The sequence below is a fragment of the Ictalurus furcatus genome, chromosome 10, assembly GCF_023375685.1.
Source record: "Ictalurus furcatus strain D&B chromosome 10, Billie_1.0, whole genome shotgun sequence".
NCBI classification, from domain to species: Eukaryota; Metazoa; Chordata; class Actinopteri; order Siluriformes; family Ictaluridae; genus Ictalurus; species Ictalurus furcatus.
The window spans coordinates 911301-983389 of record NC_071264.1 but is presented as its reverse complement, the minus strand read 5'-3'; the positions used below and the strand labels follow the sequence as shown (position 1 = coordinate 983389).

The following is a 72089-nucleotide window of genomic DNA, read 5'->3' as shown; positions in this document are numbered from 1 at the left end:
AGGTGTGTCTGAAACATGTATGTATGGGCGGGGTTTAGAGAGAGAGAGCGAGAGAGATGTGTCTGAAACATGTATGTATGGGCGGGGTTTAGAGAGAGAGAGAGAGAGAGAGAGGTGTGTCTGAAACATGTATGTATGGGCGGGGTTTAGAGTGAGAGAGAGGTGTGTCTGAAACATGTATGTATGGGCGGGGTTTAGAGAGAGAGAGCGGGAGAGGTGTGTCTGAAACATGTAAGTATGGGCGGGGTTTAGAGAGAGAGAGAGAGCGAGAGAGAGAGAGAGAGAGAGGTGTGTCTGAAACATGTATGTATGGGTGGGGTTTAGAGAGAGAGAGGTGTGTCTGAAACATGTATGTATGGGTGGGGTTTAGAGAGAGAGAGAGAGAGAGAGAGAGAGAGAGAGGTGTCTGAAACATGTATGTATGGGTGGGGTTTAGAGAGAGAGAGAGAGAGGTGTGTCTGAAACATGTATGTATGGGCGGGGTTTAGAGAGAGAGAGAGAGAGAGGGAGAGGTGTGTCTGAAACATGTATGTATGGGCGGGGTTTAGAGAGAGAGAGAGGTGTGTCTGAAACATGTATGTATGGGCGGGGTTTAGAGAGAGAGAGAGAGAGAGAGAGAGAGAGAGAGAGAGGTGTGTCTGAAACATGTATGTATGGGCGGGGTTTAGAGAGAGAGAGAGAGAGAGAGAGAGGTGTGTCTGAAACATGTATGTATGGGCGGGGTTTAGAGAGAGAGAGAGAGAGAGAGAGGGAGAGGTGTGTCTGAAACATGTATGTATGGGCAGGGTTTAGAGAGAGAGAGAGAGAGAGAGGGAGAGGTGTGTCTGAAACATGTATGTATGGGCGGGGTTTAGAGAGAGAGAGAGAGAGAGAGAGAGAGAGAGAGAGAGAGAGGGAGAGGTGTGTCTGAAACATGTATGTATGGGCGGGGTTTAGAGAGAGAGAGAGAGAGAGAGAGGGAGAGGTGTGTCTGAAACATGTATGTATGGGCGTGGTTTAGAGAGAGAGAGAGAGAGAGAGAGAGAGAGAGAGAGGGAGAGGTGTGTCTGAAACATGTATGTATGGGCGGGGTTTAGAGAGAGAGAGAGAGAGAGAGAGAGAGAGAGAGAGGGAGAGGTGTGTCTGAAACATGTATGTATGGGCGGGGTTTAGAGAGAGAGAGAGAGAGAGAGAGGGAGAGGTGTGTCTGAAACATGTATGTATGGGCGGGGTTTAGAGAGAGAGAGAGAGAGGTGATTCGGTTTTTTGTCTTCTAGTTTAAACATTACGGCGATTCTTTTAGCCGACACTAACATTTTTACCTCGTAAGGATCTTTGTTTAGAAGTCATATAATATGTGCGATTCTTTTTAAACAGCTCTTTTAACCATTTTTACCTCCTAAAGCTTTATGTTTAGAATGTATGTAATACACACGATTCTTTTAAACAGATTCTTTTAAAAAAAAAAAAAAAAAAACACGCTTTACCTCCTACACTTTTTATTCAAAGGCAAACTGGGCTCCCTAAAAACGAAATCAACAATTGTTTTCATTTATTTCACAAACAAATATTCTACTCATATATGTACACATTCACACATCATGCTTTTCTAACAGTGTGTTTACACAAACGAAATAACGCCACACAGTAACACAAACACATGCCCAGTGTTAACCATTGATACGCTTTTCAGACGTAATTCACCCCCCCCCCCCCCCAAAAAAAAAAACAAAAAAAAACCAGACTCATTAACATGAACACCTTTGTTGGGGGGCTACTCCCCCACACACCCCTCTCCACCACTGCCCAGACACACAGGAGCTAGATTGACCCACTGATACAATCGATAGGGTTACCCCCCCCACCCCTGGTCATAAATTAGGCCACTTACAGAAATGTCGGCCTGAGAAGCACAAAGGGCTATAAATCAGCACACACTACTCTGATTGACAGTTTGACAGGAAGTGTATGTTACTCTTGTTGGAACAAAGTTACTGGTGTGACTCTAATTCTCTTTATTTTTAATGGTCTAGTAAAAGGGCAGTCTGTGCTCCGGCTCCCTATAGTGGCCTGTGTGAATCACTGCCTCTTGTCAAATTTTTATAAAATATTATTATCTATTAATTTATTAATATCTGTGTGTGTGTGTGTGTGTGTGTGTGTAGGACTACACAGTGTCTTTGTGTGTTAACAGGAGCTCAGCTATTCTCTCTGAATAAAGAGGAACTTCGTGCTGTCATTCCTGAAGAAGGAGCAAGGGTGTACAGCCAAGTTGCCGTACAGAAGGCACTGCTGGAGGTAAACACACACATACACGCACACACGTACGCACGCACGCACACGCACACACACACACACACGCTAATGATGTGTATAAATGATGAGTGTTTTTTTTCTCAGGATGTCAGAAAGGCAACAGAGCTGGAGGCAGTGATGGAGAAACAGAAGATGAAGGTGGATTTCACAGAGGAGAGTGGAACTCATACGCCTCGTACTCTAGCATACTACACCCCCCCTCCCCCCACCTACACCCCATACTACACCCCCCCCCAACACACATGTAGTTTATATATACACATTGATGTACATGGTACGGTGTAATAAAAAAAAAAACATAACATTTATTTAATGCCTTTATACACACACACACACACACACACACACACACACACACACACACACACACGTCTGTCTGATATATTACAGACTATTCCTCACACACTTACACAAATCAACTGCCATCTTATGGTAAAGCTGTCTAAATGTAAATGTTCAATCTTTGACTGTACATTCATAAATTATAATAACTTGTGTGGCATTCTCTGTTATTTTAAATATCTGTGTGTGTGTGTGTGTGTGTGTGTGTGTGTGTGTGTGTGTCTGTGCCTGTGCTTCAACATCATTTTACAAAAACACTATTCAACGTTTCATCAGAGTTTGCATCTTTTGATCAAAGTTGCATGGCGTGAGACCATTCAGTGCTTTATAGGTTAATAATAGTATTTTATATTCAGTGTGAGATTTCACTGGGAGCCAATGCAGTGTGGATAAGATCGGGGTGATGTGGTCGTATCTTCTGGTTCTAGTTAGGACTCTAGCAGCTGCATTCTGGACTAACGGGAGTTTGTTTATGCTCCTACTGGAACATCCAGACAGTAAGGCGTTACAGTAATCTAGTCTAGAGGTGATGAAAGCATGAACTAGTATTTCTGCATCATGTAGTGACATTAGACAACCCCAATACCGAAAAAGTTGGGACAGTATGGAAAATGCTAATAAAACAATGAGGAGTAATTTGTAAATGTACCTTGACTTGTATTTAAACAAAAAACATAAAGACGAGGTATTTGAGGTTTTACCTAATCAACTGCAAAGTTTCTGGAAGATGAACATTCATTTTGAAATTGATGCTGCAACACGTTCCAAAAAAGTTGGGACAGGGGTCATTTAGGATTAATAGCGATGTGACGAGTTGAAAGAAGAAGGTGATGTGAAACAGGTGAGGTCTAATTATCGTCTAATCATATACATAAGGAGCCTTCAAAAAAGGCAGAGTCCTTCAAGAGTAAGGATGGGTCGAGGCTCGCCAATCTGCCAACAGATATGTCAGCAAATAATCCAACACTTTGAGAAGAACATTCCCCAAAGACAAATCGGTAGGATTTTGGTCATTTCACCTTCTACAGTGCACAATATAATTAAAAGATTCAAGGAATCCGGTCAAATCTCGGTGCGTAAAGGGCGAGGCATAAAACCACTTCTGAATGCGTGTGATCTCCGCTCCCTCAGACGTCACCGTCTTAAAAACCATCATGAGTCTGTAATGAAGATCCTGACATGGGCCCGGGAATACTTTGGTAAACCTTAGTCAGTCGACAGCATTCGCCGCTGCATCCACAGATGCAAGTTAAGGCTTTACTATGTAAAGCAGAGGACATACATTGTCCCGAAGCTCCGACCACTTCTCTGGGCTCAGTCTTATCTAAGATGGACAGTAGCACATTAGAATCTTGTTTTGTGGTCCGATGAGTCGACATTTTAAATAGTTTTTGGAAAAACAACCGTCGTGTTCTCCGAGCCAAAGAGGAAAAGGACCATCCAAGCTGTGATCAGAGTCAGGTCCAAAAGCCAGCGTCTGTCATGGTATGTGGGCGTGTCAGTGTCCATGGTATGGGGCGTGTCAGTGTCCATGGTATGGGGGCGTGTCAGTGTCCATGGTATGGGGGCATGTCAGTGTCCATGGTATGGGGGCGTGTCAGTGTCCATGGTATGGTTAACACACATCTGTGAGGGCATCATTAATGCAGAAAGATATGTACACATTTTGGAGCTACACATGCTGCCATCCAGAGCAGGACAACGCCAAACCACAAACGCATGGTTGTGTAAGAAGAGAGTGCTGGCGCTAGCATGACCTGCCTGCAGTCCTGACCTGCCTCCGATGTGTGGCGCATTATAAAGCTCAAAATAAGGCACTGAAGGCCTCGTACAGTAGCACAGCTAAAGAAATGAATAATGGATGAATGGGGGGAAATTCTCCTTGCTAACCTTAACCAACTGGTGTCTTCACTCAGCACCCAAACACTTAATAAGTGTTATTAAAAGAAAAGGTGATGTTACACAGCGGTAAACAGTCAACTGTCCCAACTTTTTTGGAGTATGATGCAGTCATTATATAGTCAATATTTCTGAGATGAAAGAAGGCTATCCTAGTAATATTATCTACATGAGCATCAAATGATAGGCTGGAGTCAATAATCACTCCAAGGTCTTTAACTGCTGCACATGATGAAACAGAAAGTCCATCCAGAGTTACTGTGAGATCAGAAAGATTACTTCTAGCTGCACGTGGTCCTAGTACAAGTACTTCTGTCTTATCAGAATTAAGTAAAAGGAAGTTAGTTAACATCCAACGTCTAATGTCCTTTACACAATCCTCAACTTTACTAAGCTTCTGTCTGTCCTCTGGCTTCGCTGAAACATACAACTGCGTATCATCAGCATAACAGTGGAAGATAATTCCATGTTTACGAATAATTTGACCTAGAGGTAGCATATATATATATATATATATATATATATATATATATATATATATATAAAGTAAAAAGCAGTGGGCCTAAAACAGAACCTAGTGGAACACCAAATTTAACCTCGTTATTGTAACAAACCCATTACATGACAATGTAGCAATATCAGATCAATGTTTAGAGTGTTTGCTCCGCTTAGAGAGACCGAACTAACTACATTAATCTCTTCAGCCAATTCATCAACTTGAATACTAGATCCCGTACCTACATGTTTCTTTAAATTTGTCAGGAGTAATTGAACCACTTTTAAATATAATCAATTCTTCCCTAAGCACTGGCTATGTACCTAAATCACTTAAATTAGCAGTTATTAAACCCCGATTAAAAAACCTGACCTTGACCCCTCTCAACTGTCCAGCTATAGACCTATATCACATCTCCCCTTCCTCTCTAAGATCTTAGAAAAGGTTGTAGCAAAGCAGTTATGCTCGTAGTTACATAGGAACAACATTAATGAAATGTATCAGTCAGGATTTAGACCTCATCATAGCACAGAGACAGTTAAAGTAGTAAATGACCTTCTACTGACCTCTGATCAGGGTTGTGTCTCGCTGCTTGTGTTACTCGACCTTAGTGCAGCTTTTGATACTATAGATCACACTATTCTCCTTGATAGATTAGAAAATGTTGGCATTAAGGGAACAGTCCTCTCCTGGCTCAGGTCTTATCTGACCGATCGTTATCAGTTCGTAGATGTAAATGGTGATTTCTCCATGCGTACTGAGGTTACCTTTGGAGTTCCACAGGGTTCTGTTTTAGGCCCACTGCTCTTTACTTTATATATGCTACCCCTAGGTCAAATTATTCGTAAACATGGAATTAGCTTCCACTGTTATGCTGATGATACACAGCTGTATGTTTCAGCGAAGCCAGAGGACAGACAGAAGCTTAGTAAAGTTGAGGATTGTGTAAAGGACATTAGTCATTGGATGTTAAGTAACTTCCTTCTACTTAATTCTGATAAAACAGAAATACTTTTATTAGGCCCACGTGTAGCTAGAAGTAATCTTTCTGATCACATGGTTACTCTGGATGGTCTTTCTGTTTCATCATGTACAGCAGTTAAAGACCTTGGAGTGATTATTGACTCCAGTCTATCATTTGATGCTCATGTAGATAATATTACTAGGATAGCCTTCTTTCATCTCAGAAATATTTCTAAAATAAGAAACATATTGTCACTACATGATGCGGAAATACTAGTTCATGCATTCGTCACCTCTAGATTAGATTACTGCAATGCCATACTGTCTGGATGTTCCAGTAGGAATATAAATAAGCTCCAGTTAGTCCAGAATGCAGCTGCTAGAGTCCTAACTAGAACTAGAAGATATGACATATCACACCGATCTTATCCACACTGCATTGGCTCCCAGTAAAATCTTGCATTAATTATAAAATACTTTTATTAACCTATAAAGCACTAAATGGTCTCGCGCCACAATATCTAAGCGACCTTTTGGTTTTCTATGATCCGCCACGCCTACTTAGATCAAAAGATGCAGGCTATTTGACGGTACCTCGAATAGTGAAGGCTACAGCAGGGGGGAGAGCTTTCTCTTATAGAGCCCCACAGTTATGGAACAGTCTTCCTATTAGTGTTCGGGACTCAGACACAGTCTCAGTGTCTAAGTCTAGGCTTAAAACGTATTTGTTTACTCAAGCCTACCCTGACTAGATTCTGTTCTACTACTTTGCAGTCATAATTATCTTTTTTCTCCCTCTCTCCTTTCGCCGAGCCCCACACGAATTTATGGAGATACTAGAGATCCAGATCCTTTCTGCCTCTGGATGGAGCTCAAATCTTCTCTAATTCCAGACTGCTGGGACTACGGCTGCTCCTAAGGCCATACAGACTTCATATGAATCCATAATGAACTTTTTCACACTAACTGTTGTTACCCAGATGAGGATGGGTTCCCTTCTGAGTCGGGTTCCTCTCGAGGTTTCTTCCTCTTAAAACATCTTAGGGAGTTTTTCCTCGCCACCGTCGCCACTCAGTGGCTTGCTCAGTTGGGATAAATTCGCACCTTTAATATCTGTATACCATGTTGATATTTCTGTAAAGCTGCTTTGAGACAATGTCTATTGTAAAAAGCGCTATACAAATAAAATTGAATTGAAAAAATTTAATTGAATTGAATGTCTCTGTACGTTGCTGCATTCATCTTTCCCTCGATCCTGACTAGTCTCCCACTTCCTGCTGCTGAAAAACATCCCCACAGCATGATGCTGCCACCACTGTGCTTCACTATAGGGATGGTATTGGCCAGGTGATGAGTGGTGCCTGGTTTCCTCCAGACATGACGCTTGCCATTCAGGCAAAGAGTTCAATCTTTGTTTCATCATGGTCTGAGAGTCCTTCAGGTGCCTTTTGGCAAACTCCAGGTGATCGGTCATGTGCCTTTTACTGAGGAGTGGCTTCCGTGTGGCCACTCTACCATACAGGCCTGATTGGTGGAGCGCTGCAGAGATGGTTGTTCTTCTGGAAGGTTCTCCTCTCTCCACAGAGACACGCTTGAGCTCTGTCAGAGTGACCATCGGGTTTCTGGTCACCTCCCTGACTAAGGCCCTTCTCCCCCAATCGCTCAGTTTGGCCGGGCGGCCAGCTCTAGGAAGAGTCCTGCTGGTTCCAGACTTCTTCCATTTATGGATGATGGAGGCCACTGTGCTCAGTGGGACCTTCAATGCTGCAGAAATGTTTCTGTACCCTTCCCCAGATCTGTGCCTCGATACAATCCTGTCTCAGAGGTCTACAGACAGTTCCTTGGACTTCATGGCTTGGTTTGTGCTCTGACATGCAGTGATAACTGTGGGACCTTATATAGACAGGTGTGTGCCTTTCCAAATCATGTCCAATCAACTGAATTTACCACAGGTGGACTCCAATCACGTTGTAGAAACATCTGAAGGATGATCAGTGGAAACAGGATGCACCTGAGCTCAATTTTGAGTGTCATGCCAAAGGCTGTGAATACTTATGTACATGTGCTTTTTTTTATTTTTAAATAAATTTGCAAAGATTTCAAACAAACTTCTTTCACGTTGTCATTATGGGGTATTGTTAGTAGAATTTGGAGGAAAATAATGAATTTAATCCATTTTGGAATAAAACTGTAACATCACAAAATGTGGAGAAAGTGAAGCGCTGTGAATACTTTCCTGATGCACTGTACATCACTACAATTACAATCACCACAGATGGAAACTGGATGTGTGTTTGTGAGTGTGTGTGTGTGTGTGTGTGTGTGTGTGTGTGTGTATGTATGAGTGTACCTCAGTATCTCCAGTGTACAGTGTGTGTGTGTGTGTGTGTGTGTGTGTGTGTGTGTGTGTGTATGTATGAGTGTACCTCAGTATCTCCAGTGTACAATGTGTGTGTGTGTGTGTGTGTGTGTGTGTGTGTACCTCAGTTTCTCCAGTGTACAGTGTGGATTCTCCAGTCCAGCAGAGAGCAGCTTCACTCCTGAATCCTGCAGGTTATTGTGACTCAGGTTCAGTTCTCTCAGTCTGGAGGAGTTTGATCTGAGAACTGAGGACAGAACTCTACAGCTTTCCTCTGTGAGAAAACACCAACTCAACCTGGGGGAGAAATGATGATATATCAGAACACTGATCACACACACACACACACACACATACACACACAGCCATAATACAGCTAAAGTTTCCCATGTAACAGAAATATGAGTGCGTTTGTCTCACACACAGAAATCAGAGGACAGGACACCACATCAGCATTATTATTATTATTATTATTATTATTATTAATAATAATAATAATAATAATAATAACAACATCATCAGTTACAATGATCCTTAAAGGACTGAAAAATTTTTGTTTGAACAAATGCTTCCTTATAATTGAAACATGAAGCCATTTGAAAAGACACATGACACTTTGGAAACTTGCAACCATGCGCGATCAAAACGTAAATGAGCCTTGGAGTCACTCTTAAGCCTTGTCTCATCTCCATCGCGGTTACGGCTGGTAAAGAAGGTTGGCACATTGAAACGATCAAAACATAAACCCTCAGAACATAAAAGAACCAAGGAAATGCACTTAAGTCTTGTCTCATGCTCCCTTCCTCTGATGGCCAAGAGAAAATGGCACTGGACTTGGAATGCACTGGGGTCTCCCCTACGCAACTCGAAGCCTGCTCAAGGCATGTCAACGGTCTGTGTCAACTAACTCGTGTGCTCTATCTTGCCGACTGCAGAGAGAAAATGACACTGGACTTGAACGACACTGGGGTTTCACCTGTGCAACTTGAAGCCTGTTATGAAACTGTGTCGTAATGCAGAGAGAACTCTATTCAGATGAGCAGGAAAGCACCTTGGCATTCATCAAACACGCTTGTGCAAAACAAATTTTCTATCCTAGGAAAATGCTTTGACGTAAAGTAAGTCGTCCGAATGTGTTCATGTAAACTAGTAAAGGCTCTAATTACTTGACTGAAGTGAATGTACTGAAGAGGGCGTCCACGTGCGGAAACCTGAGAATATAAACGAGACCACAAAGTTGTTGTTGAAGAAGGGTCTAACACGGACAAACATGCCCGTCGGCTCCAGTAGAATAGCCTAGTGTTTCCTTAAATCACTTTGAGGCGTCGGACTCTAAATCCAACGGGGTTTTCTTGCGCAGGTATGAACCCTGCTTGCAGCTTTGTCAGCTGTAGGTGTCAAGTCACTGGTGCTCAATCTCCTGCTGTTTATTTAAAGCAGAGTATGTATACACCCTAACCCTAAAGTTTCCCATGTAACAGAAATATTAGTGCGTTTGTCTCACACAGAAATCAGAGGACATGACACCACATCAGCATTATTATTATTATTATTATTATTATTATTATTATTATTATTAATAATAATAATAATAATAATAAACATCATCAGTTACAATGATCCTTAAAGGACTGAAAACATTTTTGTTTGAACAAATGCTTCATTATAATTGAAACATGAAGCCATTTTTTAAATAAAAGTATTAAAAAGTCTCCTATTTAAAAATAAACAAAATAAATAAGAAATCTCCCATTTGAACAAAAGATGAGATAAGATAATACTTTATTAATCCCAACGTGGAGAAATGAGGGAATTAGGAGGAAAAAGGAGCAGGACCTGCTGTGGCTTTGTTTGGAAATATTTTTGTTGGTGAAATAGAACAGAAACAGACAATATTGAGTGTAAAATGTACGTCAGGTAATATTATCTTATTGTTTACATGTTAGCATAGCATGTTAAATTAACTACTAAATAAAAATCACATCAGCTGTATGAGCTTTTAAATAACGTCCTATTATTATTATTATTAACATTTACTGTAGCTGCACCGCCAGACTGTTCCTGTACCTTTAACACACACACTCACACAGTCACACACACACTCACTCACACACACTCTCACTCACACACACACACACACACACACACACACACACACACACACTCTTGTAATTAGAACATTCTGGGGTCAGTAGTCCCACCCATGCATTGTGGGGACACCACTTTCCTGAGGTCCTACAGATGTGAAAATAATATCTTTAATATCTGTATACCATGTTGATATTTCTGTAAAGCGGCTTTGAGACAATGTCTATTGTAAAAAGCGCTATACAAATAAAATTGAATTGAATTGAATTGAAAAAAATCAGGCATGTATAATTTAAGCCTGAGAACACATATCATCTCAAATTCTGGATTTAAATCACAAAATTTCTGTGCTTGGTTTTTTCACACCTAATGTGGACATAACAAGAACTCACATCATTAATGGGGACCTAATTTGCATACACAGCAAATTAGCTGGTTTTCATGTTGTAGTGGGGAAATCGCTAGATAATTAATCTGCATACACACAGATCAGGTAGTTTATATAACAACAATGGGACATGGTTTTAAAAAAACAAAGTTGTCAATTTAACTCTATAATTATTTATACAAATTACAAACTAAGTATGTCTAATTTAGAGGGCTGTCTGTAAAGCAGATATGATGTGTATTTTCTCTATTTGAAGGTTTAAGCTTCTCATGAAATTATATTGAACAGTTGTTCTTAATTGTTTATACTAAGGACTCTTAGCCTTATTTGTGAAATATGCAATCAGTGAAAGTTTGGTTATCAAAAAGCTCTCTTACAGAAATTTCAATATCTGCACATAATAGATAACAGACTACATTTTTTTGGAGCTTTCTGTTTCCAACAGAGGAACCCTTTGAGAAACCTAGGAACTTGTTAAGGAAGGTGGTACCAGTGCTATTATTAGTTTTGAGGCTATAATTCTAAGAAGCTTTTCATTTTCTGCTCCAAAGTATACTTTTTTTTGTGGAATAGAAAGTAGAGGTGCTAGCTGTGCTGAACCTCACTTATTTATCACAGGCATGCATCACAAATTAACATTATCCCCAGTCATTTTGGCAAGTCAAAATGACAAAGAAACTCATCCTTTTGATATTTTAGCTACATGAAGGATTTGTTTATTGGTCTGGATCTCTAATCAAGTGAAAAATTGTCAGTCAGTTGAAAAAACCCTGTCTATTCAACATTATAAAAACAACTTGAGTCTTGAGCTTCTTTACTGTAAAAGACAACAAATATTTGCCCATTAAAGTGCACATCTACTAAGCTCACATGTGCCATGAATGAACTTGGACTCATTTAAGTTTGACATAACACTTCTGCTTACTACATATAGCCAGCTCAAAGTTAAACATATTGAGAAAAATAAAGATACTAGCCAAACACAGACACACAACCAAATGTCATAAACACAATTTTTTTCTTTATTCTATATCCACTTAACTGACTAAGCTAAAAAGTGACAGTAACAACTTAATAATATATGTTGAGGTAGCTAATTTTGATTCCAGGCAGTCTAAACATGTAAATGGGTAGCACACTGAAGCTTTTATTGCCCAATAGGCTTACTCATGAACTTGTCAGCCAACTACATAAGGACCCACTGGAAGAAGGCGGCCCAAACCAATTTGATCTAATTCAATATAACAGTGTAGGTAAAGATTCTAATGGATATTTTAAATGCCTGATTTGTTCCTGATTAGTTTATGATGAAGTAAATGCTGAGTGGTTCATTACAAAGTAAAATGCTAGAGGTGTAATGTAACTTATTATTAAAGCATTACTACAGATGTTATGATGTACAGTATCTGTAATATAGATGTAAAGTGTTACTATCAAAGTGTTATTTAATCTTTGTTTATATCTCTTTTGTAAGCTACAGTGCAGTTATAGACATAGAATTTGACACTTTGCCAGTCTCTATCTTTAAGATATAAAGACTCAGATCTAATGCAGTTTTCACAGGCCAACTTCCCTGGGACACGACATGACATGATGAAGGTCTTCATATGTCTCTCCACTGCATGGACCTCATTTCCTTCCCGAGCCTTCCTCTTTTTCAGAGTAGATGTTTTACCTAAATGTAAGAATAAACATTAGTTACATAGCAAACACACACCCTTACACTCAACAGAAATTATTGACTATAACTATAACTTACAGACTGGAACTTACATTTCACGTCTCAAGAATGAAAACTCTGACTGCAGTTTGTGCATATGTACCAAATAGTAACTAAGAGTGCTCAGTTTTCTTGGAGAAGATGCAGTAGGGAACCTACTGAGTCCCAGGGGATGCTTATGTTGGAAATTATGGAGGGGTGTGATTGAAAGGCAGGATTAAAAGTGCCAGCAAACTACACAATTCTGATATTTATGATCCAGAAAAGGTGTAGACTGTGATGGCTGCTGTTTCTCCTGGCCATTGCTCTCAGCAGTGTCCTCCTCCATAATCTGCATATTTAATAGACATTTGGAAAATCTAAAAGAGGAATATGCAACAGAAAGCAAACATGCTGTTCAATACGACAAAAACAATAATTATTTCACTATAGGAATTAAGTTTATTATTTCAGGGTTAGATATGGGATACTTTGGAAGACTTTGGGATAATTATGATGCATTCAGAACGAATTCACAGTAATAACACAGTTCAGGTTTAAGTGACCTATGGGGACACTGTTCTAAATTCACATATCTATTCAGCTATCACAAGACTCCCTCACACACCTGAATAAAACATGCTTTGTGGGGACTCCGTATAGTAACTATTAACATACAAGATTATGTAACAGAAAGCAAACATGCTTTTCAATACGACAAAAACAATAATTATTTCACTATAGGAATTAAGTTTGTGATTTCAGGGTTAGATATGGGATACTTTGGAAGACTTTGGTCTACGGTGCATTACGGTGCATTCAGACACACACATGTTTTGTAGTTCATGCTTAAACGTGGCAGTAAAATACCTGAAGCAGATCAGATGAACAATAATGTCTAATTTTATTGTTAATGCACAAGCACAAAATTTGTTGGGCAACAAAAATGAATTGAAACACTGCCGGATAAGACAATGTTTATTTTTGAATAATTTTTAAATTGTGAAAACAGAGAGGGAGATACCCTGCATACCTTGCTACACCAAGGCCAGTCCCCTCCTCCGTAATTGTAGGCAATTTCATCACCTTCTTTAAAGTCTGTTAAAGCAAACAGACAAAGATGTGGGCTTCCATCCACTTCAGTCTTCTGCATTCTGCCATTTGGGTGCTTGTGGTCATCATTAACCAGCCTACCAAAAGATCCGTCTTCTTTTGCAGCATCAATACTCAATACACAACGAGAGAAAGAGAGAAGTATTCAGTGACCGAATATTCAACATCAAATTCTACAAATATGATAGCTCTGCACAGAATTTTTATTGTTAACGGTCAGATGTAAATGTTTAAGTGGACAATTACTTTACAACTGCAATTTTCAAGTACAATTAAAGTACACTTTGAAGAAAAACTATGCAGACTGTCATTTTTTATGCAGGTTAATTCTATGGATCATTTAATTAGTGGTGCTTGTAAAGCACTACTATTGTTCCCTCGTTATTGTTCCCAATACTTATTATTATTATTATTATTATAATTATTATTACTCTCCGGCCGGCGCTCAAAAGTATTGGGACCCTGCACAGCCAGCTCTCAAAAGTACTGGCGCCCTTGGCAGTCGGCTCTAAAAAGTATTGGCGCACTACACGGCAGGCGCTAACAATGCTGGTGCCCCATCTGTCTGGCTCTCGAAAGTATTGGCACCCTACGCTGTCGGCTCTCAAAAGTATTGGCGCCATACGCTGTCGGCTCTCGAAAGTATCGGCACCCGTCCCTGTTTCGCCAACGCAAGCACCACTCACATTTTCTTCAGGAAATGTACCGGTCTAGTTAGTATTCTTCTTCTTCCACATTTTTTTCGGCGCGTAACTAGTCCCGCACCGTTTGTCGGAGATCAAAGGGTGAGGTGTCAAATCGATCGGCTTATTGAGCAGAGGTGTGCTATGACTTTTATAAGCGATCGGAATGCCGGAATTCCCGCTACGGAAGCTCAAAATCAGAAAATTTCCCATAGACTTGCATTGAGTTTCGAAAGTATTGGCCCTCTAAGGAGAAAGCTCTAAAAATTTTGCCTCCGTACACGTTCGGCTCTAAACTGTATTGGCATACGATCTGTTCGGCTCTCAGAAGTATTGGCACCCTATCCGGTCAGCGCTCAAAAGTATTGGCACCCCGCACGGCCAGCTCTCAAAAGTACTGGCACCCTTGACGGCTGGCTCTAAAAAGTATTGGCGCACTACACGGCTGGCTCTAACAATGCTGGCGCCCCATCTGTCTGGCTCACGAAAGTATTGGCGCCCTATGCTGTCGGTTCTCGAAAGTATTGGGGCCCGTCCCTGTTTCGCCAACGCAAGCACCACTCCCATTTTCTTCAGGAAATGTACTAGTCTAGTTATTATTATTCTTCTTCTTCCACTTTTTTTTCGGCATGTAACTAGTCTCGCACCATTTGTCGGAGATCGATGGGTGAGGTGTCGAATCAATCGGCTTATTGAGGAGAGGTGTGCTATGACTTTTGGAAGTGATTGGAATGTCGGCATTCCCAGTACGGAAGCTCAAAGTCGGAAAATTTCCCATAGACTTGCATTGAGTTGTGAAAGTATTGGCCCTCTAAACAGAAAGCTGTAAAAGTATTGCCTCGGTACACGTTCGGCTCTAAAATGTATTGGCACACGATGTGGCCGGCTCTCAAAAGTATTGGCGCACTACACGACCAGCTCTAACAGTGCTGGTGCCATGTCTGTCCGGCTCTCGAAAGTATTGGCACCCTACGCGGGCGGCTCTTGAATGTATTGGCGTCCTGTCCCGATTTCACCACGGCAAGCACCGCTCACATTTTCTTCAGGAAATGTACTGGTCTAGTTATAATTATTCTTCTTCCACCTTCGTGCCATTTTACCTCTAAAGAAAATGTTAATATATTGAGATTTTCAGTCCCTAGTGATGTTCTGAGTAAGAAAATAACCATATCCGTGCTTGCTAATAACTTTGCTGAGTGAAAACCTGTTCTACACACAGATCACACCTCAGCTGCGGTGTTTAGAGACGCAGAATAAAAGGAGCGCGCTGTAGTTACAACATCGAAGCACATCACACCACCGCCCAGCGCTTTACAGATTCATAACAAACTAATAACTTGAACTAATGAGCTCGGCTCGGTCCAGACTACTGTCCACCCTGTCCTCGATTTCAGAGGCTTTAAACTCAATCCAGCGCTCAGATCGATAACTATTTAGGAAGCCTGACTCTGCTATTTATAACCGAACTATCCGTTACATGGTGAAGCTAGTTAAAGAAGTCGGTATAACACTAAATATTCACATGACATGACAACTACCAAAGCCTATTTAATATATTAACTTAATTTTATTAACTTATTGTACTTACTAATGTGCTAGATTGGTTAAAGTGTGTGCTAACTCTGGCTAGTAAAGTCCGCTAGCATAGCAATTACTTTAATATTGTGATTCAATTATAAATAAAGTCTTAAAGCACGGAAATAAAATTACAAACTTATAAACTGCAAAAAAATTATAATAATAACGTACCTTTCGTTGTATTTGGTCTCGTTGCCGCAGTAGAATCACTCCTTAGGGCAATGGAAAGCAGATGGTGCTATTAGCCTGTTACACACAAATTGGCGACCAGTGGCTCTTCTCAGTACTGACTACAAACTTTTATCAAAGGTGTTGGCCATGAGGCTGAGAAACGTTATGGAGCATGTCGTTCATGTCGATCAGACTTATTGTATACCCAACAGGTTGATATCTGATAACATCATTCTAATTCGTGATGTTTTGGACCTCTCCAAGTCATTGGGCTGTGAATTCTGCTTGATTTCTCTAGATCAGGAAAAGGCCTTTGACAGGGTTGAACATCAGTATTTGTGTTAAACGCGAGATGCGTTCGGGTTCAGCTCGGGTTTTATAAACATGGTGCGAGTCTTGTACGGTGACATTGAGAGTATTTTAAAGATCAACAGTGGTTTAAGCGCTCCATTTAAGGTCCAGAGAGGAGTCAGACAAGGCTGCTCACTATCTGGCATGCTGTACTCCTTGGCCATAGAGCCTCTTCTACACAGATTAAGATGGTCTCTTTCAGGTGTAAACCTTCCTGGATGTGAAACGGTTTTTAAATTATCTGCTTATGCCGATGATGTCGTTGTCATCACCAAGAAACAAGAAGATATTGACACCCTTGTAGAAAACATTGAAGATTTTGGTGTAGTGTCCTCTGCAAAAATTAACTGGGGAAAAAGTGAAGCCATAACAATCGGCGATGAGTTGAGCAAGAAACTGGTTTTACCTGCTGGGCTGAGTTGGAACAAATGTGGTTTTAAATATCTTGCTGTTTATCTTGGTGATGATACTTTTGTGAGAAAAAATTGGGACAATGTTTTAGAGAAGGTTGAAGGGCGTCTAAATAAATGGAAATGGATCTTACCACACATGTCTTTCAGGGGTCGTACACTTGTGATTAACAACTTGGTGTCATCTATGCTGTGGCACCGCTTAGCATGCGTAGACCCTCGAGCACAACTGCTAGCTAAAATACAAGCAGTATTGGTGGACTTTTTCTGGGACCGTTTGCATTGGGTCCCGCAGAGTGTACTTTTTCTACCCAAAGAGGAAGGAGGGCAGGGACTCCAGTTTATTCAGAGGCTCCTTGTTGGGCCCAGAGAGTCTTTGTGGCTGATGGACTTGAGTTCTCACAAACTTCACAATCTCCCAAAGTTCTACCAAGGACTGTTTACTGTGTGGGGGATGCTCCACAAACAGAGAAGACCAGGCTGTGAGACCCTATCGTGGCTGCTGAAGGAACCAGTGGTGCATGGGACTCGTTTCAACGTGGAGCGCGTAGCAGGACCCTTTGTGATGCAGTTGTTCTGTTCAGCTGGGATTGTCACGCTAGGACATGTGGTCGAGCGATGTGGACCTGGTTTGATCAACGCTGCAGGCTTAGCCTCTCAAGTGAGAGTTACTTCCACCAGGGTCTTAAGCCAACTGCTCAACACGTGGAAGCGCGAACTCACCAAAACGGAACTGTTTCTGCTGAACAACTACCGTAACGGACACTGTCACCCAAATGCTGACGAACCCTTCCCTGAAGTGACCCTCCTTCCTGATTTTAAAGACTGTACAGGACAGCTGTTAGAGTCCAGAGAGACCCTCACAAACAGGTTGGAAGTCATGGGGGGAAATCTTATGTATTCTTTATTTGTAAAAGTGTTAAACAAAAGTAAACTAAGTGGTAGGGCTGATACTCCCTGGAGAGCTCATCTAGGTCTTGACAGCGAGGTCAGACCTGCATGGAGAGCGCTATACAAACCACAGACGACAAAAAGGGTTGAGATTTACAGTGGAGAATTTTACACGGTATTGTGGCAGTAAATGCTTTTATTTCTGTTATTAATCCCAGTGTAAGAGATAACTGTCCTTTTTGTTTACAGAGGGAAACAGTCTATCACTGCTTTTCAGAGTGCAACAGACTATACACCTTGTTTCAGCTGTTACAATAAATGTTCACGATGTTTGGAGAAAAGTTTTCCAAGCAGTCGTTTATTTTTGGTTTTAGATACAGTCAGAAGGAGAGAAGGAAATGCCAACTGTTTAACTTTGTACTAGGTCAAGCAAAAATGGCAATTTATCTTAGCAGAAGAAACAAAGTTGAAGAGTCATTAGATTGTGATGCAAACACGGTTTTTGTTAGAATGGTAAAGGCCAGAGTAAATATCCACTTTGCATTCTACAGAACTACAAATAACGTAGAGGAGTTCATAAATATATGGTGTCTCAAAGATGTTTTATGTTCAGTAGTGGAGACTGTGTTGGGTTAAATCATGTTTATGTGTTTATATGTATGTATGTGTATGTGTATAAATATATGTGTATATGTATGTATGTGTATATATATGTATATATGTATATTAGAGCATCAAGCTGTAAATAACCCTGTTTTGATTGAATAAAGAGGTATTGAATCTCCTCTCTGACACTCTCTCTCTATCTCTGACACGCTCTCACTCTCTAGCTCTGACTCTCTCTATCTGACACTCTCTCTCTATCTCTCACACTCTTTTTCTCAGACACTCTTTCTATCTATCAGACACTCTCTCTCTATCTGACACTCTCTCACCCTCTATCTCAAAGACACTCTCTCTCTCTATCAGACACTCTCTCACTCTCTATCTCTCAGACACTCTCTCTCTATCAGACACTCTCACTCTATCAGACACTCTCTCACTCTCTCTCTATCAGACACTCTCTCTCTATCAGACACTCTCTCACTCTCTCTCTATCAGACACTCTCTCTCTATCAGACACTCTCTCACTCTCTCTCTATCAGACACTCTCTCTCTCTCTCTATCAGACACACACTCTCTCTCCCTCTCTCTCTCTCTCTCTCTCAATTGCTTCCCACCAGTAAAGAGTGTGAGACATCACAGTGATTACGCTATCAGAAGGAGGGACACGTTCAATCTCAGTCTTTAATTAGATCTCTGGCAACGAAGGGGTGTGTGTGTGTAAAACAATAACATGCATGATGTATATTATGATCAGATATAAACAGATATAAACAGATTATTCCTCTAATCTTATAAGGGATTAAAAATGGAAACCGAGCTTCGGCACATCAGTAATAACAATAATAAGTGGTATGACGTGATCAGTGGATCGATGAGGCTCTCTCTGAGTCACTCAGCGTTTCGTCTTCTCTCCACACCATCCTGTGTCTTTCCTTTTCTCCCGTCCGTGGCTCCGAGACGTGCTGACGTTCAGGTCTGGCAGGATGTTCCATGATTGACACCTCCAGGGGAGTCAGGCTGATCGAGTACAAAGTGTTTATATGTGCTAAAGGAAAGAGATCTGGTGGAAAGTCAGAGTTATAGAGTTATAGTGCTGAGAAAAGTTTCTCAAGAAAAACAAATGTGTTTCTATAAGGTTTTCATTTTTTTGATTCACCCTCGTATGTAAATGCACTTGTTCTTACATGTTATCATTCCTATAGTAGCTGATAATCAAGGATGGGGTTGTGTGATGCGTTACCATGACCACCTGTTATTGTTATGCGTGTGTACATAATACGGGAACGCTTTAAGTCACCATTCCCATAATAGTTCATGATTTCTGAGGCCCACATTGTATCTGCATTATTATAACGTATTGCACTGGGGAGCTGTTTACCAAACAGTCAGTAAACCCTGCTGGAAGTGTTTTTTTTTATTTTATTTTTATTTAAATTTTTTGTTGTTGTTGTTGTTTTTTTTTTGCCCCCTATCACTTTCTGTGCGAGGGTGGAGTGAGTGTTTTCAGTCTAGTCTCGGGCTAAACCATCACAGCTCTATTAAAATTCTCATCAAGTCTGAACATTAGAACCCAGCTTCCTTTTTTTTTCTTCAAGAACACACTATGGCCATAAGTTTGTGGACACCTGACCATCACACCCATACAGTATACGCTTGTTGAACATCCCATTCCAGATGTATTTCCCCTTTGCTGTTACAATAGAGTCCACTCTTCTGGCCAGTAAAGTTCTTCTGCATGAACCGTAACACACTGTGTCTTCATGGAGCTGGGTTTGTGTACAGGGGCGTTGTGATGCTGGAACCGGTTTGGGCCTATTAGTTCCAGTGAAGGGAAATTGTAACGCTACAGCGTACAGAGACGTTCTATACAGCTGTGTGATTTCAGCTGTGTGGCAACAGTTCAGGGAAGAAGCACGTGTGGGTGTTATGGTCAGGCGTCCATATACTTTTGGTTACATGGTATATCATGTTTATGCTGTAATGAAGATTCAGTGAACTGCAGGCTGGTGACTGATTTCAACACCAAGGACAGCACCAGCTGAGGCCTGAGTCACTATGAGAGCCTGAGAGAAACAAGTCTCTCTCTCTCTCTCTCTATTTCTTTATCTCTTTCTGTCTGTCTGATTGTCTTTCCATCTCTCTCTTGATTGGTCTCTGTCTCACTCTGTGTGTGTGTGTCTCACTGTCGTCTCTATCTTCGGTCTCTCACTTTGTCTGTCATTCTCTCACTTTTTTTCTGTCTGACTGCCTTTATGTCTCTATTGATCTCTCTCTCTCTCTCTCTCTCTCTCTCTCTCTCTGAGAGTGCGTGCCTGGGGAGGACAGAGCGCGGTTCTGAGACAAAATCTTTTCAAAATGTTTGGTAAACAGAGCAAATGATGTACTGCACACAATCATACACAAAGACCAATCATACTGTATAAAAGACAGATATATTACAGAGAATCTGCATCTAGTAAGGCACTTGTATGACCATGCGTATGACAACAAGATTGAAATGGGGTTTTTACCATTAGATCAGGAGAAAGTTTTTGACCGGGTCGAACATGTTTTTCTTTTTAACACCCTAAAGGCTTTTGGTTTTGGTGAAAATTTTATCTCAATGATGAGGCTATTATACTCTGAAGCTACATTTATGATAAAAGTGGCCGGTAGCTTAAGTACTGCTGTGAAGGCTCAGAGGGGTATCAGGCAGGGCTGCCCCCTGTCGGGCCGACTTTACAGCATAATTATTTAACCCCTGCTATATAAGCTTAGGAAAGAATGAACAGGTCTACAAATCAACACTCTAAACTGTCAACAACCCACCAAATTATCTGCATATGCGGATGATATCACAGTTTTAATTAGAGGTGATGTTAAGGTGGTAAAATACGCTCTGGAATGTTATGGAAGAGCTTCATCTGCAAAAGTCAACTGGCATAAGAGCGAGGCCGTGTGGTCAATCTGTTAAAAGTCCATCACTTCCTGGCATCATGGACTCTATCAAATATCAACAGATATTAAATGAAAACCTGACTGCCTCTGCCAGAAAGATTCAAATGGGCTGTGGTTGGATCTTCCAGCAGGACAACGATCCAAAACATACATCAAAATCAACACACAAACGGTTTACTGACCACAAAATCAACAAATGAATAAAACACCACAGAGTTGTTCTAGGAAAATATATTTACTGGTGGGGTGGCATGTTCTTCAGCTCAACATGGAGTTAACAGCACATCCCAAAGTGTTTTATTCCACTTGCAACACAGCAGCTTGGCAGCACTAACAATTTGTTAAAAAAAAAAAAAAAATCACCCATAACATTAAAACCACCTGACTAATGTGCAGGTCCTCCTTGTGCCGCTAAAACAGCTCTTACTCGTCGAGGCATGGACGCCACAAGACCTCTGAAGGTGTGCTGTGGTTTCTGGCACCAAGACCATAGTTCCTTTAAGTCCTGTAAGATGCAAGGTGGGCCTCCATGGATCAGACTTGTTTGTCCAGAACATCCCACAGATGCTCAATTGCTCAAAGACTTTGGTGGCAGTCAACACCTTGAACTCTGTCATGTTCCTCAAACCATTCCTGAACCATTTTTTGTAGTGTGTCAGGGAACATTATTCGGCTGAAGGAGACCACTGCCATTAGGGAATTTTGTTGCCATGAAGAGGTGTACATGGTCTGCAACAGTGTTGGGTAGGTGGTACGTGTCAAAGTATATTAACATCCACACAAAAGCCAGGACCCAAGGTTTCCCAGCAGAACATTGCCCAGAACATCACACTGCCTCTGCTAGCTTTTGCTCCCCACTCGCATCAGTGAGCCTTGGGCGCCCTTGACCCTGTCACCAGTTCACCAGTTTTCCTTCCATGGGCCACTTTTGGTAGGTACAAGACCTGCCGTTTTGGCAATGCTCAGACCCAGTTATCTAGACGTCACAGTTTGGCCCTTATCGAAGTTGCTTAGATCCTTACACTTGCCCATTTTTCCCCAACCGTTCGCTTGGTGCCTGATATACCCCACCCCTTCACTGATGCTGTTGTAACGAGATAATCAGTGTTCTTCACTTCACCTGTCAGTGGTTTTACTGTTGTAGCTGATCGGTGTATAGTTGCATTTAATGTTGTAGAATGAAAACACATTCCTGTTCTCACTTGTTAGCATGTTGTAACAGCTGTTCTTCCCTCACCTATTGTGTGGTGTGTTTGTTTATTTGTTTTTATTTATTTATTTTATTTAAAAAAACAAAACTTTTTTTTTATTATATAAAACAAAGCAAAAACGCTGCTTGTCATGTTACCGATAGGGCCACAGAAATGTCCTCTGTGCTGATGTCTTGGCTGTATCTGAACACTTATAGCTTTACCCCTGACTTTTACTGTGTTGACACTGGAGATTCCTTTCAGAAATGCTCCATTAATGTCTCCTAACATAAACCCACTAGGACTAAGATGATTTATGCATTGTAGCACCAAACAAAGGTTTCAGTCACTTTTCTGTCTGTAAATTGTCCATCACTGTGTATGGGGCCATAGTCTTGTGTCCTTTATTCATCTCCGTAAATAGTCATCATATTAACCTGTTGACTGGTGTTTATCAGACAGGAGCCTGTGGTTTCCTACTCTGAACGCTGTTCGAGACATGTCGACTTCAGGAGGCCCCACTCCACCCTTCACCACCCTGTCAGTCACCCACCCAGCCAATCACATCACTCCTGTAGAGCTGCACCGACCAGAGAAACACAACGCCATGAACTAGGCCTACTGGAGGTATGTTTTTTCATCAAATAAAGGACATAACTACAGGGTTTTCCAAAAGTCTCCATACATAAGGACTATGTTTGCCAGTACCAGGTCGGTTGTGCCTTCGTCAGTGGACGTGCACTTCTCGGTTGGTCTGCAACACTTGCAGTCTTTTTGAATTTGTTAATAAGTTTGGAAACTGTGGTGTTTGATGTGTTTGCCATGTTTCCTGTTAGTCCATCGCAACCTTGCCACAGCTTCCTGATCCAGGCATGAGAATGATTTCAATACATTCTTCTCTTGTTAAAAAAGGGGGGGGAGGGGGGGGGATGAAAGTATGAAAAAAAAAATTTTTTTTGGAAGACATTTAGGTAAAAAAAAAAAATGTTAATTTCCCCCATGTATAATTCTGCTTTGTTGCATTGGACGTCTTTGTTTTGTTATATAAGGTGTTGGCTTTATACTCCGTTATAGGCAACTTTGCATAATAACATCAGTGCTTTTTTCCCTACAGTGAAATGATTGAATGCTTTAATCAGATTGCTGAAGACTCAAAGTGCTGTGTGGTGGTGTTCTCGGGTGCAGGGAAAATCTTCACTGCAGGTACAGCAGTATGTCTTTTTTTTTTTTCCCAGAATTGGAAATATGCTTTAATTTTTATGTGGGTTTGCAGTGCTTTTACTCTCATAGCTGTTCATTATTATAATAAGCAATGGCTCCATGTGCTATAACCACAACACTAAGTGAAGTTCATTTAACAAGCATCCTTATTTTTTCCTAGTGCAGAATGTATTACACTTCAAGTTTAGTAGTTAAGTCTTTCTAATTAGGGATGTGCCAGGTATTCGAATACACATTTAACCTTTTGAGGTGCCATTAGTTAAGTCAAGTGGGTTTTTATTGTCATTCCTCTATATAGCTTGTATACACTGGAACAAAGTGACATTCCTTCCAGACCATGATGCAACACAGTTGTGTATTTGCACTTTAACTCACCTAGTCTTGCGTACTGTTCTGTGTGAGATGAGTGCAACACAATAAAAACACAAAACAGCAAATACACAGGACAGTAGATACACAGGACATGGACTGTACACTGTAAGCTACTGTGTAATGTAGCAGCACATGTATTGCAGCAATACTGGCAGCAGAAATAGTTCTCTAGTAAAAAGTGACTGATGCAGCTATGTAAAGTCTTACTGGGTTAGTGCGGTGTGCAGTGGTATGAGTCTTACTGGGTGAGGTGTTTGACTAGCCCAGGTGAGCACTGTAATCTGACTGTCTCAGGGAAGAAACTGTTGCAGAGTCTGCTGGTGGTGGCACGGATGCTCCTGTACCTTCTGCCAGATGGCAGGAGGGTGAATAGTCTGTGAAAGGGGTCGTCCACAATACTGGTGGCTTTGTGGATGCACCGGTAGTTGAAGGAGGTGTCTGGTGGGTAGAGAGACCCGATGATCTTTCCAGCTGTCCTCACAATTCACTGTAGGGTCTTGCGGTTGGAGGCGGTGCAGTTCCCGTACTACACCGTGAGACAGCTGGTCAGGACGCTCTCGATTGTCCCACTGTCGAAGGAGCATATTATTCGAATATTCAGGTGTCTGGGTATTGATTGTACCCTTTATTGCCATGAAGTCAATGAGAAAATCTGGTCAGGCCTAGCAGAACAGTTACCCCAGACATTGTGTAAGTTATAGGTATTCATTATTTATCACGATTATTAATTGATTTTAGTGACAACATATTTTTTATTGCACTTTCACATTTATTAAGTTTTCTCATGCCACAATATACACACAAGTAGGCATGAGAACTTGAGCTGGTCAATTATGACAGACTTTAGGAACATAGTGTGAGCCATGACACATTAATTTACCTTCTGATAAACTAAATGTAATATTTTCAGTTCATTTTACAGACTGTATGCAAAAAAACAACCGTTAACCTGTTTGAAGTCTGCTCCTCTTAAATATATTTAAAGCTACACTATTAAACATTTCCACTGTCATGGTTCTGGGCTGGAGTCAGTTCTCGAACCGCTCTGTGTATATTGTGTATATATCTGAATAATCTCATATAGGATGTGATTGGGTGAGTTCATTTACCCGTCAGATGCACAGCGCTTTAGTTTAATGGTGTTCATTACTGACGCTCCGATCAGGATATTTACAGATGATACTGATCCAGATACCAATCTTTTTTATTTAAACTTTAATCAGGAAGTCTGTCATAAACAGTTAAATGTTATCTCTTTGCTCATGGTCACTGTTAACTGAATTAAAATAATAGCAATGAGAAATACTGTTGGTTAATTGATAAATATACAGCATAAAATATTTATTTTAAAATATCTTGAACAATAAAGAGTTCTAATTAAGAGTAGACTAACACAAAAATGATCCATATTAGGAAAAAGGCTGATAGCTTTCTATGGAAATAGTGATCTAAGGTTAAGGTCAAATTGATATTAAATGCAACCCATAGTAATTAAACATTATTTCATTTCTCATTTTATTTATATTTTATGAAGTTATTATAATATCTATTTTTTTATATATTAAATGATTTATTTATAACTAAGCACATTTTCTGTCTTTACATTTTAGTAGTTTTATTTTTGTTTCAGTTTTAGATCGGTTCCCCAGTACAGTGTCCATGTCTGCTGATAATATTGTGTTTTCGGGGGATAAATCAAAACATGGAAACTGGAGTTGACTTTTCTAGTGATATCTGGCAACCGTGAGTTTTAATGGAGTGAATTAGAGTTAGTGAAGGAGAGCTGCAGTGTACTGTATGTTTACAGACTGAACAGTTGCTACTCTTGATTGTGATTGGTGAGGAATTATTTAATAAAGAGGTTTGAATTAAACCCACCTTGTAACGTTATTATTAATTTACTCCGCCCGAAGCCGCTGTGTCTACACGAGCAGGTGAAAGTTCAGATCATTTTGCGGGATCAATAAAAGATGGCGGTTGTGAGATCGGAGAGTTGAGAGAAGCAGATGATGTAGAGTCACTTCATCATAATGGCTTCTTTGCAGTATTTCCACACTTGTACAGTGGACTGAGGAGATGAAAAGCAGTGTGAAAGTAACTGTTGCGCGGTGTAGATGTATTTTGGACTCCCTGTAGTTTTTATTCCGTTTGTATTATACAACTCCGAACAGGTCACTTGCACCGGTGTGAATAAATATTTATTCACAGTCGCACAAAGTACTTTTCAGTCACAGATGCGAGTGAAATAGTTGCACCGTAGAGCCCCGAGTTTATCTGCAAAGTTTTTTTCCCACTCAGCGTGATTAGGTTTAATGTCCCCGACAACCTCTGAAGTGCTATTTAGCATCGGGCTAATTTCATGATTTCCCCTCGCTCTGGAGCTCGAAGCGAAGCTAGCAACTCGAGGGCTGAAATGCTAATTCCGTTTCGGGGTTTTGGCACTACAAAATGACGTCATCCCTGCGCCACTCTATGGTGATTGGCTGTAGTGTAGGAGCCGCTTGATTTGATCTGCAGTGGAGTTTTCTGTGAGCGGAGGACGGAATTTAAATGTCAATATCGCAGTCGATCATGTTCATTTAATCGTGGGCAGTCAAAATCGTAATCGCGATCGATATTCCATTAATTGTGCAGCCCTAATCTGCACTAAAGAAGTTTTGGGAGCAAGCAGTTCACATTTTCAACTATGAAGTCTGCAGGACAGACAAGTGCTACAGTGCATTTACAATAGTTCTCAGTATAGCTCCATTCAAATATTCAGCAACAATGGACACATCAGGCACCTTGGATTTGCAGATTGAGCTCATTTTAAACCAGACACTAGAGAGAGACATTAGGTGAGAGACATGAGGTCATTTCCAGTAAGGGAACATAGTGAGTATCGATGCTCCCTGGTTTTTGTGGTGCGTTGTGGGATTTTTTAGGGAGCAAACGTTCCAGTGCACTGGAAGGATTTTGCAATTGAGACAACACTTAAAATGGCTGACTCCCTGGTCTCTTGAACCCATACCCTAAACTCAACAGGAAGTCAGCATTTTGATTTTTCTCTTCATTTTTTCCTCCGTTTTTTGCCATTCCCAGGCCTCATATTTTAACGTACTCCTCCTAGAGCATTCATCAGATCGGCATCACGTTCGGTCAGTCTCATCTACAGGCATTGACGATGCCAAATTGCGAAGCTTTTGAATTTTTGCTGCTCGCCGTGGGCGTGGCGCACTCACAAATTTAGAAGTTTCACCATGAAAAAGGAAGTTGTTATAACTCAAACATAGAATGTCCAATCTAGGGATGTCACGATACCAAAAATCTAGTAGTCGATACCAGCAAAAATACACGATACTCGATACCACTTTGTGTATAAATAAATAATACTTTTAACTCCTTTATTTAAACACGAGCATTATAAAAAACAATAGTGGCAACAGTCACATAATATAAAAAAAAGCAATTACAAAATAGATATATAATAAATATGTAGGCATAAAATGTTTTTTCTTCAAGATGTTCTGAAATGAGGTCTGGTTTCGGTGTATAGTTTGGGGATCTCTGTATACATGAAGTAATTTTTGCCTGGTACCTGGGGTTGAACCACTGAAGCAGAGAGAGAGAGGGGGTAGGTGGAGCAATTTCATTTTAGCCCAGAACCTTTAGCTTGCCTTTGCCAGGAGGTTCAGACTTGGCTTTCAACAAGATAAAGAGCCAAGCATACTTCCAAATGAACACCAAAATGCTTCAAGAAACTCAAAATCAGTGTTTTACAGTGAGCTTAAAATGTCCTCCATGGTGGCATGGACCAGGACCCCTCGGTCTGCAGCATTACAGGAAGATTTCAGGTTAGACATTATGGGAAGAGTCTCGGTGCTGTTATTGTCTCTGGGGCAGACATCAGTTAACATTGTGACCCCTTCCCTGGAGAGAACAGCATTACAATTCTGAAAACAGTTTTTGTAAATAATAATTCACTACTTAAAGCATGTACCCGAGCTCCTGCTACACAGTAACTAAAACTGTCTGCAACTCACGTGTTACTTCATTCTTTAGTTCCTTCTCTTAAGTGTAGAGCCTCTGTCAGATTGTGTGATTGATAAAGAAAAGCACATAAATGACAAAATACCAGTTTGAGTGCCTAGTGGTCTAATGAGGAAATGCTCTTTGGAAGCTCAATATATGCACTTAACCATTTGCATTTTGATTCGGCTGTTAGTGCTGAGGATGTCCTTAAGGTGATGTGCTGCTTTTGTCAGATTTAGTAATTCTCTTTAGTCACATGAGCACTAATGGTTTTTCTAAATTTGTATGTTGTTTATTTTGGATACAGGCAGAGGAAGCTCAGCGAAAGCTTAAGAGACAGAATGGAGAGGACCCAGGTAAGCTATTTCTTCAGTGATTGTAGTCATATCTGAAAATGATTGGTCAGTTGAATGCAGATTGCTGAAGTGTGAGTGTCTGTGTGTGTCGTAGCCCTGCCTCCATTTTGCCCACTGTTTGCCAGCTTGGTAAACATTCTGCAGTGTGACGTGCTGCTTGGCATGCTGGGAGCTGTGCTGCAGTGGGCTATGGAGCCCAGTGGAGGACACTGGTCTGAGTCCATGCTGCAGAGGGTAAATGTTTGGATGTTTTGTTAAAATGACATGATAGTGTAGTAAATTCAACAAAATTCCACTTGCTATGCTGTGTTCATGAGCATCACTTTTTAATGACTGAGTAGTGTTCACAATTCTGTATGTGTGTGTTGCTACAGGTGCTGCACTTGATAGGCATGGCTCTGCTGGAGGAGCAGCAACAGCTAGAGAACATTGGGGATGACGATGAAGTTACTTTCAACTTCACCCTCAAAATCTCCCGTAAGTTTTGTACATCATCTCACACAGTCTCAAAACCTCAAGCCTGTAGTTAGATCTGTGGTTCTTGTATCACAGGTCCCGGTGAAGCCCCCGGCAACACTCCAAGCATCCTGGCTCTGTTAGAGACTTTGCAGTGCGCGCCTCACTTGGAAGTGCACAAAGACATGATTCGCTGGATCCTTAAAGTAAAATTACATCTTGATTATGTTTGCAATTTGCCTTACTCTTTCTATGCGTGCACCTAAAATGTCCACCAGGTGGCAGCCTAGCATGTTTTTCAATTCGCTCACTGTGAAGGTAGGCGCAACATACAAAAGATGAGCGTTTTTACCATGAAGTTTAAAGCAGTGCTGCACCATCAAGACCTGTTTGAAATCCAAGCAGTGCAACACTGCTCAAGGTGGCGTGGCCGGTAGGCAAAGCAGCACCTCTCACCACAAATGCTTTACTGTCACAAAGCGGTTTTGCTGCTGATCATCTGTAGGTGGCCCTAGGGGTGTTTTGATGTGGCTTATTGTGCGTATTACTTAAAAGCTGTATGTCAACATGAATATTTAAATGACATGTAAGGATTGCTTACTACACAAACTGAATTTCCATGCACTGTGATGTATGCATTTTATTTTCCATATAGTGAAAACTGTCAGGACACCTGCACCAGGCAGAACATGTACATATGAAGGCCATGGTGTAGGCTAAGGCTAATGATGTATTGTAGTATGTACTTTGAAGAGAAACAGGCAAATTAAATGTTAGTAAAATTGTAATGCATCTTCAGTATTTAATGGTATGGTGTGTGTATATACTTTTTAGTGCACAAGTGTGTTCTATTGAACATCTGCTTAGTTTTGCAAGACTTTGTGTGTGCATGTAGTTCTAACTGCACTGCTGTATCGTTTTCTTGTAGAAGTATTTTCCTAAATTATGTATCTTTTTCTACACAGATGGTGGTTAGCATTAAAACGATGCGTGAGGGCACAGCTGCTGCACCTCCATGTGAAGGAACAGGGCACTGTCACAAGGAGGTCAGACTTTGAGCAACTTTCTATTCCACGGACATATTAACCATTACCCTTTAAAGTGTTGAAGAGCTTAAATCTACGTGTGTGTGTGTGTGTGTGTGTGTGTGTGTGTGTGTATGTGTGTGTGTGTGTGTGTGTTGCAGACTGTGTGGGACAAAGACAAAGCAGAGAGAAAAAGGAAAGCTGAACTGTGCTGGAAAAAGACCATGGCTCAAACATTAGAGAGCCAGAGTCATTTTATCAATAAGTACATAGATCTGCTCACGCAGGATTCAGAGGATCTGGACGCCTCAGCCTCTACATCAGCAGAGCATAGGTACCTAAGCATGCTCGTAGTGACGCAGTGTTCTTAATAAGTCAACTTGTATTGTATTTTCAATATCCAGTCAGTACATTTATGTCAGTAAATGCATGCATCAACAGCTCCTTGACTTTGCTGAGCAGTTGTCTGTTCTTTGTCCTAAAAGTTCTTGCATATAATGGTGGTCTTCACATAACATAAGTAAATTCCCATCCTTAAACTCTTTATCTTGCATATTCATTTAGAGCATTTTCTCTTGGGGTAAATGAGTAGAGAGGATCCTAGGCCATTTTTAGCAATTTCCTGGTGATTAAAAAAAGATGAACCCATTTATTCAACATTGATTATTTTAACAAATTCAGAGGTACCTTAACATAAAATTAAGGTTATAGTGTACTTGTAACCATCCATCTCTGCTTGGTACAGCCCCAGTTCATGTGACGGTGCTCTGGTGTGTGTGGGACCTCGTCGTTGGCGTGCCAGAGGAGGAGAGAGGAGGCAGATGGAGATGTGTATCCTGTGTCACGAAGCACAGGAGATCCTACCTGATGGCACCGCCATGGTGCTCGCTGCCTTTGTCCAACGCTCTACGGTCATGTCCAGGAACCGCAAAAGACCCCCTCACAATCCAGGTAAGGTTATGGTTTACAGTGTGCAAGTCAAGTAATTGGATAGGTTTGAGTAGCCAGTGTGCTTATTTCTGGAGGATACATGTGTGTTACAGAGAGCTGTGATCCCCTCTTCATGCACCCTGACCTGTCCTTTGGTACCCATACCGGCAGCTGTGGCCACATCATGCACTCTCACTGCTGGCAGAGGTGAGGAGTTGGGCAAAATGTTACTTCTAGACAGCCTTCTACTTAATCCCAAATAAAAGGTTTTGCTGCTTTCAAATGTTTGTGGATATAGGCAATAGAATCAGCAGCTAACAGTAAATAGTTTGTCTAGAAAATATGACCTTTATATGAGCAATTACAAATAAATTAGCTAGTATTAATCAATCAGTCTGGATGTTTTGTGACCGAAAAGTCAAAAATCTAATCTGTGATGTACAGGAAAGTCTTCATGGATGTGTGGTGATCGATAAGATGTAGATCCAAATTGGATGTGTTTGGCTTAAATATGCGATCTGCAGATATATATATATATTTTTTGTCCCAATACAGTGAGCTGATCATCGACACAAAGCATGAAACAAAGCTTGCTATGTGCACTTGACTATTTTTCACTGTCTTAGATCAAGCCAGTGTTACTTTCAAAGTCTGTAAACGTATTGCGCCTCATGGGGAAGCAAAGATCGTTAACCTGATCTGACCTTAGGAGTAAGTGCAGTTCAATTCAATTTTATTTGTATAGCGCTTTTTACAATAGACATTGTCTCAAAGCAGCTTTACAGAAATATCAACACGTTATACAGATATTAAAGGTGTGAATTTATCCCAACTGAGCAAGCCACTGAGTGGCGACGGTGGCGAGGAAAAACTCCCTAAGATGTTTTAAGAGGAAGAAACCTTGAGAGGAACCCGACTCAGAAGGGAACCCATCCTCATCTGGGTAACAACAGATAGTGTGGAAAAAGTTCATTATGGATTTATATGAAGTCTGTATGGCCTTAGGAGCAGCCATAGAGTATCAAAAGCTAAAGAAATCAGGTGATTGAACTTGTTATATATACATCAGAATATATCCACTGGACATTATTAAAGTATAATGAGGTGGGGGTCAGAGTGCAGGCTGCTGTGTTAATGCACCCCTGAGCTGAGAGGTGTGTATCATTGAGCTTATGTGTGTTTGTGTCTGGTTTATTTGCAGGTCTTTGAATATCAATGATGCAGACAGGGAGGAGAAATATAACAGGTATTTACATACCAGTCAGTATGTGTGTGTATGTGTGTGTGTGTGTATGTGTGTATATGTGTGTATATGTGTGTGTGTCTCTGCACCACTTAACTCCTGTCTCCCATTTTTACTGCATTTGTAAAACTGGAGACACTGCAGGGGGAAGCCACTCAAACCCTCTAGTGTGTGAATCTCCCAGAGCTTACACATTCAAACTGAAACTACACAAGCACTACAAACGTGTGTGTGTGTGTGTGTGTGTGTGTGTGTGTGTGTGTGTGTGTGTGTGTTTGTATTTGTGTAACAAGTACAGTAACAGTGAACCGTTTTTGTGTTGATCTTGATGTATGTTTTGGATCATTGTCCTGCTGGAAGATCCAACCACGGCCAATTTGAAGCTTTCTGTCAGAGGCAGTCAGGTTTTCATTTAATATCTGTTGATATTTGATAGTCCATTACGCCATGTATCCTTTCTCTGTACCGTCACTTTGGGGTGGTAGTTACATCCATCGACTTGGATAAGCAAGTTACAAGCCATCGATAAGGGAAACCTGAGATCAAGATACATCTCAGTTTTTATTTATTTATTTTCATTTATTTATTTATTTATTTTTTTAAGAACTCACTTTTTACATTCCTTCTGATAAGTCGCCTAAATGCATTCTTAAGTTCATTCTGCTTAAGGCACTCCACAAAAGCTTAGTGGAGTAGTACTCCAGCTACCCAGGAGTAGCTGATTAAAAATAGTCGAGAGTATTTGTTTATAAAACTAATTGTTGAAGCCCTAAAGAGAGCAGTGTTCCTGTGGACCTCAGGGGAAGCAGTAAGGAGCTCTGTTCATTTGTGAACTTTAAGAAAAGTAACCTGGGTGAAGCTCTTCATGAATCTGGGAGATGTTGAGTATGTGCAAAAAATTTAAATATAACATTTAAAAAGTTTAAGATTTCACAGCATATTTGTGTGTGTGTTATATCAGTATTAATGTTCTTATTATTATTTTTAAACTTTTTTAAAAAAAAAAAACAAACACATGTGCCAGGGTGTACAAACGTTTTGTTTTTTTTTTCTTTCCTGGTTGCATATTTAAAATTCTTACTTGAACCGGTACATCTATACGATATATTTTCGTTATGTGTGTGCTTGTGTGTGTATTTGCACATGTATGTGCACGTGTGTGTTTTCCTACTATAGGTGTTTAAGGACTCTTTGATCCACCAGAGGACGGGTGATAAGAAGAACCCATTTCGGTACTTCTCTAAGCAGGAGCTGAAGGAGCTTTTCACACTGGAGGACACGTACTCGTCCTCCACTCGGCTGCAGCTGCAGTCGCTCCACTCGTCTGCGTGCCGCTCCGACCCTGAGCTGCAGTGCCACATCTCCTCTCTGAAGGGCATGAATGTGTTTGGCGTGTCCCGTCATGACTTGCTGTTCTCTAATGAGGATACTCTGCAGGACGAGGACAAATATGGTCACAATTTGGCCCATATCTGTTCAGCGGTGCCATATCTAGGCCATATGTGACGGATAATACCCACATGTGGCCCAAACGTACTTGCTATTTGGGATGTCTGGTTGGGGTGTGAAAATTTTAGATGCTGGATTGACAGTTATATTATTAAATAACAATATGAACAGCAAGATTATTAATTGGAGTAGCATAAGTAATGAAAATAGCAAATGTTAATATTCATAAATACAGGTAATGGGATTTAGTGTTAATAGTGCAAGAGTAAGTGTAAATATGAATCTGAAACAGATGTGGCTGTTCATCGCTTTAATTGAAGAAAAAGTCAAAAAAATTTTAGCCATGTTGCATAACGTACATAAAGGGCAAGCAGGCGGAGCTTGTGTCCCCAAACATGATCATTGCTTGCTTTGATGTACAGAACTGCTCATATGGCATAGAGCATGCACCATACAGCATTCCTCAAATCTAGGCCTAATTCTAAACCACTTTAGCTGGAAGACCCACCCACACACTGTGTGTGTCAGTGACTATGTCTGTATGGTTGGATGATGATGCAGGTGTGTGTGTGTGTGTGTCAGTGACTCAGGTGTCTGTACAGTAAGCTGATGAGCAATTGTATCTCACTGTCTCCAGTGTTAATGTCAATGGCCTTCAGAAAAAAGTCCAGTGCTTCCTGTTTCCTCCCTTCAGACAAACACTGTTTCCCAGAATGCACCAGTGAATCAAACGATTCCTCTTGATGTTTGACATCATTTGGACTCTGCACTTCAGTGGCTGCACACTGATGCACAACTTCACTAGAGGCCAGTTGAACGTCAGTGAAGCTCTTTACCATCACCTTCCTCTTCCTCCTCGCACTCAACCATGTGTTCACTAGGCTCTGGCTCGTCCTCTGGCTCCTCCCACTCCTCTAATTTTTCCTCTTTCGTCTCTGGTTCCTCCTCTTCCTCCTCCATATCCTGCAGCTGTGACTCTACTCATGAGCGTCGTGATGCGATTGATGTGTTCATGCTGCATCTGTGGTTGGTGCCATTATTCAGCATGGATTTGGGTGTGGAAGATCTGAGGCCCATGAAGCTGCGAGCTAGTGGACTGCTAGCCAAAACAGGTTTCTCCACCTCTTCTTCTTCTTCATGCCCCTCTTCCTCACCATCATAGATGACTCGCAGTTTTTTCTTCTTGGTGGGGCAGAGCAAGGACTCGTCTGCTGCAGTGAAATATACTGATTTCTGGGGTCAGATTCATCTATAGCTCCAATGGCAGAGGTTTAGATGCATCAGCATCAAACTCGATGCAGGCTTTTGAATCAAAGTCCACCTCTGATAATGCTTTTGGTATGTTTGACTCAATTCCCAACAGAACTACAGATGAATCTGATTGCATGAAAGGAGAAATGTGCAAGGTCTGATTTGAGTGAGTGTGTATGATCGGATTTCTCCTCTATGATTAAACGCTCCTCATCATTTATGCTCTTAAACACTTGTCCAAAATAACTGTCCTGTCACCTGTGTAGATAAATCCATCACATGCTCATCCTTCACCTCCATCCCTCCATCCATGCTCATCGTCTCCAGCTCGTCCGATCCTGATTGGGTGAGATCCACCACGGCAGGTGGGCTGAGGTTATGGCAGGGTGGCGTGGTTTTGACATCATCCATCGTCGTGTGTTGGTCTGGGCCCTGTTGCCATGACAGCGGGAGCCAACTGGGTCCTGAGTTCTGATTAACGCTGTCCATCATGAGGCTGTGCAGCTGTGACTCGGCCTGGACCAGGTCCTGCGCTTTCTGCACACGCTGGTCACTGTAAATACAACACATACAAATACAACAGCACGGCACACTCCCGACTTCAAAAAAGAAATTGCAAGCATTCTAGCAAAAACTTTCAAAAACAATTCCTCTATTGAGAACTGCCCTCCTGCTTTCTGGACTTTTCTTACTCAGCAAGAAAAAGAAAAGAGAAACTTCGGCTCCGGTACAACCGACCTTTTACTACGCATAGAACATCTCTATTTGAGGAAGAGTAAGAAAACATATAGTTAAAAGTAAAAATACTAAAGTGTACCGTAACCCTAAAGCTGATTGTTTGGTGGGGAGGTGTGTCTGATTGCTTATTCGGAAACAATCTGAGACGCTGTGACATTTATTTCTTCTGGTTTAGTCAAATTCAGATTAATGTTGTTTACAACACAGACAGCAGAAAATCCAGGTGGAGGAGTTTCAGTTTCTGACACTGTGGTCTCAATATCTTTAGAACGAGGAACTGAACTCTCCATACCTCCTGAACCACACCCTGATCACAAGCACTTGGTGCTAATGGGCTAGGGGTTAGGCTTTTGGAGTTAAGGGGTTAGGGGTAGAGAATATGAGTTAGGCAGTAGGAAATTACCTCTGTTACACTGTTGGTAGACTTGAAATGTGGAGTTTGTGGAATATCAGTAAGACTGTAATTCCCAGAATGCACTGCATGAGATGAGAGTGAGGAGGGTACAGGATTCTCTGCAGTGCCAGTGTACACCTCAGAGCTCTGGACTCGAAACTTTACATTCTGAAATCCTGCAAGACAGAATTGTGTCCATAGCACATTATCAGTCTTACCCTGTGTGTGTGTCTGTCTGTCTGTCTGTCTGTGTGGTCACTTCTTCCATAAGGCATGTGTTGAGCCATGGCTGATGGATCACAGGACCTGCCCGATGTACGTGTGACATCCTCAAATCCCTCAGAGTAGAGGTGAGGTGTGTGCGTAAATGGATTCATGAGAGTTTCTCATCTCTCTAGAGACGGATGTTAAGGAGCAGCACATGTAGATGGTCACTTCTGCTTTGCATTCGTTTCCCAGCAGCACTGAGTACTTTCACACACACTGTGACTCAGTCTCCAGCATACACCCCAACTCCGAGTCTCTCACACAGCGATGCTGCCTTTTCTGGATATGAATCTCTGCATGCAACAGAGCAGCTGGGTCCTGCTGACCACACACATGAAGGTGAGAAGTGCGCGTGCACACACACACTGTATTTCAGCCTGCCTTGCTGAATTCCAGAAGCTGCTGCTAATAAGCTAGTTTGTTCACTGTGTGTGTGTGTGTGTGGGGGGGGGGGGGGGGGTATTATTTTGGAAGCACACACCTGTATTTGGACTAAACATACTAGCATGACCACAAAAAGATTCAAGATTGTGGCTCAACTGACGAGAGGCCATAAGGTTTGTGAGAACGCTGATATTCTTGTCCTGGGTTCGATGGAAACATGGTGTCAGGACGTGCGCTGGTCTGTCAATACAGTTCCCTCTGAAGCCCAGGATTTGTTTTTACTATACACTGAAGACATTTGGGTTTGAGATATGTCGGTCATTTTTAGGACATTCCAAACATGTTCCAATATTTTTGATCATTTGAAAAATGGGTAGGTTTAAACACAAGGTGCCATATTTTAAGTTGTTTGAATTTAATTTCCTAATATTTACATCTAAATTTGTTAATCAACTCCTATTCATCGTTTGATCTCGAGCCCAAATGTTTCCAGTATATAGCAAACCAAAATAATTGTCCTTGCTGTTCTAATACTTTTCTCCATATAATGGGAATAGCTCAGCAGCGGTGTTCTTCACAGTGGCTGACAGTTTTTGGTCTTGGTCTTGTCACTGAGTTGACCTGTGGAGATCCAGGGCAGGTTTCATGGTGATTTTCTCTGGCACGTGGGGCATCTTCAAGTTACTTGGTTACAGTTATATTTCTATAGCACTTTTCTAGACACTCAAAGTGCTTTACACTGGGAGGAGACCACTAGTGTGTATCCTCCACCTGGATGATGGGACAGCAGTCATAGTGCTCCAGAACTCCCACCACACACCAGCTATTAGTGGAGAGGAGAGAGTGATGTAGCCAATTCAGAGATGGGGATTATTAGGGGGTGATCGAGAAGGCCAATGAGGGAATTTGGGCAGGACACTGGGGTTATACCCCTACTCTTTTTTTTTTATTTTTATTTATTTTTATTTATGTTTTATATTTTTAATGACCACAGAGAGTCAGGACCTCAGTTTAATGTCTCATCCAAAAGACAGTGCTGTTTATACAGTAGTGTCCCCGTCACTATATTGGGGCATTAGACCCCACACAGACCACAGGGTGAGCCCACCCTGCTGGTCTCACTATTACCACTTCCATCAGCAAGCTTAGTTTTCCCCAGGAGGTCTCCCAGTACTGGCCAGGCTCAACCCTGCTTATCTTCAGTGGGACGCCAGGCAAGAGCTGTAGGGAGAGATGGCTCTGGTTATGTATTTCTGCATTCAGTGATGGACTGGGAACCTGTTTTCTCATAGCTGCCCTAACTGTTTAGGAGGGCGTGCTCCTCAGTGCAGAGGTACGCTTCCATATGGAGGCTCTATTCAATGACTGTACCCTGTGCTGTGATTGGCTTGCAGGTTTGGAGGCAGTGTGTTTGAAGTGCCACTGCACTACGATAAGCCCGCCTTTGAGAGTGAAACTCGCAGCTAGGAGACCAGCGAAACACACTGTGACTGTAAACACACACACACGCACATGCGTACATGTTCACATACACTATACATACATTTACAGTCACAGGTTTGGATTTAAAAATGCATTTTATTTATTTCTGTGTGTGAGTTATTTAATGACCTCATGCTGTGGTTAATGGGAGGAAAATCTCTCTTCTCTTTTATCTCTGGGGTGTGTGTACTGGAGAAACACACAGTTCACCAGCTCCCTCTGCTGGACATGTGTTGCATTACCTCTCTCTTTCTCGCACACACAGTCCGTATATACTGAATTTGCCATGTGACAGGTGTTCCTGGTTCAGTATGGGTGGAGCTTATGTGAATTTTTTTTCAACTTAATCATGTGACATCCGTTAGCTTTTCTTTCCACTTGTTCAGCTTGATCATCTATTTAATGCTGTATAGCGACTGCTGGGTAGGTAACGTTAATGTTCGCTATGTTAACTAGTGCTGTGGGTAGGTGACGGGCTAGCACAGCTGATATTACTAAACTATTATACTGTTTAATTATAGGCAGGCTTTTATGCCCACAAATACTAAAGAAATAAAAACAGAAGCTAGTGGTAATGTTATACAGTTCAGATTATACTTAAGCTCCGCCCTCACTGACTCAGACACGCCTGTCAATTGGCACAAAAAGCTTGCTATTCAAAAAAAAAAAAAAAAAAACCTTAAAATTATTCTAATTTTACAAAATATCAAAATGTGTCCTTTTATGTGTGTGTGCTTCACAATGTGGCCTTATTGGTATCTTCTGTACTCTATGAACTACTGATCTGAGCTGTTAAATAAGAGGTGTAATTTTAATCAAATTATAGTGATATGAAAATGTAAACTGTAAATAAAGTCTCTTTTTATCATGAATGTGTGTGTCCACTTGATCCCTTGGCATGAGCGGGGATATTTATCTAGAGTATCAGTTACTATACGAAGTCTGTAGTAACAGCATTTCTCTGAAGATGATTTAATGGAGCTTGTGTTTAGAGTGTAACTTGTACTTTAGTTTTCTTCATTTTCCCAAAATTTAACACCAGATACTTCACAGTACACGAATACCACATGGAGATACAAACTTTATAGTTGACGTGAGGGTAACACTGTTTACACAAGGGTAATAGGGTTGACACTGAGGTAATGCTGTTTACACAAGGGTAACAGGCTTGACACTGAGGTAACACTGGTTACACAAGGGTAACAGGCTTGACACTGAGGTAACAGGGTTTACGACCTTTAAGTGTAGAGATCTGATTAATTTTATGTACATATGCGTGTTCATGAATAAAAAAACGTACTGTCGTGTCTGCTCAACTTTTTTTTGATGAGGGATATGCAAATTGAATTTAAATTCACTAGTCTTACTTAAATTTCCTATATTAACTTGTAGATTTTAATTATAAATATATTTTCTAATTATTATAGTCTCTATTGTATCACTGGAACAATGGCCCATATACACTCAGCTAATCACGTGACAGCAGCACTGTACATGAAATCATGCAGCTACAGGTCAATAGCTTTATTAATGTTCACATCAAACATGTATTATTGTGTATGGGGAGGACCGGGTGGGTGTGAGACCCAGTTTCTGTCCCAATTTCTGTCCCAGTCTGGCCCGGCTCCTTCAGGAACTACTTTATCTGATGTGTATATCAGCTGCTTATTTCTTCTTGGCCTTTACACACAGTAAAGGTTTACTGTGCTGCAGTTCTACATGTCTTTATTCTTTTGACCATTAGGGGGTCTCCAATGTAAACCCTTGAGAAATTAAACATTTTCAACACATCTGTAATAAAGCTGCAACTTTTGGGGTTTTGAGGGGTTTTTTTTTTTTTTTTTGGAGAGTTTTTTCAGGTTTGGAGGGTTTGAGGGGTTTTTGGACTGTTTTGGCGGGTTTTTTGGGTTTTGAGTTTTTTAGCATTTCGGAGGGTTTCAGAGGTTTTCTGAGTTTTTTTTTAATTATTTTTTTTTAGGCTTTTGGAGGGCATTGGAGTGTGATGATCATGGTGACAATGTTGACGATGTTGATGACGACGATGATGTTGATGATGATGACGATGATGATGATGATGACTATGACCATGATGATGACAATGTTGATGACGTGATTATTATGATGATGACGATGAAGATGATGATGACGGCGACGATGATGATGATAACGATGGTGATGATGATGACAATGACGATGATATGACTGCGATGATGGTGACGATGATGATGATGATTACGATGATGGTGACGACGAAGATGACGATGATGGTGATTATGATTACGATGATGAGAACGATGACGATTATGATTACGATGATGGTGACGACGATGATGACGGCGACTATGATGATGACGGCAATGAGGGTGACAATGATGGCAATGATGACAATGATGACGATTATGAGGACGATGATGATGATGATGGTGATGGTGATAATGGTGGTGATGATGGTGATGAGGATCTGAAGTCTTTATTTTCTCCTACAGCGTGTATGAAGCAGTGCTGCACGGAGCAGATGACGGAATGTCTGGACTGGATTATGGCTGAATGTAAGAATTTGTATTCAAAATTTCTGCAGAGTATGGCGATCTCCTTCATACAGAAGTCAGATGGTTGAGTAGGAGTAAGGTACTTCACAGTTTTATTTCCTTGGTGAGTGAAATTAAGGCTTTAATGGAACCAAGGGGGGGAGGACACTAACCTGTTGTCTGATGGCTGCTTGATCTTGCATTCTTGGCTGATGTGACAGAGAAACTGAATCAGCTCAATCTTCAGTTACAAGGTAAAGACAAAACCATATGTGATATGATCAGTGCTGTGAAGGTATTTAAAGCAAAACTGTCATTTTACCTTCAGCAATTGAAAAACAAAAGATTGCAACACTTCCCCTCATTGGTAAAGATAGAAAGAAAGCCATGCAAATGCAACCAAAGTTTTGGATGTACTCGAGTATTGTGACCTCCTGTCCAGGCTTGGGCAGGAATCTGAGGAAAGGTTCAGTGATTTTGAAAATCTTGAGATATGTGTGGCATTTGTTGCCAAGTCTTTCATGGAGATAGACATGGATCACATTTCAAAGCAGATGGCTGAACTGTTCAATGTCAGTGCTGTAGAGATGGAGTTGGAGGTTATTAATCTCCAAAATCATATCCAGCTGAAATCTGAGCAACATTCACAACATTTCTGGAGACTTGTAGACCCAGGAAACTACAAGAACATTCACCAAGCTGAAAAAGCATCTGCTATATTTGGATCTACAGACCTTTGTGAAGCAGCGTGTTCTGATATGAACGTGATCGAATTTAAATTCAGAACAAGACTGACAGATGAACATTTAAATAATTGCATAAGAGTGAACCTAAGTGCATACACACCAACATATACCTCCCTTGTGGAATCAATGCAGTGTCAGTCAGCTCATTAACTGTAAATAAGTGTGAATGCACTTCATGTCATATTGGATATTCTGTGTTTACAAACAGCAAAGAAGCACTAAGAATTCAAGTGGGAAGCAGAAAGAGTTGTGGGAGGCCTGCCAAGAAGCCTATGGCACATTAGGTTGACCCATTTATTTTCAGGTAGGTGATTCCTTCCTTTTGTGCCAACTACCATAAAGCACCTCCAGAAACTCCCAGTTACAATCCGTGCATTGGCCAGGCATCGAACCCGGGCCAATTGCTTGGAAGGCAGCTATGCTCACCTCTATACCACCAATACCACACTGGGCAATTCAACTCTGCTGAACAAAAGTTTAAGTATGTGCTCTTCTCATCAGCAGACCATAGGCAACAGCTAAAGAGAGCTTCTGTTGTGGTTTCTGTAGTGTAGTGGTTATCACGTTTGCCTAACACGCAAAAGGTCCCTGGTTCGAGACCGGGCAGAAACAAGCTAGAAATTTTGAACTTTGCTTTAATAACTGACCGGTTGTCATCACTGTAGGATCAGGTCCTCTAGGAACAGCCGGAAAGCGAGACCTTGGACAGAGCAGATTTCCTGCTTTTGTAGCAAAGCAGTTAACATTTGCTTACAAAATGAAAGGGAGTCTCTGGTTTTCCACAGAAAGTGGAAGCCTGGCTCTTTCGTTGCTCAATAAGACTCTGTGCGTGACTGGAAAATTTTCCGTAAAGTACTGGTCACCAAGTTCACCTATCAGCAAGAGGTCTACGCCCGAAAAAGGCTGGGAGCAGTTTCCCTTCCATTGAGCTTTTGGAGCAAGGCAGATAACAGCTGCTTGCAAAATCACAGGCAGTCTCTGCTTTTCCACTGAACGTGGGAGCCTGGCTCTTTCCTTCATCAAGAAGACAAGAGTAATGATGCGCTTGACTCGAGGTTGCAACTTGTAATTCCCCACCTCCAAGCGGGAAAACGCAAAGAAAACGCACCCTCAACTTGAAATTGCCATTCGTCAACAGTGGGAAGTCTTCTGATCTACCAGTTCCTTCCCTGTTCATCGAGTGACGTCGAGTCGGCATGACGGATTCAGAACTCACAAAGTGGCACTTACCTCAGTGGTTATTTGCTTTAGATCAGGGTTGTCCAGTCTTATCCAGAATGGGCCAGTGTGGTTGCAGGTTGTCATTCTAACCAAGCAGAAGCCACACTTTAGTCTATTGAAAGACAAGATCAGCGGATCCAACAATTGGAATCAGGTGTGGCTCCTGCTAGATTGGAACGAAAAGCTGAAGATTGGACAACGCTGCTTAAGACCAATCAGCATATAGACATATTTGCTTATTAAATATAAAACATTGACTATATAGATGGCTGATTGCGGAAAATGTACACCTCTCATCACAGTTTGCATGCTAGCTTGTCGCTAACAAAAGACAGACACGGAGAGACCACATTTTCTTACATTTTCACCCCTGTTCACGGGTCAAACGTGCCCTGATGGATAATGACGTGTTTACAAACAGCAAAGAAGCACTAAGAATACAAGTGGGAAGCAGAAAGAGTTGTGGGAGGCCCGCCGAGAAGCCTATGGCACATTAGGTTGACCCATTTATTTTCAGGTAGGTGATTCCTTCCTTTTGTGCCAACTACCATAAAGCACCTCAAGAAGCTCCAAGTTACAATCCGTGCATTGGCCGGGAATCAAACCCGGGCCAACTGCTTGGAAGGCAGCTATGCTCACCTCTATACCACCAATGCCACGCTGGGTAACTCAACGCTGCTGAACAAAAGTTTAAGTATGTGCTCTTCTCATCAGCAGACCATAGGCAACAGCTAAAGAGAGCTTCTGTTGTGGTTTCTGTAGTGTAGTGGTTATCACGTTTGCCTAACACGCAAAAGGTCCCTGGTTCGAGACCGGGCAGAAACAAGCTAGAAATTTTGAACTTTGCTTTAATAACTGACCGGTTGTCATCACTGTAGGATCAGGTCCTCTAGGAACAGCCGGAAAGCGAGACCTTGGACAGAGCAGATTTCCTTCTTTTGTGCTTTTGTAGCAAAGCAGTTAACATTTGCTTACAAAATGAAAGGGAGTCTCTGGTTTTCCACAGAAAGTGGAAGCCTGGCTCTTTCGTTGCTCAATAAGACTCTGTGTGTGTGACTGGAAAATTTTCCGTAAAGTACTGGTCACCAAGTTCACCTATCAGCAAGAGGTCTACGCCCGAAAAAGGCTGGGAGCGGTTTCCCTTCCATTGAGCTTTTGTAGCAAGGCAGATAACAGCTGCTTGCAAAATCACAGGCAGTCTCTGCTTTTCCACTGAATGTGGGAGCCTGGCTCTTTCCTTCATCAAGAAGACAAGAGTAATGATGCGCTTGATTCGAGGGGTAGGGGTAGACATGGCCAGGGAATAAGAGAAACAATACAGAGCAGCAAGTAGTTACAGACTCCTGAATGTTCTCAATAACCATACATTTCATGTAAACACCAACCAGAAAAACTGAAAATATATGTACACACTGTATTTCACAATAATTAACAATGGTCAAGTCCATCAATAATGCAAATGTCCAAGTCTGTTAAGTTCAGTACCCCAACTAAACTTTCTAAATCTTACGGTTCGGTCCCCATTTGGGCGCCACTCTGTAGCGTGGTACCTTATGGGGTTTGGACGCCACACAGTTCAAATTAACAGTCACTTATAACTTATAATTTGGACATCACTCAGAATAAGGCTACTCAATTCTTACAAAATAAGTTTATTATTATTTATGCAATAAACATAAGAAAATACAGATCGTTTCAGTCATAGAAACCGCCATAGAAACTTTTTTCACACACAAAAGGCAGAAAAAAAAACATTTAACCCCAAAATAATTCTTAACCAAAACAAAAAAGTTGTTCACTTTAAAAGCTGCACTTCAATGGCTGTGATTTAGGCGTACGGGAGTTCGTGAACCCAAAAGCATGGGAAACCGGCAGTCAGATTCCGCTTAACACTCGGAGTTCTTTACAGACAGTAACATCCAACGATTTAAACATACTGGTTCTCCACAAAAGTATTAAAGAAACGATCTCAAAACCGTGATGTGCCTCCGAACCCTCAAAACTCCGCTCGCTCGTTTATTCACCTTGGCAGAATATTCCCGAAGTGTTCGCCAGTCTCCTGAATCAATATCCACAAGGTTATAATCCACAGTAAGAGCATTAGCATGGTCCTTGGCAAACGCACACCATCAGTTCCGCCATTCCCACCTGGCTCTCATTTCCGCGTCCCGCTTTCTCTCACCTAGTCACCTGTTCTTTTTATTGCTTCCTAAGACCCCACCCTTCTCTTCATCTCTTTTTTTACTTCCGTTAATTAAAACACCACGGAATGGAACGGACTCCGCTTCTGCGTCACTAAATGGTAAATGGCACACTTATATAGCGCTTTTATCCAAAGCGCTTTACACTGTGTCTCATTTACCCGTTCACACACCAATGGTAGCAGAGCTGCCATGCAAGGCGCTAACTTGCCATCGGGAGCAACTTGGGGTTCAGCGTCTTGCCCAAGGACACTTTGGCATGTGAAGTCATGCTGGCTGGGAATCGAACCGCCAACCCTACGATTAGTGGACAACCCACTCTACCACCTGATCCACAGCCGCCCCTGTCACTGTGCAGCTATCTGTTACAAATGAATGGGAAAATATCCTTGGCATCCCTGCAATTCAAGGATGTTGTAATTGGTAAGTTGTGATGTCAAAAGTATCTGTACCAAGTTGATACTAAAATTTTAAAAAGGATACGATAAGTTTTTTTTTCAGTACCGGCAGTACCAAGTATTCTCCTGCTTTCTGATTGACTTTCTTTTGTAGGTATTAATTAACCGTGATTTCCACTCAGCCATCTTACTGGAATTTGTGTAGGTTAGGAATAAGACTGAGGATGGAGTTGTACAGTTTTGTAGTGTGTATCATTTGTAAATATTGTTAACTTCTTTACCATAGCCATGCTGAGGGAGGTGTTGACTAAATTAGAGATGGTGCTGGACCAACAAACCACTGAGCTTGCTTCAACTACAGGTGTTCCAGGTGCAGTCTTTGGATACTGATGAAGATTTACTGCCCTGCAAGATCTTCCTCAACTGCATAGTCTGGAGCAAAGGATGCAACAGAGCCCAGATTGCAAGCAAAAACTGGTGAGAATTTTTTTCTTTTTTTGTTAACAATTGCTTGCACAATTACACAGCTACTGAGAGTGTTTGTTTTCTCAAGGTGACACACTCGTACTCAAAGCACAACATTCAACACCACTTTGATATGAGGGAACAGTTATGACCTAATCTTTGGTAGAGGAGCAAAACATGGAAAGCACACAGGGCAGGGTAACTGCAGGAGTAGTGAGAAGCACTGACACAGTTGACAAGGCAATACATGCTTATTAATTATTTATATTTTATATTATTTTATATTATATTATTGTTTTAAAAATCATCGGTTTCGGGTAAACTGGTTGGCGCTTATTGACAGGGCAGATGTGCTTGACTGCACCTGGCGCATATTGAAGAGGGTGATTGCTAACTCCCTGGCAAAGAACCTCAATTGGAGGGGAGTCAATGGAAAGACTTCACTGGCCACTCTCCAACTTGGAGAGGTCATGATTGGTAAGTATATCTGTTTACATACAGAATTAGCTGTCTCTCTCAGATGATATGTAAGGGGTAATAGCTAGATGTGCATTAAACGATTTTAGTGCATGATGTGGAGGAAAAGAACCACTGGTTCAAATCGTCACCTAGCCATGGATTACCCCGCTTATACCATGGTCTTTCCACAATTAATAACATTAAAGCTGTCATTGATTTTAGAAGCACAAACTTTGATTAGAAGTTTAAAATGACAGTTAATTTCTATTAGTTAGGTCGTTAGATCTGGAATTTTGCCCGATATAAATCAGACACAGAGATAAAGTAGTGTGATGAGATTACATTTATTTGAATGAATTGACAGATATCTATCAGAGACAGAGAGATTAATCATGTATGAATTTCCTGCATCATGTGCCTCTCAGCAGTCAGTCAGTGCGTTTACATGGACAACAACAATCCACTGTTAACCCGATTAAGACGATACTTTGATTAAGAAACTACCATGTAAACAGCAATTTTTAATTACCTTAATCTGATTAAAGTCAAGTTACTCGAAGTAAGCACTAATCGAATTAAGACATGTCGAGTACTCCTGTTTTAGTCGCATTATCAACGTGTATTACAGACATGTAAACACCTGAATCACATTATTAACGTCGTGTGAGTTTCACCACATTTTGCGACAGGACACGTACACACACGGCAGTGCTCAACATTTTACGGCGAACAAGAGAGCGCGGCTGCGTCCCAAACCGCATACTCGCCTACTATAGGCCTGTAGTGGGGAAAATACATCTATCTCGGCTACTATAGAGACGCTAAGTGCACGGTTTGGGATGCAGCTCACGGCTTCAAGCAGTTGTCTATTTGCACGTACAGCATGACAAAAAAATAACTGCGCTTAAAGCGTTCATAAAAAAATTAAATAAAAACACCCAAAACTGTATACTATACCATAACGAAGACGAACTGTATGTTGATACGTGAAATTCTGGAGGGACGTCGGACGGCGTGGCGCGGTGACGTAATGACGCGGGCTGTTAATCTAATTATGTTCTATAACATGTAAAATGGGAACATGACAGGAGTATTCTAAAAGCGACTCATGTAAACACCTTAATCACGTTATTATCTTACTCAGAGTAAGGTCAATAATTAGATTACTGCTGTCCATGTAAACATAGTCAGTGTTGCGCAGCAGTAGTGTTAGTAAAACTGAGAGTTGAATTACTTCACAAACAGTGATGGTAACACCTCATTGCTGAGAAATATAATGTAACTTTTCACCAGCAAAGCTATTTTTTTTGTTAAAGTTGCAGACAGCGCCGGCAAGAAGTGTCTGTGTGTACGTATGTGTGTTCACGAATGTCTCTGTGTGCTCGAGTGTCTGTGCGTGTGTGTGTGTTTGTGTGTGCATGTAGGCTGCGCGTTGATTTAGAAATGCTCACAGTGATCAAACTGACTGGAACTACCTGTGCAATAAAACGGTTATAATGCACACCTTCCAGCCAATCAGAATCCAATATTCACACTGACCATGGTATAAACGTAACTAATGCTTAAGATTCATAATAACCTTACGATATGTATTGCTTTCTTCCAATGTTCATAGAAACCTCTTCACGGCTAAAGCTGCAGAGATGGAGGTCGAGGGGACCATGAAGAGGTGGGCTCCAGCTGGCATCAGATCGAGAGTGCGGGCGCAAGAGAAGACTTTTGAAAACTTTTGCAAAAAGAAGGTATTTAGAGTGTTTAACTGTGGTGTCTTTGTTAATTTGTTAAAATGTTCATATTATAGTCTATTTTGATTGTTTATAAAAGTCCTTGCTGTTTTTAAGTGGTTGAAATTGTGTGTGTGTGTGTTGGTAGCTGGGTGGCTATACAGTTGCGGTCGGAAGTTTACATACCCCTTGCAGAATCTACGAAATCTTAATACTCTTAACAAAATAAGATTGATCATAAAAATCCTAAGTTTCTTATTTAGTACCGCCATGAATAAGCTATTTCACATAACAGATGTTTACATATAGTCCAACAAGATAATAGCTGAATTAATCAAAATTACCCCATTCAAAAGTTTACACACGTTTGATTCTTCATACTGTGTGTCGTTACCTGAATGATCCACGACTCTTTTTATGTGTTATGATAGTTGTTCATGAGTCCCTTGTTTGTCCTGAGCAGTTAAACTGCCCACTGTTCTTCAGAAAAATCCTCCAGGTCCTTTCACATACTTTGCTTTTCCTGCATATTTTAGCACTTTCCAGTAGAGGTTATATGATGTTCCGTTCCATCTTTTCACACTGAGGACAACCGAAGGGACTCGTACACGACTATTCCAAAAGGTGCAAAACATTCACTGATGCTCAAGAAGGTAACAGCATGCATTAAGAGCCTGGCTGTAAACGTTGTAAACAGGATAATCATGTAAATTTTTTGTCTTCTGGGATACTTCTTCTATGCTGTATTAACCATCTTTCTGTAATAAACCTTTTCACCTCAGAGGACGAGTCTGCGAGTGTTGTCTAATTTCCACGACACACCTCAGTTTTACATTTTTAATTTTATTTTTAAGAAAAATAATTAAAATTCAATAACCTTTTGACTGTATGAGGTACTGGTAAATGAGAAAAAACATAGTACTACTTTCATAAAATGTCATGTGCAGCTTGATGCTAATTATAGTAATGTTATAGTAATTCTGAGTCTTGAACAGTAAAACTCTCAAGTGTCATTGTCATGTCACAGCAAACCAGCGACTCCGTTTCCAGAATGCACCTCAGACTACAAACATGGCAAACACAAACTACAACTCCGAACCAACACACCGACATTGTTAACCTTCTCCAGAATACTAATCAGACAAAACCTGTTACCAATGAACCACTACATTAGAGAAGGGAAATACTGGATGTGAAGTGTAGTAGTTCTAGTGTGTGCATAGACTATCAGTTTAGATTACTGACCCTGAACACTACTAACATGCAGTGCTTTCTTGGGGTGGTGCTGAGTTGGAGTTGAACCCGTTAAGAAAATATTTAGAGAGAGGCTTCCTTACACTCCTGAGGATGGTTCAATTAGAACCTGCACCAAACTCACCTGATTCAAGTCATCAGCTAATAAGCGGCCTGCACGAGCTGAGGTGGTGCTTTAGAGCAGATAAAACACCAAATGTGTTAGATAAGAGTTCAGAGCTGTGTTCTAGACACATGATTAGAGTGGAGACCTAGGCTTAGACCTGAGCTTTGGATTATTCTGATTATAGGTTTCAGTGAGGAAGTGACTGAAGTTAAGGAGAGGAACTGAAAATAAAGTTATAGTCTTTCTGAGTAAACAGAATAAGGCTATATTAGTGTTACGGGGGAAAAAATAAGCTCGTAGCAGCGCTGATGAAATACATGTACATGTCAAAAACTGCTAGAATGCTTTTTGGCCACAGCTGCTGTAAACCCACCCACATCCTAGAGATGAAACTGTTCTGTAATGAGGGATGGGCTAAAATTCCTCCAAGCTGACGTGCAGGACTGATCAACAGTTACCAGAAACGTTTGTTTGCAGTTGTTGCTGCACACCGAGGTCACACCAGATACTGAAAGCAAAGGTTCACATACTTTTGCCACTCACAGGTATGCAATATTGGATCATTTTCATCAATAAATAAATGACCATGTGTAATATTTTTGTCTGGATCCTTTAATTAGGTTCTCTTTATCTACTTTTAATACTTGTGTGAAAATCTTATGATGTTTTAGGTCCTGGTAATGAAGATGTATAGAAGGTTCTAAAGGGTTCACAAACTTTTAAGCACCACCGTAAGTGGGATGTAAGGTCATAGCAGAAGAGCTCTTCCGCAAACACTACCGATGTGACCGTGGACAATGGGTTCTTAAGCCTAGACGAATCGCATCCAAAAGACCACGCCTTAGCTCTGTCTTCAGCTGGAAATGGTTAGATGTCTCCGCCAGAGCTGGTTAAGCGAAAGGCACTTGAGTCTCACAACAGCCCATTTGTCGCGCCCATGCCAGATTTCTTGTTGTCTGGTGGAATGACCCGGTCACCTTCTTACCACGGACAGGCAAACCACCACATTGTCCTGGGGTAGTGTGGCCGAGTGGTCCAAGGCGCTGGGTTGAGGCTCTAGTCTCTTCGGAGGCGTGGGTTCAAATCCCACTGCTGCCAGGGTAGTTAGCTGAAAGTAGTTCTACTTAACTTTCCCAGAGCGGAAAGTAGTTATGCTTAACTTTTCCAGTTAATTCTCAATGGTAGTCCTTATCACTACGGATGCAATATATATTTTGCCACGTGTTGATTCCATGGCGCTGTTCCGAAGCTTGGTGTTTTTTTTTGTTTGTTTGTTTGTTTGTTTTTTTGAAGATCTACATTTTGAATTGCCTCCGCTATCACGAAAACCAGTTAATACTTTATTGGCTTTATTTTTTCGGCTTTCATCTCTTTTTGTTTATTTCTTTTTTCCCCAGACAGCGATTAACATTCATCATTTTACCTGAGAAAAAAGCGCTATTAGGTGGCAGGTAAAGTGAACTGTACATTTACATTTATTCATTTAGCAGACGTTTTTATCCAAAGCGACTTATAAATAATAAAATAGCTTATTTACTCAAAAGAAACATCGGTGTTATTATGAATATCATTTGAATGGTTTAAACTATATATGTAGTGTCAATTCAGGAATATCATTATACGTTTGTATGCCGAGTGAAATTTCTATTGTCTACTGTTCAGTGTCTGTTGTTTGTTCAGTAGTCAAACACACAGTAAAATAAAGTCTTTTGGTAACAAGTGAGCAGATCACACAGTTATGTTAGATTAGGTTAGAATATATTAGAGTAGATGTGTATCTTTTCAATAGTTGTATAATTAAATTTTGGGTCATTGATCTTTTACTCTAACATGAAACCTGTCAAGTTATTTTAAAAGAATCAGTTACCATAATTTTACTTTACAAAACAATACATAACTATGTAAATTCTTTTTATATATTTATTTATGTTAATTGTTCATATCTATGGGTACTATTCAGGCCATCAGCATGAAGAAAAAAAAATTCCCTGGGAGAATCAACGTGTCCTTCAGGAGAGGCCCATCAGGTGATTTACTTCAGGGCTCATCTGAAGAGGCAAGAAGCATTAAAGACAATCCTTCTTTGCAAGAGAAGTCAACACCTCAAAGAAAAGATGTGGTCAGGAACAATACAGCCACCCGCTCCGTTCAATCCACCTGCTAGTGGTATTCCTGAAGACGTACCTCTGACACAGGCAGCAGTTGAGAAGACACCAAAAAAACAAATTAGATCCTGTTTAGCTTGTGGTCAGCCAAATTCTCATTACATGGGTGATGGCTCCTCTGTACATTTCTTTTAGCAGGCTGGTGATGTTAAATACTTCTACTGCTCCAGGAAAGTCTTTGAGGCATACTCTGCAGAGGGCCTTCTGATCATCTCTGCAGGTTCTGCCACCAGCCACTAAAACAAGGACCCAATAGCCCTCATATCCACACTGGTTTCCCTGGAGCGGCAGGCAAATACATTTACTGTCCTTCTAAAGTGCTCTCCCTGTACCAAGTACAGGGAATGAATGCAGAGACGACATGGGCAGAGTTTCAGCAGTCCTCATTCTATGAGGCTGAGAGGCAGAGGTGGATTGTTGAAAAGAGAAAATAACTTTGTTGTGAAACACAGTATTTATGGTCTGTGCATGGCATGTCTGATTGCAAGCCAAGCACAAGGTTGAATTTTGGTAAATAGTTACAAATCCTGTGTAATACTGTTGTCCATGAATCTCATTCTACTTTTTCTGTGCTCTCTCTTTCTCTCTCTCTTTCTCTCTCTCTCGCTCCCATTGTGGAATTGTGTATAGACAACATTGTATTTTAAAAAACAAAACAAAATTGTCCTGTGTATTTGTAAATATGTTTTATCTAGCTTCTATTTGTAAATGTTTTAAAATCTTAGTCCTTATTTGCAATACATTTTCAATAACTTACTATAACACACTCTGCATATATTATTTAGATGGTTATTTTAATTTTGACCAACTGTTAATTTCACATTCTTCTTTAACAGTTAATTTTACACACTGAAAGAGTATCGAAATAGTAAATGTTGACAATGCCGCTTTTAAAAAATTACATAGATACAATATGTAACAGATAATATAATATAAATATTTGAACCGATGTTTTTACGTTAGGTTCGTCCGACCCTCCTCCTGGATTTTCCTCACTTTCTATTGGCTAGTCAGCGCTCTACACCTACGTGTGACTGGCCCCCGCGTGGCAGGTGAGAATTCTACCACTGAACCACCAATGCTTAGTTTAATAAGCTAAAGACTTCGCAGAGTGTGCTGTTCAGGTAAGTATTGTGGTGCTTCAGCAATTTGGTTTCAGAATTGAAAAGGAGCATCCTAAGTCTGTTGTATATTTCAGCAGCATGGAGTTCGTCTAGTTTGGGCAGAATTGATAAGGCTTGTAAAGTTCTTTGGGTGAAGGCTCAATAGTCAAAACTCTGCTGTACATTGGTTGGGAATTGAACGCGGGCCTCCTGCATGGCAGGTGAAAATGTTACCACTGAAACACCAATGCTTATTTTAAAGAACCAAAGACTTTGCAGGGTGCGATTTACAGATGAGTATTGCGTTCCTTCAGCAATTTGGTTTAAAATTCTAAAGGAGAATTTCTTGTATATTTCAGCAGCATGGAGCTCGTCCACTACCCTAGTTTGGGCAGAATTGATAAGGCTTGTGAAGTGCTTTGGGTGAAGACTCCATATGCAAAACTCTGCTGTGCATTGGTGGGGAATCAAACCCAGACTTCAAAGACCTTGCTGAGTGTGCTTTTTTTCAGGTAAGTATTGTGCTGATTCAGCAATTTGGTTTCAGAATTGAAAAGGAGAATCCTAAGTCTCTTCCATATTTCAGCAGCACGGAGTACCCTAGTTTGGGCAGAATTGTTAAGGCGTGTAAAGTTCTTTGGGTGAAGGCTCTTGCACCACAAACGTCTCCAAAACTCAGTTGTGCATTGGCCTGGAATCTTCACAGAGGGTGCTTTTCAGGTAAGTATCGTGCTGACTTAGCAATTTGGTGTCAAAATTGACAAGGAGCATCCTAAGGCTCTTGTATATTTGAGCAACATGGACTGTGTCTGCTACCCTTTTTTTGGACAGAATTGATAAGGCTTGTAGAGTTCTTTGGGTGAAGGCTCAATATTCAAAACTCAGCCGTGAGTCGAACCCCGGCCTCACGCGTGGTCGGTCAGAATTTGACCACTGAACCACCAATGCTTATCTTAAAGGATTAAGGACAATGCAGAGTGTGCTTTTCATTAAGTATTGTTCTGATTAAACAGTTTGGTTTCAAAATAGAAAAGGAGCATCCTAAGTCTCTTGTATATTTCAGCAGCATGGAGTTGGTCTAGTTTGGGCAGAAATGATAAGGCTTGTAGTGTTCCTTTGGTGAAGGCTTAACTTTCAAAACCCACTTCTGCATTGGCCGGGAATTGAACCCGGGCCTCCCGCATGGCGGGCAAGAATTCTACCACTGAACCACCAATGCTTAATTTAAATAACTAAAGACTTCGCAGAGTAAGCTGTTCAGGTAAGTATTGTGCTGCTTCAGCAATTTGGTTTCAGATTTGAAAAGGAGAATCCTAAGTCTCTTCCTTATTTCAGCAGCAGTCACACACTATATTTCCAGATACTGTATAATATTATAATATCTCCTCTCTGCTCAACATGCATGTAATACAGTCTACATACCGTAGAGCAGTGTTTTTCAACCACTGTGCCGTGGCACACTAGTGTGTCGTGAGAGATCGTCAGGTGTGCCTTGAGAAATTGTCCAATTTCACTTAGTCTTAAAATTCTTTTTTATTAAAATTTATTCATTATTATCTGCAAATAATAAGCCATGGTTGAGTGTCTGTGCTGTAATATAGTGACTGGCAGAGCAATGTAATATTCGTCCGGGTGGCAGCAGGTAATTGCCTCCTACCTTCTTAGAGACAAGAGAATTAGTGACGCATGCGACAGGTCGTGGTGGCAGTGATGGAGAAGTTTTTAAAAAGGAAAAATGCAAACTCCAAACTGGGCCCTGGACAAGATTGTGACCCAGGTGAAGGGCCTAGTATGAGTGGTGGTAAAAAGAAAGCAAAGACGGTGAGCTCGAGGCAATACAGCGAAAGCTATCTTTCGTCAGGATTTACTTTCACCAGCGATGAGATGACCCCGACTCCATTATGCTTGGTGTGTGGCGAGAAGCTGTCCAATAGCGCCATGGTGCCAAGCAAGCTTAAACGCTATCTCCAAGCGAAACACCCGTCGCTTCAAATCAAGCCGATGGACTATTTTGTTTGCCTGCATTAAACACCGAAACAGGCAACATTAATGAGAAAAACCACAAAGGTAAATTAGAAAGCCCTCAAAGCTAGTTGCTGAACTTGTAGCTAAATGAAAAAAGTCCCACACTGTGGCAGAGACGTTAATACTACCTGCCTGCAAAGACACTGTCAACGAGATGCTCGGCCCTGACGCAGTTAAAGACATATCTAAACTCCCGCTCTCAGATAACACAATCGCCAGACATATTGGTGACATGTCTACAGACATCGAAAGCCATGTTTTGGAAAAGATACGCATCAGTAGGAAATTTGCGTTGCAACTTGATGAGTCTACGGATATTCTCAGCTCTTGGCCAATGTGCGTTTTGTGGATGGAGATGCCATTAGAGAAAACTTCCTATTTTGTAAGGCACTGCCAGAAAAAACAACAGGAGAGGAAATTTTTTGGGTCACATGAGAATATCTTGACCAGGGAGGACTTACGTGGGAAAATTGCACAAGTGTTTGCACTGATGGAGCTGCAGCCATGGTCGGGCACACCTAAGGCTTCGTTAGCAGAGTGAAGGAAAGAAACCCAGATCTTATTGTTACACACTGTTTTCTGCACCGTGAGGCCTTCGTTGCAAAGACTTTACCAGCAGAACTAGTTCCTGTGTTGGATGATTTTGTGCGCATAGGGAACTTTGTAAAGACACGACCTTTGAAAAGGTATATTTGCATCTTTGAGTGAGGAAATGTGAGCGGAGCATAAAGCCTTATTGCTCCATACGGAGGTACCGATGGTTGTAGCGTGACAAGTTGCTGGCCCGTGTGTATGAGCTGCGGGAGGAACTTAAAGTGTTTCTGACAAATGAGAGGTCTGATTACTCAAATCTGTTTGAAAGTGATGAGTGGTGTGCAAAGCTGGCATACCTGGCAGATATATTTCATCATCTGAATGAACCGAACACACGGATGCAAGGCCAAAATGAGAACCTGCTTACAAGCATGGATAAAATAAATGGATTCCATTTAAAGGTGCACCTCTGGCAACAACATGTGCAAAGTGCCAACCTTGAGATGTTCCCACTCACAGAGGAACGGCAAGATCACCCTGCTGCACTGTGCGAGGTAATAGGTAAACATCTGAAAACTCTTGAGGAGAAGTTGTCATTTTATTTCTCTTCAGCCTCCACTGAATGCCTTGACTGCTGTTGGAAAGGACATGACTTTACAGGAGCAGGAGGAACTAACTGAACTGAAACAAGATCGTGGTTTAAAGCTAAGATTTGCTGAACTTCCTTTGGACAGTTTTTGGTTGACTGCTGCCAAGGAATTCCCCATTCCGGCCAACAAAGTTTTGACATCGCTCCCATTTTCCACAACATATGTGTGTGAGCTGAGCTTTTCAAGCCTAACTGCTATAAAAACTAAAAACAGAGAGAGACTGAAAGCTGTTGAAGAAGAGCTTCGTGTATGCCTTTCTTCAATTCCTGCCAGGATATCGGCTTTGTGTTCATCTAAACAGGCCCAGGTTTCACACTGAGTGAGTATAAATAAATTGAGAAACTATAGTGTAATTATATATACTGTATTAGGCTACAGAGTGTCATTCTGTAACATTTTTGGTTGGTGGTGTGCCGCAAGATTTTTCCAATGTAAAAAATGTGACATGGCTCAAAAAAGATTGAAAAACACTGCGTTACACTACACAATTTAAGAAGCTACACTTACTTCTGCTTCCATTGTAACACTTTTCAGTTTTGGAGCAACAACAACAGCAGCAACAACAACAAAAGTGTTGGAACAAAATAAATCTTATTTTCCATTCCAGGTTGCAGGTATTCGCGGGTGCAATGCAACACTGTTCCACACACAAATAACTCTTTTGAATGGTTAAATGACTAAAATCAGAAAGCGCCACCAGCATATCTGACAAAGATGACTCATGAACCAATTCTTTAATCACTAGCTGAAAACGACGTATTGAATTTACACAAACGTCAAATAACAAATACAACATTCTACTTTCTCATGAATATGGTATAGTGCATTGCTTAATCAGCAGTTTTTCTTAGAAAGACAAGATATTTAAATTGAATGAATTTAATGAAACCACACATCAAGCTGTCTTTTCTAACAGAACATTAAATTTAGCATTAGCTCCCAGTTCTAGAAAGTTCTAGCCAGACATTCAGGGGGAAAGAATCAGAACAAAATGTAAAATTAAAAAAGTACTGAAAGATGAAAGTGAAGGAATAAACGAGGGGTTTGTGTCTTAGTTGTTGAGTAATTAAAAACTAAAAAAAAGGCTGTGAGATTCAGCATTTGTCACAACGATGCCAAACGCTCTGCGTCTCCCGACTATTTCTTTGGGATTGTTCCCAAACCGAGAAATCAAGGTTCTTCAGTCATGCTTCCCCCACAATCAAGCTTTGGAGTTGATTCCATATTCACAATGACTATAGAGTCGACTCCAAAGCTTGATTCCTTTGAATCGACTCTATTCCCATTACCTGGTATCTACGAATTGACACCAGGTATTAGGAATCGCCCTGTTAATCATGATAATGATCCTATGTACTTAATACTGTGGGTTGTTCCCCTAACCTTTAATTCGAGATTTGTGCTGAATCGATTCTTGGAACAGACTCACTCAGTGTTGCAATCGATTTCAGAATATTAGCAAGGGTTTGAATCGTTATTATTTCCCTTGCTTCCATTTGTAGGAAGCTGCCTTAATCACGATGAACCCAGGCTACGCAGGCAGGACCAAGCTCCGGGACAACCTGGAGGCCGCTTCAGATCCGTCTCCATGATTGTGCCCGACCACGCCGTCGTCGCAGAGGTGTGCTCGGGTGCCGTCATTCATTACATTATGTAATGAACGCAATAACGGATGTATTCTGGCGTGTTACAGAACTGTTTCATGTTGTCTTTTTTGCTGTAGGTGGACTTGTGAGCTGAGGGCTTCAAGTCCAGTGAGAGTCTGGCGAAGAAGATGATTCAGCTGTATAAGCTGTGCAGCAAGCAGCTTTCCCGGCAGGACCACTACGACTTCGGCATGAGAGTCGTCAACTCTGTTATCGTCATGGCCAGGTATGTCCGTCTACGAACAGGGTGAACATATTAGATTAGATTAGATTCATCCATTGTTTTTTCTAAATTGTTAATTAAAACTATCTGTAAATGTAACAGATGTCTTGCTGGAATAAATCGAGCGTGTGTGTGTGTGTGTGTGTGTGTGTGTGTGCGTGTGCGTGTTCCAGGTCTCTGATGCGAGAGAACCCACACCTGAGTGAGAACGTGGTGTTGATTAGAGCGCTACGATACTCCAACCAGCCCAAGTTACTCAAGGATGACGCAGAACTTAGAATAAAATAAATTGATAAATAGTAAAGAACGCCAAAGCTTACATATAGAGTATCAAAGGTCATTATCACAGCATCACTGGAATCAGGCACTAGGAGGAAATTCCAGGACAAATTAGGAAATACAATTAACTGACATTTGCAAATTCTTTGCAACTAAAAAGCTGTAATTATATACTATATAACTTTTTTTTAAAGCATTTAAAGTATATAACATTAGCACCTTGTAATGTTATACCAGATGAAAAGTAAAGAATCCTGGAACATCTGAACATCCATAATCTGAAAATCTTGAACCTAGTGTCAATCGAGTCAATCCAATCCTTCTTGTGTGCGTTTAGCGGTATTCTGTCGGACCTCTTTCCTGGCGTGGGCGTCCCCGAGCATGACTACGGCGCGCTTCAGTCGAACATCGAGGCAGCTCTATGTGCCCGCTCCCTGCAGCCCGTCTCCAGCATGACCGCCAAGGTGATCCAGCTGTACGAGACCATGCTAGTGCACCAGGGCGTCTTGCTGGTGGGCCCTACAAGAGGCGGTAAGACCACAGCGTACCGTGCCCTCGCTGACGCACTGCGCACCCTCCACGAGACAGAGGGCTGCGAGGTGAATCTCTTATACAAGCCCATCGAGACCGACGTGCTCAACCCGCAGTCAGTAAGCATGGACGAGCTGTATGGTGAAGACGACCCTCTCACACGGGAGCGGAGTACCATCAAACCGTCTCTCGGCAGTGACATCGCCGACACGCACGAGTGGGTGGTGAGTGACGTACCTGTGGACGTGCCTGTGGATTGAGAAAATTACCTCCGTGTTGGACAACAACAAGACGCTCTGTCTGGCTAACGGTGAAAGGATCAAGCTCACACCTTCTACACACATGTTATTCGAGGTGTTACCCATCAGACACAGGTAGCATCGGTCCTAAAAACCATCACAAACAAGCACAAGCATGTCATTTCCAAGAAGATTTTTTTTTTTACATTAAACGCGGTTCCTGATGGAAAGGTCACACACAAACGTATCTTTAAGACTTCACTCTTTCACATGCCTATAACGAGCGATAAACGCATTCGAAGCATGTTATAAAGCCTCCGTAATTCATTACGCATAGTATTTAAATAAATATTATTATAATAACATGCACTACACTACATTATGCATTATGAATTCTTAACGTATTGTTAACACGTCTTTACTGTGAGCGGGATGATGACCAGACGGAGGCAGGCTCCCAGGTACTCATATCCGTAGACGTACTGATACAGAGCCATTCTGGCCACGCAGTTATCCAGATCCACGTCCCAGTATTAGCACAGCTGCCTCTGCCACTCAAAGTTACTGCTCGAGTCCACCTACGTGAACACATACACAAAGACATGTGATATATATACGATCTCATTGTATACGAATTGGGCATTCTCGCTGACGATATAGCATGGATAGTTTATAATGAGTGCGTTCATACTGTATAAACCTGGGAACTGATTTGCATATGCACTGCTGTCAGAGCTGCCGTTATTTTTAAAAGATTTATTAACAGCTTCTGACCAATCAGATCTGACCACACCCATGATTCCCTTCGCTCTGAAGAGAAGGTGTGTAGCTGTCTGTACCCTTTCATTGACGAGCTCCGTGACGATGTCTCTGGCGTGGACATCCACAGTAATGAGAGCTGTGATGATGCTCTGATGTATTTTGGGTAAGTTACCCAAGAGTGGCCAACACATTCAGCCTCTGTATAAACACACACACACGCACAGAGTAATATTACATATTACATCATACACCATTATGTCATGTAATCAGAGAAGGAAATCTGAACTACAGTTCCCAGCAGCCACTGCATCACAGTCACATGACCACCTGCACCTGGATCACATTCCTGGTAAGCACTTGTGTATTTAGCCAGTTTTCACTGCACTCTTTGTCTCACGTTTGTCTTTCTTTACCTTTGTCCCTGGTGCTGTGTTTTTTTCTTTGGTTTATGTTTAGTCTTTGCCACAGTGATTTGCCCCAATGTCAGTGTCTTTTGTATTTTGTTTAGTTCTTTATTAAACTTGAAAAATCTGCACTTGCATCCGTCTCAACCTCCATATCGTGACACAAAAATATAAATATAATATAATATTATATATAAAATGTGTGTGGGGGTATATATTAATAGAGAGAAAGGCATTTCTTCTCAGGGGGGAGAGGAGTAATCAATAGGAAGAAGGATCTGAGAGGGAACATGGACAAAATTAATGGAACTTTTTCCTGGTTCGGCCCTAAATTTGGGCCAGATTAAATTTCATCTGTACAAGTTGGACAATAGGGATTGGGAACATAGACCCAGTACCCTTAAACCCAATTAGAACTTCTATTCCAACCATTAAAACTATTTTTTATCTTGAAATCTAGGGGCTTACCCAAACAATAAACTCTAATCACCTAATTTTTAACCAATAAAAACTCCTTTTTCCAATGTTGAAACTTAGGGGCCAACCCTAACCCTGAACTTAACCATCAGAAACAAATAATATGTTCTCTAAACTGATCCTCCAACCCCCAATAGTTAACCTCACCTAAAACGTCTTACATTTAGACAGATTTTCTTTAAAGTCTTTAATTTATTTATTCATTTTCATATGGTTCATTTACATGTGATTCATTTACGTATGATTCATTTTCATGAGATTCATATTCAAGTGACACATTTTCATGTGATTCATTTACGTTGATTCATTTACATGTGATTCATTTTCATGAGATTCATGAAAATTCTTTTTTTTTTAAAGTGGCAGAATTCGTTTTTAACACAATATATAGATTAAAAAAATTATATAATTTCTTTTCCATTTTTTTTATACAACTGATATTTTCTCATAGAATGTTAAATACATATAGAGAAATATATACAGAATGAAGGACAAGGTTTTGTGCCTGTGCCACCTCCCACACCAATGAGTGTTGGGTTGAGTCATCCCCTAACCTAACCCTGCCTGAGCCTTTTTATTAAAGGTGTTTAATTTAGTTTGATGTGGTTTAGTTTGTTAGAATGTGAATTTATGCGTTATATGTAGGCTAGCTAACTGCGTAGTTAACTAACGTTAGTCAGCTGACAAGAAAAATATCAGACTTTTTCCTCATTCCCTGCCTGTCCAAACCCTGCCTCCTCTACATCAGATGCCGACGATGTTGAGACCAACTCGACCAGTGAAAGTTCTCAAGTGACATTTGAGTCATTCCAGCCCGTTTCAATCGGTGTGCAATCTTTTACAGATGATGACAGCCAAGCGCAGCGAGTTGAGTCTTCTCCCGTCTCTGCAGCTCTCATCCCGACAAGACAGTTTAAATCAGCTTGGCTACAAGAGTTCGCCTGGTTACGTTATCACAAAGGGAAAATGTACTGCACCTTTTGTGCTAAAGCGGGACAAGATATTGCTGGTAAAACAGAGTTCATTACCAGTTCGAGTCATTTTAAAAAAGAAACGGTAAAGAAGCATGGAGACAGTAAAAAAACATAAGAACGCCAGGGATTGTGTCATTGCTAGGTCTGCCCCTCGTGCCACCCCAATCGTGAAAGCAGTGCAACGTGCTAGTGATAAAGTCGCTGAAAAAGAGATGAGGGAATTGAAAATAAAATTCAATGCAGCCTACATGACTCTGAGCCTGAATAAGCAGGAAATGAATAAAAAAGTTAAAAAAAAAGAAACAAATGACTGCACATTTAAGTATTTACGGTAATATGATTCAAGATGGGGGCATCACTGCCACTGTTGGGCCCTTGAGCAAGGCCCTTAACCCTCTCTACTCCAGGGGCGCTGTATCATGGCTGACCCTGTGCTCTGACCCCAACTTCCTAACAACCTGGGATATGCAAAGAAAAGAATTTCACTGTGTTGTAATGTATATGTGATCAATAAAGACTCATTATTATTATTATTATTATATGACGTACTGAACATTGCACATATTGTGTATGTAAAGAATACATTGTGTAAACTATGGGAGGCAGAGTAAACAAAGGCAGACAGTACAGAAGGGAAAGAAAAGGCAGTGTGAGGTAGCCATTTAACAATGATATCATCATATGTCATATGACATCACTATTTTGGCTCCTGAAAATTTGATTTGGCACATAAATATTTTGGGTTTAGGAACCAATGGCTCCAAGATTTTGTTTTTTGCCTGGAGCCCTGGAATATGTTTAATAAAATAAATAAATGAATTTTTTTAATGGGATCCAGAGAGGAAAGGAGCTCTACTAAACCTCAAACAACAACGATGACCAAACCCTGAAAGGAGTAAGTACAATCCTTTTCTACGTAAAGTCTACAAAGAGTGTGCACACTGAAAACAAAGAAGAGAAAAGGATATATACAACTTTGCAAAGAAAGTTTTCCTGTTCTCCTGTTGGGATGTTCTTCCTCCATTTTATGCCAGTAGCTCACCCAGACCTCAAAATTGCAGTCCTGTGAAGAAAGACAAGGCGTATTTTATGCACATGTTCCAAGATGTCCATCAAAGGAATGATTCCTTAATTCATCCACCAGATGGCATCACTTCTACATTTTTCCCTATACATACACAGGAATGTGTTTTGTTTCTGATTTGGTGTTGTGTTGATTGAATAATTTCCTTGACTGTTTCTCCTTTCTGAATTCTATTTCATCTTAAAGGATTTTCTGCCCCTATTCATTCTTCCCCTTTGCACAGGCTGTTCCATCTTTCTTCCTTTTTAAAGTGAACTTACTTTAACAATATGTCTGTAGTATTGCACAACAGATTTGAAGTCTTGGCTGACTCTGGACTGATAAGGGAACCTGCAAATGTAAGTGAAAACCAAATTCAAGGTGTCTCAAATCAAAAACTGCTGTAGATTTAACATTGACAAAATATTTCAAATTGTTACAGGCTCTACATCGTTCAGAAATTCTGGCGGCCACAACACCGGCTAATCCTTATCCACCAAGTGTGTTCAGACAGGTCACAAAATTCACATCTTTCATTAAACCTTCTCCAAACCAGTCAACACTGGAAAAGGTCAAACAAAACACAGCACAGTGGATGGACAATAATATAGAGATCTTAAAAGAACACTACGATGAAGTAATAGCAACCATTTTGTCTGAAATAAGGGAATTGGACATTCAGGTTTTCAACACGCAGTAACCTGGAGCAAAACAAGATATAGAAAGAAATTCACAGCGAGTTCAGCACAGACCCTGAAATCAATGTTAACAGAAATGCCAAAAAAGTCACTCACCCCATTGGCTGAATCCTTCAATGACCCTGAATCATTTCCACCTCTTAAACCGAGTACGCAACCTGTTATGGGTTCCTATGTGGGGACCGTAAGGGAAAATAGGGCGTTCGGTAGAGAGGGGAAAGCCAGACTTTCATTAACCCCAACACAGGCTGGCCCTAAAGGAAAAAGGGGAGAAAGGAACTTAAAACAACATGCAGAACAAACAGTAGAAGTGCCTATGGTCACAGATTTAACTAAGGAACTACAAATAATAATGGAATAGAAACCAGTTAGTTTACCATCAACCTCTACTCTACTGAGGGAGGACCTGGAGAGCAGGAAACAAACCAAGCAGCTTGAACCATACAGCAATGTAGTGTGTTAGGAAAGTGGTTTCCACAGTATGAAGACCTGCTGGAGGAACTTGCAATCAGAGATGTTCCATCACATCTGTGGAATTGTGATGTATTTGGCCTACAAGATCAGTTTTACTCTACTCGTGTGGTTGGGGAGGTGGGTAAACCCTGTGTAGAGGTTACTGCTGGGGAGAAAGGAGAGACCACGACAGTCCTTCAGCATTCAATGCAGCGGGAACATTTAGGGTGTGCTGTTGTCAGTGCAACTCATTGTACCACGAGAGCTGTGGAGAAGATGTGCTTTCTATTAAATGAAATATATTTACGGTGTTGCTGCTATGGCACACTGAACACAATAGTATCAATTTACTGTTAAAATTAAAATGATTTCAGTCGAAATTACCCGTTATCTTTTTATATTGGCCCATTTTAACTGAACAGCCGGCCCAATTTGCCTGAACATTGTGTTGTGGCTCAAGAGGGTTCCTGCCAATACTCTAACCCTCATAATTTTAAAACAATTATACTTTTTCATATTTTTAAAAGACATTTATATTGAAGAGGCCCATGCTAATTTATAAAAATATCATTAGATATCATGATTTGATGAGATGATGAGACATGATAGCTTATTTGATGGCATTATAAATCATTTACCAAAAAGTGGCCCATGTTAGCTGACTTCACCCTAACCATATGGAAAAGTACCTCATGTACACAGTTAACTATGGTGGTGGATCTTTAATGTTTTGGGGCTGTTTTTCTGCCAGAGGACCTGGACATATTGTTAGGATACATGGCATCATGGACTATCAAATATCAACAGATATTAAATAAAAACCTGACTGCCTCTGCCAGAAAGATTAAAATGTGCCGTGGTTGGATCTTCCAGCAGGACAGTGATCCAAAACATACATCAAAATCAACACACAATTGGTTTACTGACCACAAAATCAAGGTCCTGCCATGACCATCCGATGTGTTGACTCTTTCAAGTCATTTAACAGTAATGAGCAGTATTAAAAATATTAACATGGATATCTGAGTCTGATAATAAAATTAACTTCTACTTACAGTCAAATTTTGTAGTGTTTAGGACATTTAACACCCTTCTGTCCAAAAGAAACCAAAAGGGGGTACAAACTTTTACACTTCACTGTATTTGGTTGAAATTGCACTAATAGAACAACTGAATTATACTGTACTGTATTATAAAAAAAACATAGGATCTAATTTATTGTCACTATATTCACTTTATATACACTTTACCTGGCTGCTATCACTATAACTGCTATGATCATATTTGGTATAAGCTAATTTGCTGAATACTCAGTCATAGTGTGTTATGTTTACATTTATACCATTTTTCCATTATTGCACTACCTGTTATATGTTAAAGATCTAACAGACCTGTGCGGACACATTTTTACTAATTATCTGTTAAAAAAAAACATTCTTAGATTTCAGTGTTTGTTTGTGCTCACATAGTCCTATTGAACACAGCATACCACCATCTAACATACTGCATGGTTATATCTAGAGATATAGAGATAGCTCTTTAACATTTTACACTGGGTCAAAAAAAAGTCAAAAAGTCATTATGGACTAGATGGTGTGCATTACGTTACTTCTGTTCAGAAAACACGCTTCGGGGAGTAAATACTAAAGTTCTGTCCCAAATGAAGTACTGTACATTTACACTATGCACTGTATACTCTACTGTCTGTATACTCTACTGTGTGGATTTTAGAAAGGTAATATCATCTCAAATGTATCACTAGCGATTTTTTTACTAACCGGTAGTATAAGTCACGATGACGCATGACGTCATACGCACGCTAGCATTAGCAGACACTCAGAGTCACCGACACTGACTTTCTCCAGTTTACTCTCTGTCAGCGTTACCTATTATTCCCATGATGTCAGTCTCCATCAGATGGAGGAGAAATCATCACGTCACTGAGGAAGAAAATCAGAAATGCAGGGAGCATTTTATATTAAACACCGCGGAGCACAAAGTTATGTTTATATCCACTGTGTGTAAGGGGCAGAGGAAACTGGTGCACGCTGCTTAAAAGGTTTAGTTTAATTTAAGTTTATTGTCATTATATGCTGTATCTGCGCGCTTGCAGTGTAAATTCTGTCGTTTATTATAACGGAAGTGATGTGTTAGTAACGAGGCCACGTTGCGATCACGCGCGGTGTAGACGCGCTGATACAGAGTGTAGCGTGAGTAAGATCTGTAATGTCTAATTCAAACACAAAATTTTATATAATTTATTTTATAGTATTTATGCATTATTTTCATGGCTGCACAAAAAGCACTGAATTAAACTACAGTCCTAATTAATAATATATATTCTGGTGTGTGTGTGTGTGTGTGTGTGTGTGTGTGTGTGTGTATTGGGTTCTTTTCTGTTTTGGACAAACACTTGTGTAAACTTTTAGTCTGAAGTAAAACTCAGTTTGTGGATTTTATTTCAAATAAGAAGAAATGGTACTGAAAGTTTGCCCCGCCCCATCCGATTAATTGAAAAAATAATCGGCCAACTAATCGATTATGAAAATAATGGTTAGTTGCAGCCCTAATAATTATTAATGAATGAATCCTCCTCACTCCTTCCTCCAAGTGGATTTACCATATATTGTGTATGAGTATGGTTCATGTAGACCAGTTTACCTCACAGCTCCATGTTCCCTGATTCGATCCTGAGCTCAGGATACTGTTTATGTGGAACTGCAGTTTCTCCCTGTGTCTGTGCAGGATTCCTCCAGGTTTTCTCCCACCACACATAGACCTACTGGTTGGTGGATCTCCTATGCTATCTTGCCCCAGGGTGTGAATGAGTCTGTGATTCTGTGTCTGTGTGTGTGTCCGTGGTCTCCTGTGATGGACTGATGTAAGATATCTTCTTGCCTCTTGCCCATTAATCCTGGATAAACTCTGGATCCTCCTCGACCCTGAGCAGGATGAAGTGGTTACTGATGATAAATAAATGAGCAAAGTTGACAAACTGCATCTGCTTTTTACTTGTATCTACTCTATGGGTCAATATCGTACACTCATATAATTGTCAAATTATTAGAAATCCATGGCTTCAATATATGAAGGGGAAAAAATATTGTTAATATAAAATGATATCTAATTCCTTTAATGCAAATAGGTTGAGTACAAAGCCACCTACTAAGCCACTGCAGTGGAACTGCATGATAGAAGTAACAACTTCATTCATGTCATGTTCTGTGAAGGGATTACTACACACCTTTGTAAGATATATTCAGTTTCTTGTCTATTTCTGACATGGAACAGCCTTCATTTCTCAAAACAACAATAGACTGATGAGTTTCTGAAGAAAGCTCTTTCTTTCTGGCCATTTTGTGACTGTAATCAAACCCACAAATGCTGATGCTCCAGGTTCTCAAGTAGCCCAAAGAAGACCAGTTGTATGGCTTTCTTAAACAGCACAACGGTTTTCAGCTGTGCTAACATCATTGCACCAAGGGTTTTCTAATGATGAATGAACTTTTTAACATGATAATGTCAGATTAGCTAACACAATGTGCCACAGGAACAAAGGAGTTGCTGGTTGGTGAAAATGGGCCTTTCCATGCCTACGTAGATATTCCCTTAAAAATCCAGCTATAATAATGACTGTATTTCTGATCAATGTTATTTTAAAAATTCTGATTTTCATTCAAAAGCAAGGCAATTTCTGAGTGACTCCAAACTTTTGAACTGTATTGTTGCTAAGGTGATAAAGTTAATAGTAATTCTCTCATGGTGGTGTTCTAGCTATAATATCAGTACAAGCTACTGTATAAGGTGTGCTACTGTAACAAAAGAGGCAGAACATTAGTTTGGTTTGGAAATTACCAGAAGGTTTGATTATTCTAGACAGCATGGCTCAGGTTAATTGTCAGTCATAAAATACAATAAGTGGAGAGAGGAAAAGTAAAAGGATATAATGGCTGCATGGTTAAATGATGCACTGATGGATTTTCTGTGCATTACAGTGTGTGTTTTTATGAAACATTGTAAGAAGCAGTGGAATAAGGTGGACTGAGAAATGTTATGTTTCTAATAAATGTTATGTTATGTTTATAGAACATTACTTAATAGGCCTAATACTGAATATACAGAGAGTTTTATTTAGTGTACATACATTTTATGAATTCATGCTGGTTTTGTTTTCTCATTTATTTGACTTTTTTTATTCTATGGTATGCTGGTATGGCAAGAAATAAATTGTAAATGCTACTTACCTTTTAATGATGTTTTCTAATTGTGTGTGTGTGTTTTAACATAATCTGTTTACAGTGAATTCTATAAAAGATTGTGTATGAATGTGGATTTAAAAATAAACAGCTTTAATCTCTATGGTTACGTGAACACAGTACACTAAGTAAAAATCTCTGCATACGGGTGGACTGAAAATGAGGAGATGGGGGCAGGCTCAAAAATCAGTTCTTTATTTTCCTTCACTATTTATGTCTCTTTTCAGGAATTTTATTTCACTATGCACATATCTAGACATGGCTGTCCTGTGTCTGTCCTCTCTCTCCCCCTTTTATCCTGCTCATTGAAACACAGAACACCTGTTACAAAATCCTGCACAGGTGTAGATCCTTACCACTCACTTTTCCCCGGCTCCGCCCTCCATTCACAAACTGGTGTTCAACCAAACCCCGCCTCCACAAATAAGTAGTAGGCAACTTCTATATTTCCCAGTCTACCTCATTTCCCTGCTTATTATGATGTTTCATAAAAACACCATTTAATACAGATAAAATCCATCAGTCCATAATTTAACCACCAACCCATCATTTAAGCATAGGTGTGAGGTGTTTCATGCATCTCTTCCTGTAAATCCCTTCACTTTTCCTTTCTTCACTTACTGTATTTCCAGTCTTTCCCAATTAACCTGAACCATGTTGTCTAGAATTACCAAACCATGTCTGAAAATGATTCAACTATAAACATATGTACATGACAGATTATTAACCCTTATGCTTAATGTTTACAGTAATTACATACACTTTGTTAGTGTTTAGTGGTATTGCCTGTTCATTGATTGAACTTGGGGTAGCCTTCCACAAGCTTCTCATGATTTGCTGTAATTTGTGCTCATTCCTCCGGACAGAAGTGTTTTGAAGGCCTCATTGCTCAGACATGCTTTTTCACTTCAGTCCACAAATTTTCTTTGGGAGTCAGGTCAGGGTGTTTTTGATGGCCACTCGAGTAGATTTACTTTGTTGTCTTTAAGCCATTTTGTTACAACTTTGGAGGTATGCTTAGGAGCATTGCCTTGCATTACATTTTATTTTTTCCCAATAACCTGTGTTCAATTTCCCTTACTCGCCCTACTAGGCCAAAACCAGTGTGCACTTGCAGCATGAGGAGACGAGTGTGTAGTAGGGTGTTGTTTTTTTTAAACTACTATATTTTCTATAGTTGCTATCTAAAATGACCTTTAATACAGAGGAGGTGGACTATGGGGAGGTGCAATACCAGTACCCTGATACTAACATAACATAGAGGTTCTCTCTTTTTTTTGGTGTACAGACAGTGCTAATGTTTCCTCTACGTTACTTGACAAAGTTATTATTTTAGCTGTCGAACACAGTATATTGGAGTTGGAATGAAAGAATGAATATTGATATTATTTTATTTCCACTCCAATATACTGTGGTAAAAATATATATTTTTAAAAATAATAACTTTGCCAATGTCCAAATATTTATGAACCTGACTGTATCTGCTGGGTCTGCAAAAATAATGTAATTAATAAAATAAAAATAAAATAAAAAACAGCTTGGATGGTCATTGTGCATGTTTTTTCTAGTCCAGCCAACTTTTCTGATTTTTATGGAATTAATGAATGAATTTTTATTATTAATATTATCATGTTTTTTCCATACATCTTGCAATGTGCTCTTGGACACATTAGTGATGGGACCTGGAGTCACTGGGTGTTTCGGGTCTTTAATCCTAAGACTCCCTGGACCTGGCCTGTGTCCAAATTGCTGATCACCCTCCAGAGCCTTCTTGAAGCTCTCTCAGCAGCCTCTGTGGTGTTCCTGATAGTTCTTTTCATTTGTTGTCATGTGTTGTTAAGATGCTTTAAGGTGTGGTAGAGAGACAGGCTGGAAAAGCCTCTCCAGCACACAACGGGATCCACATAATAATAATAATAATAATAATAATAATAATAATAATAACAACAACAATAACAACAATAACAACAACTATCATATGCATGGAGTTTGCATGCTCTCCCCATGCTTCGGGGGTTTCCTTCAGGTAATCTGGTTTCCTCCCCAATTCAAAGACGTGTTGTAGGATGATTGGCATTTCCAAATGATCCGTAGTGTGTGAATGTGTGTGAGTGTGTGTGCAATTGTGCCCTGCAACAGGTTGGCACCCTATCCAGGGCTGTCCCCTGTCTTGTGCCCAAAGTCCCCTGGGATAGGCTCCACGCTCCCCCACGACCCTGTGTAGGATACGCGGTACAGAAAATGGATGGCTGGATGGATGGATGTCCCAAATCAATGTCACTGCTACAGCAAAATCATAGAACTTTGGGGAAATTAAACTTATGGCAGAAAATTCTACTGAGCTTCGTGCCACTGCAACATTATTTTTTTTTAAACTTATGGCTCAATACTAAACCTACCAAAAATTTCTCACTCCCATTTTCTATCTGCCAGATCATTTAATAAATAAGCTAAAAATCTACAACAGAAACAGAAAGCAAAGTTAAAACCTATAATTTATTTTCAAAGGTTATGTAAACATCTCAAAATATACTGTACCTCTGTTAAACATTTCACAATAATCAGTAGGAATAAGTGGAACTAAATCTTATACAAACTGTACATGAACATGGTCAGAAAGATTCTAACAGGAATTTGAAATGTGAACCTTCAATTAAAACTGGAGTACGTGAGTGAGGGGTGCGCTGCTGTTACCTGTAGTCCAGCAGTGTAGTGAGTGTGGTTTGTTTGGAATGGTTTGAGTTTTGGATAGATCAAGCTAAATAAAACACTTAATACACATGGGTAATAATGTCTGTTTTTATATTATTTAAGGTTTTATGCGAAACATAATCCAAAATGATGTACAATTAAAGGTTAGTATAATTAGCCTACACTGAACAAGTTAAGTGATATATGTGCACACATACTAATCATCCACCAAATATTGCTAAATTTGGCTGAATTATAAAAGCCATTAGTCGTACTGAATGAAGAGTCGTTTGGGAGTTTATTGCTGAGCCAAATGAACTGACTCACTGAAAAGAGCTGGAATAACCATCACTAATTTGTGCATCTTTGATTCATGTATGTGTCTATAAATCTTTACGTGCCCTGATGTTGCCATGCCAACTGGTCACTCGCGTCATGATTGTAATGAACTCAAAGCAAAAAATAAATAAATAAATACATAATAATAATAATAATAATAATAATAATAATAATAATAATAATAATGTAACTGCTGTTTTACTAAGTCGAGCAGTCTAAGTGTAAGTTCTTTTGGCGTGAGGTATTTGTGTTGCACAATGATGAATAATTTGCTGTATATTTCTCTTTAAACATTGCCTATGTCCAGTGATGAATAATTAGTAAGATTTGATGGTAATATTAGTCTACACTTATTTTCAAACTTTTTGTAACATATTTTCTGTCTATTACAGATGTGTTGAGTCCTTCACATTAGAATAAGATGAATAGTTAATGTTGAATTAGGATTTGCATGGATTACATGTGTCTGGATCAGACAGTGTTGCATGTTACGTGGTGGTTTCTTTTGCTGTTGATGTGACCTGTTGTTGTGCTGATGTGGGTCTCACTGCAGTGACATGTTTGTTAGTTTAGTTCATTTACAGTCTCTTTGCAGCAGTGTAGTTTGAGTGACTTGTTTCTTTACTGAACCGTAGACTGTTGAATAGAATAAAGTAATGTGTGAATATACAAATATATATTATATACGGTGTGCTATGGATATGTAATACAATGTATACGAAACACAAGTCTCAATATTTAAATAATACAGTGCAATGGTCACAAACACGAGGAATGGAGCGTATACTGCACAATCTGTGAGTGAATTGAAAGTCTTTATACTGTTGCTGTGATTGTGTTGTGAATTTAATGCAGGTGTGTGATCTGGGATTTGCAGTACATGGCAGAGATGTTTCTGGCCCACAGTGCAGGATGGGAAATGTAGTTCGTGACATGAATAGACTTAACACCAACTTAATATGATCAAATACAGTTTAAATGAAATGGATACATTTATAATGGAACTTTTTTACGCCTTTCACAAATGGCGCTCAGCGAAGGAAACAATTTGTATTAAATTGAAACTAAGCTCATAGATGATAAATTTTTGTTAGACTAGTTAAATACACATACGCATTACTCCTGATTAGAGAGATTTACAGAAAGTGAACAAAGTTTAAATGTCATGTATGAAGGGTCTGAGTGATATTTTGAGTGTGGAACAGTTGTAAGTTAATAAGGGACAAAGGGGTGCATGCACGTCTACCCTTTAAACTAAACACTATTGTTGTACACAGTAAAAACAAATTCAATAGGTTGTTTTGAATTAAAATTAGTGGGATAAAAGAGACTAGAGAACTGTAAATACATGTCTAGATCTCAACCTCATTTACTCTATTTTAGTTCTGTATTATTGGGATTATCACTCGTTAGCACAGATGGGATATTAACATGTTA

The 72089-nt window shown here is 40.4% G+C and overlaps 1 protein-coding gene and 5 non-coding genes across 8 annotated transcripts; 4 read left to right on the top strand and 2 right to left on the bottom strand.

The window, feature by feature from the left end:
* Positions 1-28040: 28040 nt before the first annotated feature.
* Positions 28041-46712, top strand: LOC128614066 (E3 ubiquitin-protein ligase UBR2-like). 3 transcript variants are annotated; one of them, XM_053635359.1, is made up of 7 exons: positions 28045-28419; positions 28514-28653; positions 30062-30234; positions 30646-30851; positions 30944-31037; positions 32032-32076; positions 33250-34743. In XM_053635359.1, exons 1-7 carry the CDS (start codon positions 28320-28322, stop codon positions 33266-33268), a joined length of 777 nt encoding a protein of 258 aa, XP_053491334.1. In that variant the 5' UTR covers positions 28045-28319; the 3' UTR covers positions 33269-34743. The 3 variants fall into 3 exon arrangements, 2 of the variants coding, with proteins under 2 accessions (XP_053491335.1, XP_053491334.1); XM_053635360.1 differs by lacking the exons at positions 30062-30234; positions 32032-32076; positions 33250-34743 and adding an exon at positions 28794-28896 and having other exon boundaries at positions 28041-28419; positions 30944-31113; XR_008386982.1 differs by lacking the exons at positions 28045-28419; positions 28514-28653; positions 30062-30234; ... (2 more) ...; positions 32032-32076; positions 33250-34743 and adding exons at positions 36633-40305; positions 40525-40587; positions 45419-46712.
* trnav-aac (transfer RNA valine (anticodon AAC)) lies at positions 41852-41924 on the top strand. Its single transcript has one exon. It is a non-coding gene; the product is annotated as a tRNA-Val (tRNA).
* On the bottom strand, positions 43118-43189 carry trnag-ucc (transfer RNA glycine (anticodon UCC)). Its single transcript has one exon. It is a non-coding gene; the product is annotated as a tRNA-Gly (tRNA).
* trnav-aac (transfer RNA valine (anticodon AAC)) lies at positions 43286-43358 on the top strand. The gene has a single exon. It is a non-coding gene; the product is annotated as a tRNA-Val (tRNA).
* A 3444-nt stretch (positions 46713-50156) lies between the features above and the next one.
* On the top strand, positions 50157-50238 carry trnal-gag (transfer RNA leucine (anticodon GAG)). The gene has a single exon. It is a non-coding gene; the product is annotated as a tRNA-Leu (tRNA).
* Positions 50239-53556: 3318 nt separating this feature from the next.
* On the bottom strand, positions 53557-53627 carry trnag-gcc (transfer RNA glycine (anticodon GCC)). Its single transcript has one exon. It is a non-coding gene; the product is annotated as a tRNA-Gly (tRNA).
* Between the last annotated feature and the right edge of the window lie 18462 nt (positions 53628-72089).

Bases quoted from the DNA above. Each gene is read 5' to 3' on its own strand.
- LOC128614066 (XM_053635359.1), top strand. From the start codon at position 28,320: ATGAGCACTAATGGTTTTTCTAAATTTGTATGTTGTTTATTTTGGATA. The intron at 28,654-30,061 runs GTAAATGTTTGG...TGTGTGTTGCAG, and splicing joins CTGAGTCCATGCTGCAGAGG to ACTGTGTGGGACAAAGACAA. The intron at 30,852-30,943 runs GTAAGGTTATGG...TGTGTGTTACAG, and splicing joins AAGACCCCCTCACAATCCAG to AGAGCTGTGATCCCCTCTTC.